This window comes from Trichoplax adhaerens, genomic scaffold, assembly GCF_000150275.1.
Source record: "Trichoplax adhaerens TRIADscaffold_1 genomic scaffold, whole genome shotgun sequence".
Lineage (NCBI taxonomy): Eukaryota > Metazoa > Placozoa > Uniplacotomia > Trichoplacea > Trichoplacidae > Trichoplax > Trichoplax adhaerens.
Window position 1 is genome coordinate 5,467,765 of NW_002060943.1, and position 72,089 is coordinate 5,539,853.

The window sequence follows — 72,089 nt, forward strand, 5'->3', positions numbered from 1 at the left end:
TTTTTGAAATAAAAAGCCTTGAGATATTCAGAGTAAGATCATAAATAATCAATCTCTGCCGCTTATAATTCATACTGTGGTTTGTACAAACGTTAATGCCATGATAGAATTGCATATACATTAGTTCAAATTGAAGGTTATTAAAAGTTAAAAAGTTCTCGATGATTAATCTCGATAGGGAGAGAAAATCGTCGAAAAACGGATTTTAATTTTAAACTGAATTTCTAGAATTGTTAATAGATTGTCCAAGTTTTTATAGAACATCGCCAACCAATTCATCTAATGTTTAATTAATCTTATATTATGGAATATCTTGATTGAGAATGGATTATCGGAATAGAAATTATTTTATGCTAATAATAGACCTAAGACATATAATCCAATTCTTGTTGCTGATGAACTAACAAACTCGAAAGTCTACTGCATGTTAATTTTTCCCATTAGTCTTATTCAAAGTTAGTTTTATGGCTGCTAAAATCGTAGCAGGAAGAGTTTTCAGTTTGAAGTCAATACTAGCAATAGATACTATTGCTTTAGCCGCGATAATCTTTATTGAAGAATATGGATAATTTATAATTTCATGCTGAGGAATGAAAAGATCACCATATAATTGCTATTAGGCCGTAATGGTTCCTCTTCGCGGAGTTCAATTGATCTGGATTATTGCCTTGATAATCTTACCTTTCCTATGTCATCATGTTACGACTGGTAAGCATTGAAAATGAGAAAAATTAGATAGCTATTACACTAATACTATGCTATGGACATTCTAGCGTACTACTACTACCACTTCTACCCATCAATTCTTTCATTTTTTACGGCGCCATTCATTTGATCAATATAAACTCAGTAATATTGATCAAGGACTAATAAACTGAAATTAATTGTAAAATATAATACTACTTTTACCTTTCAGTAAGAGCAACTCTAGAAACAGAGTCTTTATGCATTTTGTAGTTACCTTTGCTACGCCCAAATTGTGGATTTTTTTGGCTGTAGCTGTAAAAAACTTTTCTATGCTTATTTTTTACTAACGGAACTAGTGCGACTGTAAAACACTCTGAATACCTTTCAAAAGTTTGCTCTAGTCAAAGCCATAGAATAAAATGGTAATCTACAATTATCAGGGAAATTATAAATCCGAATGAAACAAGAATAAACTGAAATGCTCCTAGAATCTGCAATACAGTCTTCGTAAATTTCTATTTATGAATTCAACCTATAGACAACAGCATATAGTTATCTAATAGTGGCTGTGGAATACTTTTTTCCTCTCATCGCTTGACTGGTTCAACTTTGGCGATATATAGTGAATTCTGTATGTGCTTTCAATTTACTCTTGATTTATTCGGAGTTGATGATGTTCCTTTAGTAGTGGTTGTTAAATACTTAAAATATCGCAATACCGTAAAAAGGATAGGTATCTTATATAGGCTATCTCTAAATACATATTAATCTACATAATTCCATGTTAGGCTATAGTGCTGTATTTAATAGGACGGCAGCACCACGTATTAATTACGTGTGTATAAATATACGCTTATAAATGGATATATATCCAATTAGATATATGATGGCTACACAACTATACATAAACTACTGTGGTTATATGTAGATTTTAATAAAGTTATTCACTACCGTGCGATCTAATTAATGTACTGTAGATTTCATTTTACATTTTATCCTATGGATACAATTGACGGTTATGACAAATTGCCCTATAAGTAAATCGCTGCCTCTATGCTAGTCACTGTAGTTAGAATAATTTATACTGTATTCTATAATTAATATGAATTTCATTGATGTGCTATCCTATTGGGATAATTATAGCAGATTGCCCCGTCATTAATTCTCTACGTCGTGGTAAAATCCAGGGTAGTGGCATAACACCTGGTACTAAATTAACTTTCCTATGTAATCAAGGCTATCGATTAGTAGGAGCAAACGAGACTGAATGCCTCAGTTCTGGCCAATGGTCCAATGCATTACCTGTCTGCAAAGGTAGAGCAATAGCGCAGACGAAATTTTGAAATATCTGCAGACTTTCAAATTGTGTATATTACACTCTTACATTTCGGAAGATGTTGGTAATTCACTATATAAATATTTGATGTCATTATTCGATCGTTTATATATTTAGACATTAACGAATGCAAGGAAGGCCTAGCAAAGTGTAATGTCTCGAGTTGCATCAATAAGAATGGTTTCTACCAGTGCCAATGTGCACAAGGATACGTGTGGAATCGTAAGAATGAAATTTGTACAGGTAAAGTTATAGAGTTTAGTTAGAAGATTCTTTATTGTTTCAAGACAGAGGTGTTACTATTCGTCCACTGCCTAGATTCCTTAAACTAAATTAATCCTAAGAAATGGCCTTGTCGAGCTTGACATGGTAACATTTTATGTAATCAATGAGAACTTATCTTACTAATAATGCTCATTAGACCAGGTGGTATGATACATCCTCAATCCAAAACATTCTCAGCCGTCGTCGATCATAGATCATATTTGTCTATGCATTCATCTATAACCATTAAATATTGCTTACATTTAGTACAATGGCCCAATTTTATTTGATATTAATGCTACAATAACTAACTGTGCTCATTAGACCAGCTGTATAATATACGAGTTTATCAATCTAATATATTGTTGATCTTCGATCAGGGATATTATTTGTTTTTCTATTCTTCCATAACTACACATTGCTCATGTTAAGACAGTGGTCTATATTTCATTCGATATTAATGCCTTTATTAAATATATACGTACATATGATGAATGTGTTCTAGAGGCATACATTTTATTTGCCGATATCCTAGATATACGGTCTATATTATTGATGCTGTTTATCGCTTGCTAAAGTACTTTTTGGATTATAACATTGTAGATATAAATGAATGTAGTAAGAAAAATCGACCTAAGAATTGTCCAGATTCTCGATCTGGCTGCACCAATTTACCTGGTGGATTTAATTGCACTTGCACAGGCGGCTACGTACACTTTAATGCTACTTTTTGTCAAGATATCAATGAATGTACTAGCAACCTTTATAACAATATATGCAATCATAGTCAGCATTGCATTAATACGGAAGGAAGTTATCAATGTATTTGCAAACAAGGTTATAGAAATTCATCAACGACTGGTTGTAGTGACATTAATGAATGCATGGAAAGTAGCCATAATTGCACAAGCAATCAACAATGCATCAACGTCGGTGGCAGCTATAGCTGTCAAGAACTATCGCTATCCAGTGAAGAATTGCAGAAATGTGCAGCAAGTAAGTTGAATATCGGATTGGAAAATAGCCTTAAGCTGTTTAAATGTGCTTATAGTTTTGTATACTGATATAGAGGTAGTAGAGTAGGTAAAATACGGAAAACTATTACCATAACAGTTTTGTAGTCAGTAAATGGATGAACTAATTATAACTACAATAATAATTGACAATATAAGAGAAACTGTATTAGTTATTTCGACCATTGCTGTTACTTATAGGTAATGGTAGTACTTGTCAAGCAATTACTCAATTTCAAGACGGCTCTGTCTCTGGTAATCGCTATTCTTGTGGAGCTAATATTTCGTTTACTTGCAATAGTGGATACTATCTTACGGGTAGACCTATTCTATACTGCTTATCCAATGGAAGCTGGTCGCATTCCTTGCCAAACTGTAGTGGTAAAGCAAAAATTTCGATTAAAAAATACTGAAAAATTATCGTCTAGTTATATAAAAATCGCATATTTCTTTTGGTAGATGTTGATGAATGCATTAATAATAAAGATGATTGTCAAGCACCAGCCTTTTGCTATAATACTGTTGGCTCCTTCCAGTGTCAATGTCCGGCCGGTTATAAAATCGATACGAGAACAACTTGTCAAGGTTTTACTGCATTCTATTAATCTTCTCTTTACACTGCATAATAGCCTATCCATCGTTATGGCTGCATAAACATTTCATTTATAAAGCTATAACAATCGTGTCCTCAATAAGTAGAATTGATTAAATCCTTATTTGATTCATTTATATCTGCAAAAGATATCGATGAATGTTTCCTCAACACTCATAAATGTATTGCTCCTGCTACATGTCGTAATCTACCTGGCAACTATGAATGCCAATGTCCTAATGGATATGTTCTTGCTAAAAATAAGCTGAGGTGTAAAGGTACAGTATTGCTTAATTAAGCATTTACCATAATTTTAGATGCTAGCGATGAGAATTACTCAGGATTGTTCATATTTCAATGCACTTTATGAGTATGTATTTTAATATAGAGTCTACACTAGTAATAAGAATATCATATGTATAGGCATCAGGCATCTGAAGTTGAAATATTTTTAACGATAAATTGGGATAATTAAAGTGCTAATAGTGGAATATACTGTACATTTTTCAAATAAAATGAAAGTAACACTGCTACGGAAAGTAAAATATGTATCCAGTGTTCTATAACATTTGGTATTATTAATCAGGGTGTTTAATAAGATCTCAATCACCCACAGTAATTGCTTAAACTATTAAATTGCTGCAATTTTCAAGGTAGTTGTATATTGCAAATTTTATGGTCTTTATTTACAATAAACGATCTGCTTTAGTATACGATGAACTCTTAGGTTTGGTATACAGCACGATATATTAGTTAGCGATCTATATATGTACCGTACATTCGTTTTATAGAACCAACAGTACGCAAGCGGATGTATATGGGTTACTTCATAAATTTATTATTCTGCGAGTATAGCTAATTGGCTGAAAAATAGTAATATTTTATTATTTCTTAACTTTGGATTGCTTACATTAATCAGAAAGTGGTGTTTGGATTATTAAAATTTTCTTCTTCGTATTATACATGTTGTGGTGGACTTTTTAAGCTGCGGGTGTTGACCAAATGAGTAATACTTAAAGTCGTTACTAATTTTTTCGTTTATAACTATATATTTTCATCAGCTAAAGGCTGCCAGTATTAACGATGTAAATAGCATTTTAAAATTTTACTGATGTTTGCCTTCATAAATAGAAATCTTGATTCACTGGATTGCCAAGGCTAATCTAGAGGAACAGCAATTAGAAAGTTGCTAACACAGAATCTCAGATGCTAATGCTCTACTATCTTTCCGATAAAAATGTGCCAAATACATTCTATTAGATGATTACATTTCCGTTCATCTAGAAAACTTTACCAACAGCGATAATGTTAATTTTATCTATATAAATGCAAGTTTTTGTTCATGAAAATGCCATTACCGATGTAGTAAACATATTAACTTTAGGTTTATATTTTACTATCTTAATTAAAGGGATATTTTATTCCGTTGTTATTTTATCATTCTTGATTAATTATTTCTAATCGATTCTTAAGCAAAGTTTGATTGTAAATGAATATTTTCTCAACAGATATTAACGATTGTACGAAAAAGAACAATCCTTGCCATGCTCAAGCGACTTGTACTAATCTACCTGGCTCATTTAATTGCACTTGCAATGCTGGCTATACTGGGGATGGATTACATTGCGAAGATATCAATGAATGTAATAGCACGATTTCCTGGCCGTGTTATCCACATCAAACTTGCGAAAATACTTTAGGCTCTTATAAATGCGATTGCCAGGAAGGCTACCGACAAATTAATGATACCACATGCACTGGTAAAGAGTCCTTGATGAATTTTAGATTATTAATTTCCAGAATTATACTCTGGTATCATGAGATGAAATTATTAAATAAACTCATTCCATGCATTACCAACCTCTTTTTTTATCTTATTACTACGTGATATAGCTCATCACTATACCAATTTTCTTTCATGTTGCTTATATCGGATATTATGGTTGTTACAATTTCAGATATTGATGAATGCAAGATCGGTGTAGCTAGGTGTTTTGCGCCTTCGTACTGCCAAAATTTACAAGGCTCGTTTTATTGCGCCTGTCCTGCAAATAGTATACAGCCAACAAATTGTAAAAGTAAGTAAATTTAATGACTTTGCCTAGTCATTACAATTCCTAAATGATGGAATTGTCTTACGGATTATGTCGTATTGATAACTAAGCGAATCTTGATCGTTACTCCTTTCTTTCTGTTAAAGAAATTACATGTCCAACGGTTACTTCTATTTCCAATGGTAAAGTAGTAGGAAGTGATTATTCAATCTTTAAAAGCCTTGTATTTTCTTGCGATTCTGGATATGAGTTACAAGGAAGGCACAATATTACCTGTATGCAATCCGGAAATTGGTCAAGCCCTATTCCTAAGTGTCAAGGTATGAATTATTATAAGCAGGGACTGCTAGCGATAGCAATCTTAGTAACTACAAGTCCTTCCTTTATTGATAAAGGATCTCAATTGCCAGTTATAGTTGATATTATTTCTTCAATTTTAGAGACTTATTTCCGGATTATGAGGTGTAAATTTTATGTTCCATGCTTGTATCTAGATTTTTCACTTACTCTTTTCTGTTTGGTGCTCCTATAAATTTGTCATTTTTATCGTTATAAATTACATCGAGTAAATCTGTAATAAGAATTTAAACAAAGATCATTATGAAGTATTAGGAATTAAGTAATCATACACTATCGGTATAAATACTATCTCAAAATTAACTTGATTGTTGGAAATCGACTGAATGAAGATCATGTAGAGTGTGCTGCTACAGTTATTGACAAATATACGAGTGTGAGGGTAGCATAATGCCTATAAATTTAATGTCTATTTCCATAATTTTCTAGAATTGGGTCATTTCTAATGTCTAGACAAATAAATGATTATAGGCTTCATCTATCCAATCTATCCAAGACATATTGATTAGAAGGAATGGACTATATTATCATTCATATTTATGTTATTCTCTTTAGATATTGACGAATGCAAGCAGCAATTAGCAAATTGTCTAAATACGTCATATTGCGTTAACACTGAGGGTTCCTATCTTTGTGAATGCTATCCTGGTTATGAAACATCGAAATGTATAGGTAATTTTTAGAATTGGGCATATAAGTCTTTCGCTAGAGATGTTGGAGTACTTTAAGCCTAATTGTAATGATCAAGGTTACCATACACGTTATATGAATGTGCTAATAAGAATTATAATGGCTATTTATTGCTGACATTAATATTGTACAAAATTAATTGATTTATGAGCATAATTTGCTAAATAATTCATATTATGATGTATGCGACTTCTACTAAGTACAAACATGCAATGGAATATAATCTCTTTAATATACGGCTGTACTATATCAACTTTATATAGTGTATGCAAAATTCATCAAAATGTAGTGATAAATTTAAATTTGAATAGCAATGCTATATTTTCTGTTATTAGCCACAGATTTGTGTTTTGTGGCTGTTGTAGTAAATCTAAACATGGATAGGTTGTATACAATTCAGTACATAGGCTTGCAAGAATATGAAAGATTATTAATATGCTTTATAGTATTCAAGAGTTAATTACTTGCAGTAATAAAATATTATTCGATAGCATTTATAGTAGTTGAGATATGATCATATTGTGAATATTCGTAGTTTCCTTTACTTATATAGCGTTATTCCCTATATTTAGACATTAATGAGTGCGAAGATGATGTTTGTGAAGCTAATGCAAATTGTCAAAATATTCCCGGCTCTTATATTTGCACATGCAAGACTGGATTTGAGGATGATGGAGATGAATGTGTCGATATTAATGAGTGCTTGGAATCTTCAATTTGTCCAACTAATACTAGCTGTCAAAATACCATTGGATCTTACAAATGTTCGTGCTCAGAAGGCTTTAGGATTGAGAATGAACGATGTGTTGATGTTAATGAATGCTTGGTAGATGGATTATGCAAGGAAAATACCAAATGTGTGAATACCATTGGAAGTTATTCGTGTCTGTGTCTTGCTGGATACGCTGTAGATCTAGAGGGAGTTTGCAAAGGTGACTTTTACTCTATTGCTAATATTATGTTAATTATAATCTGTCAATTTTCATATCAGAAATTATCGGAGAATTGTAATTGCTATTTTTTAATGCTACATTATAAAGATTTGAACGAATGTGAACAGGATTCACATGAATGTGGTGCTAATGCAGATTGCGTTAATACTGTTGGCTCCTACGAGTGTGAATGCAAATTGGGTTATTCTTATGACGTTGATCAAATTTGTAGAGGTAACAACTTCAATCTTGACTGTAATACGTTGGATAATATTTGAAGAATCTGTCTTTGTAATTACGACGGCAGCTACTTCGCCATAAGAAATAAAATTAATGTAATCGTGATAGGGAGAACTTTAAATTGCAGCGCTAATATTGCATAGTACTGTACTTTACATATAGTGAATCATCTTTTTAATTTCTTGCTTCTTTCAAAATACTATTAGACGTAAACGAGTGTAATAATGGCGAAGCTCAATGTCTTCCTAATGAAGGATGCCGCAATATTGCTGGTTCCTATCTCTGCATTTGTCCTAATGGCCTAGATCAGTATGAAGTTGGCGATGGATTTTGTCCAAGCAGTACCGGTGTGCATTGACATTTACGCAACAAGATATGAAAATAGATTAGCTAGTTACGCTCTGCTCTTTCAGTATTGATCAAATTAATTAAATTAAATTAAAGTTGCAGCTATTAATTCAAATTTTATAATATTCGTTTATATATTAAGGCTATCCTGCTTAGTAATGGTAATTGTTTATAACATGTCTTACCACGTAATCAACTGTTTCTATTGCTATTGCTAGTATCGGTATTTCTATGATAGAGATTTTGACTTAGAATTCTTTTATTTTAAAACTTAAAAGAATCTCGAAAAAGTAATTTCGTCTTGCCCCATTTTAATTGTTGTTTTTGATTATTGATGAAAGTAGAAATTATTCAGCGTATGAGAATTGACTAATTTTATAAATAAATTGACAACATCCATAGCATCTACTGGAACGGCATCTAGTCCTAAAATCATAACAACATCGACAGGCATTCGTGCTACTCCTGGTACTGGTCCACAAATTGGAGATGTAGGAACCATTGTTGGTATTGCACTTGGATCGGCATCCTTTCTAGTGATGATTAGCTTTGGCATATGGAAAATTTATAAAGCCCGAAATCGATCTCGTCCGTTAATTAACTTTGATCAGACAGTAAGTATAGCTACCGCAAATTACCTATTGGCTAGAAATTTCAAAGTATTGAAAAATGTTCTCTGAAGTTGATTTCCTGGAGAGAAGTTAAGAAGCTTTAAATTTATTGTAATCCCATAAATAGGAAATGACAACAACTGCAGCTTTTCCAATTGAGCTGGAAGTAGTGACTGATTTGCCTGAACGAAAATATCTATTATTGAAAAATTTTGGAATTGAGATCAATAAAACCATTGGTAGGGGAGCATTTGGTGAAGTCTACAAAGGTGTCGCAGCTATCAAATTAAACGGCAAAAAATCTACGCATGATGTTGCTGTAAAGCTACTAAGAGGTGCATTTTCCTGATTATGTAGTACTTGTCAAGCGGATCACAATTATCACTACTTTATTATAAATTATCTATCATAAGGGAGGCTTTGCTGGATTTATGTTATTCTGAGATGATAATAGCAATCGTAGGAAGATAAATCTCCTTAGAGCTAAGCTGAATGATTTAAATGGCAATTTCTAGATACTGCAACCCTACTGGATGTAAGTAATTTTGCAATAGAAATTGAGGTCATGCAGCTGCTTGGAAATGAAAGTCCCCACATTATTAAAATGTTACATTGCTGCCATTCGTCAGGTAATTCAAGTATTGGAGTTACAGTTGTACATCTGCTGCAATATGGAATCTTGTCTCCTTATGATACAATTGATATATGTTAATCTTTATTTGAGCCTAGCTTCAATACGATATTTTAAAAGAATAATAGGAATTATAAGATGTCATTTCCTCGTGTTGGAGTTCCTAAGTGATCACTAGAATCAAAATCGCACGAACTGAAGATATTTATGATACCACTACTCATTAGAAGTAGGCTAGTTAGTTATGATGTAATCAGTTAATTAATAATGTAGTGGAATTCATCCAAGATGCTACACTAAAACCTAGTTCTTTCCCATGAAAATACTTGTAGTGACGGATTAAAAGTAATAAATCTACTGGTACCAGACTAACAGTAAATGGCTATTAAGTACTGCCCAAAACATCAGTTGATTTAATTATAAAATTTCGTTCAATAAAAATTGAGATACAAAAATATTATTTGAGGACCCTATAGAATTTCTAAAATTTTGCTGACGGGAAAATAGATTAAATTTGAAACCGTCAAGAATTGAGTAGAATATAAATATCGAAATATAATTGCAACAACTTTAAGTAATTTTACTTATTGCATATTTTATTTTCTTTTATCATTAAATTGCGTACGGAAATTCTATAGAATTATCATATATCGTCATGGAATATGCAGAACATGGAGATTTACTGCGTTACTTACGTAGTCATTCTGGATTTGGAAAGGAAGGAGGATACGTTGATTATACTTATATTGCACGTACCGACAAAGATTTATCTTCAACTGAAATGACGAAATTTATATGGCAAATTGCTCAAGCGATGCACTTTTTAGAATCTAAACTAGTAAGTCAACTGATTTTAGAACGATTTACGGTTTTAAGATCTACATTGGCAAGAGATCACAGGAATGACAGTTAGAGGGGCTTTTTAAGTCCTAGTACTTTTGCACGATATACCGAGATAGCTCATCGTACATACTGTATAGGTACTAAAGCTATTTATAGTACTAGCCAGTTACGCTTTTCATCAAATAAATCTTAACTACCTAAACTAAAATGAGATATTTAATGATTGTACAGTTTATCTGAAGTAAAATATATTTTCATTAATAATGTCTAATTAAGATTAGTTATTATCTGCTTAATAGATAATAATTTATTCATTTAGTAATTTAGGGAAGGATGGTTGAAAATTGAATCATCTTTAAATTAAAACATATAATATTTCAGTGTTAATCATCGTGTGAAGATGGTTGAATGTTTTAGATCTTCTTTAAAATACGTATGTAATGATTATGCTATAATTTATTCGTAGTGAAACATATAAAGATAATCAGGCATTAGATTACCTTCATACGGGAGGATTGACTATCTAAGTACATATAAACAGATTGAATGATAGTCGCACCATTTTGTGATCTGTAATAATTCTCAACTTAAATAAGGTACTCAAATGATCAAATGTCGCAATATTTTCATAATATGAGACCTAATTACTCGCGAAATAAGGCTAAAACGTGGCTTAATGATAAATTAAACGATGATGATGATATAATTTCTGTGATGTTTAATAACTCCAATAGTGTATGTAAATAGTTAGATATTGAATTACTTTCTTAATATAAGGTTTACCTGTCTAGTAGTTTTCAGCTTTTTACAATGGTCTATTTTATGAGGTATACGAAAAAGACAAGATATTAAATTGATTAAAGTTAATAGCGTAAGCCTACTTACCTAAATATAATTGGCAAGTGACAGCAATTTCACTTACAAACCGTCTATCGTCGTAGTAGGAGATCAGTTGTTGTACTAAGGTCTAAAAAGAGAATGCGAGTGCTTGGAAACTAGACTTATCGGATCCATCGTAATGAATTGTTTGCGTGATATATTCGTAGATTATTCATCGTGATTTAGCTGCTAGGAATATCCTTTTAGCCACTGATAGCCATGATGGTATGGTTTGTCGTTTATCTGACTTTGGTCTAGCACGCGATGTCTCTAAAATTAAAGTATATCACGAAACCAACAAGGTTTGTACTTTCGTAAACGGTATTTCAAAATGAATCTCTACCCACAACATTTACATTGATCCATCAGTATCGATACTGGTGTCTATAAGTCAAATAAAATGGTGATGACCATGTTTTATGCGGGTTTTTAGCACCTTTTATTGATATCTCTTATAATCATATGTATAATTTTATATGTTATATATCTATTGCTAAATTGTTATATCTATACTCTATAGGAAGTTAAGCTACCAATGAAATGGATGGCTTACGAATCTATTAGGGAAAATCTCTATTCCATAAAAAGCGATAGGTATAGTAAATTCTATTTGATATCAAGTACGTTTTGAATTATTATTAAGTAATCAGATGCTAAACTTTACATACTCAGGCTTGAGCTATAAGAAATTAATAGCTTATTTCAGAGTAGTTTAGTTAAGATTTTAAATAATTTGTATGTTACCTGCTACTTTGGCAATAACATTTATGAACTTTCACAATTTAGATGGTCGTTTGGTATACTTATGTGGGAGATTATTACCTTTGGTAAGAATAATTAGCAATACTTTTGCTGATTATCTGCATAATTTGAAGCTTTTTGAAGGATAACATTCCAATGTTACGTTTTTATGGTCCAATTTTTTAGAAGAGAGCTTAACGTCATTAGTTGCATACAATTAATATAGCAATAATACATTATATACTAAAATTTAATAGCAAAATACTACTGAGATTTACGGTAAGCTGCCCTATAATTAGTATTAGCACGAAACTGGCTTTTTACTCATGTAACTACTGGTTTGTAGGTGGGAGACCCTATTCGGAATTTCGTAATCCAAGACAGTTGAGAAGTGCAATTATTTCCGGCCATCGACTTGCTAAACCGGATCATTGCTCTGATGAGATGTAATAAATAATATGATAGTGTAATTAATAGCACAATTTTGATACATTGAGAGCACAAGGTATTTATTTTTCAGTCAGTAACCTTAATAAATAAACATTTTATTCTAAATCGGAATAGTTTTGAAATTATGACTTCATGTTGGGATGCAAATCCTGATAATCGGCCTTCTTTCTCCACGTTGTTGGATAAATTGGATGAAATCATTAATGATACAGAGGTAGGCATTCATTTTTATTCTTAAATTTAACATCATGGCGGCAAGAAATGATTTGATATGGTGTATTGATTATCATCCTTGTGTCAATTTGGACATGATATCATTGGATATTTAGGGGTATTTATCGATGGATCAATTCGATCCAACCAATTATGTTTATCTTGATTTCGATGATGAGGATGAAAATTTACGGGAGGATGTTTCCACGCCGGATTAAGATATTCATCGACTACTAAGTTTGCATACTGTATTATCATTATATAGGTAGTTTTTTGTTTAAAGTACGGTATGTAAAATTAATTTAAGTTTATTTAACATTTTGCGTTATTCTATATTGAAGACCCATGTAATCAACGAGTATGTCTGCGTATTGCAAAGTAAATAATCACTGATTAATTATGGATGAGTTCTTTTCGAAATATTTGTTTTACACTTTGATAATAAACGTGTTAAGTTCTTCATTAACAGTACGAGTTGTGCTACGGCATCTCAATCTTTATTTTATTTCATTCCATTTCATTGCAAATTAAGATTACAAGTGCTATTAGCCAGGTTTTACATAATGTTTTTGTGGAATTGAGTATCATTCGACAGGAAGTAAAGATTTGTTAATGAGCTTAAAGTCTTAGATGGTTGTCAATATATTTAGCAGACTTTTTATCAGTAAAATTAGAAGAGAGCTGTACACGTATCCAATTACTATTATTCGATTAGCAATAAAGTTTTGTTGGAGATTACAATGTAAACTGGTCAATGGGTGCGTTAAATCTGTTAATAGAAGCTCGCATATTTCGATCGACAAGAAATATTTTTTAATCCTATTTATAATACAAAACTGTTTAGAGACGCCATTATACCACAAAGATCGGTATTCACAAAATTGGCATAATCAAGATGGATAAGATAAATTGTGTTATATGTGCGAGATGATACAATAATAAATTAATGAATCTTATATGCGTATTCATTCTACTCATGCTATATAAAACTAACGATATCAAAATAATTATGAGCTTAAAAAGGATCAACATAGTGTGTGTGAATAAATACAAAATTTAAATAAAGCCATAAAAACAAGACCGGAATCGTCAAATTAATAAAGACTTTAAATGCTAACATATTCCATCCAATTACTTTATCACACTAAAGCTATTGGTATTGGAACTAGTAGCACATTTATGATGAACAAGAGACAATAAAACTTGAGATACACAATAATAAGAGGGTAAATAAGATTAAAAATTAATAAAGACTTCACGTAAATCTATGCAATTTACTTATTTACACAGTAACAATTAGTAACTCAAAAATCGGCATAAATAAGATAGAAAAATTCAAGACAGGACATAAAAGATAATAAAAACTAGCTGATGCAATTATATACATATTAATTATCAAATATTCACTCACAATATGCAACTAACCTATTAGCACAGTATAACCAATTCTGAATTAACTAATTAATAAGTTAACAGATTAATATAATTGTGATATTTATCAGCGATTCATTAATATTTAAAAGCTATTAGTTATGATACTAACAGTTGTTTATCTCCTCAAAATTGCTAGCTAGTTTTAATTTTTGTGTCTACTGAAATAATTCATTTCATTAGTTTTATTAGCAATAGCTGTAACTACATCTGTAACATGGTGGATAAATTAATGTTATTGGTGTCGACATACTAACCTTAATTACTTTTAAATCATATATTAAAATTTGAAGGCATACTTATTAATATTTGCCTTTACCGAAAAAAACGATTTCCTGTACTAATTGACTGAATTTGAAAATTTAAGCTAGACTCTCACAGCACTATAGATATTATAACAACTATTTACTCGGTTAAAGTATTTAAAGACCAAATTTTAAGGTTATTTTTTACATATAAACACTTTAGATATATTGATTGCCTCAATCAATGCATTTTTTACTTTATTTTAGCCCTCAGTAAATATCCAAGTGATTTAAAATTCTACAAACTATAAGATTGATCAAAATTTTTTTGAAGACAATACTCTAATTAATAACCGTTATCCAATATAGCTAGTGATATACTGATAAAGGCTGAGAATTTTCTAGTTAAGGATAAAGAAATTTGGCCTCTTTTATTATCACAATTTTTAGAATCTCATGTATACTGATTATTTATCCGAAGATATTGTACTACATAAATGAATCATATCATATGTTTATTGGTAGTTTTAATTGTTATTTTACTACCTAGTAACAACTAACAAAAAGCAAGAATAGAAAACCCGCAATTCGTCAATCACGCTTTAGTTATTTTTAAAATTGAGATCTATCCGATATTTGGTTTTTATTAGCCTCCGATTTCAATACCAGATTATTGCAGTTTATTATCAACAGATAGGATTGTATACCGTATAAGGAACCTTAAGGTATTTTTCATTAGATCGAGTGCAATAGTATTATATAATTAACCTCGCCAGCTGCAAGTATCAGAAAAAATGCCACATTTTAACAGATTCTAAGTTCCGCTATAGGAAGTAGCCGTATTCTTCTTTAATATCCACCTAAATAATGATTGATATCTTGAATACGCTTTGTTAAGAATTAATATTTTGGTAATTTACCGTTATATGTTAGAAAGAAAGAATTCTATTTGGTAAATAGAAATATTTCTTGAACTCGATTAGTTTTACAAATGCAAATTACTTTTCATAAACCTCTATAGAAATTAGGTCAATTGCTTATTCGATGCCGAGTTTTCATCATGTACAATTGTATTTCGATATGTACAGAGGTCACGATGAGCGAATTTAAAATGTAATCGATGTATTCAATGGATTTCCCCTACTTTCTTTAATGCCATCAATACTGTCGGTTTTCTTTTGGTAATAAGTTATGTTGATCAAGTGTTCACTCCGATTCTAGACGTACATACTTCAAGTTCAAGACAGAAAATATCTTGAATAAATTACCATGCCGCTTATTTTGACAAGAAATATTTAAAAGATATTGATAAATTCATTCTATAACTAAATATTAGTCAATCAAACAATATCTAGAATAGTTTCATAAGTGTAGTCTTGCATTCTGAAGTCTTATTAATAACAGCCATAACATATGACGCTATTTCAATGAAAAACAATGCGTAATATAGCTTTAAAATGATTGTATTATATTGTTAGAATAGGTACAGAAGTATCTATCGTCTGGTGATGGATTGCCTCCAACTCGACGCATAATAAATGTATGGAATGCATTTTTCATAGCGTAGATATTGAAGCCGCCCGATTACTTTTTGAATGGGCCTCGTCTTGTTAGAATACGTGCAGCAGTAACTATCGTCTGCTGATGGATTACCTCTAACTCGACGCATGGTCAAGCATTGCTAAAATAGCCTTTCCTTTTTATTAATCCTTTCGCAGTTCAACTATATACAGTACTGTATATATAGGTTACGGCCAAAACCCGAAGTTGGCCAATACGCGTATTGCCCGGGTAATATTGGCCATTACGCGTAGTGCCCGGGCCAATACGCGGACTTCGGGTTTTGGCCGTAACATATATACAGACTAGTAAATTTGTAATTTCAATACAGACTGTGCTTAGCTATGCAGTCGCCTTTAGTATACGTTGAATTTGGATGATAATACTGTATACCATACTATGATGATGCTCAAGATTGAATTTATGCTTACTCACTGCTTACGGAGGAAATTTACAGCAGTAGTGTACACTGTACAGTATCGTACGATTTGGGCCACTGTAGTTGAGTGTAGAACAGTACTGTAGAGTAGAGTGACGCAAGTGGTGTCCATCCATCCAGTCCAGGTGTACCGCATAAAACGAATCAAAGAAAAGAAAGAAACCTCGGTAGTAATTTCAACAGTAAAATACTATGGACTACGAAAAGGAAAGAAAGAAGGACGTAAAACGGCCATCAGTGCAAAATTATGTCGAGGCCTATCATTTTTTCCCTTCATTCTACTATACGGTAGCAATGAAACCGTCTACCATACTGTCCAAAACCAACTTAGCAGCTCATTTGGATTTCCATCGCGGACAGCAAGTACCTTACGTATACAGTACTGCACAGCAGTGTTTTTACACTAGACCGTTGCGATGTTTCAGTGGTACCTATGACGATATTTGGAAGAAAGCTAAACGGTCGGCTTTACCCCTTAATAAAACAGTCTATAGGACTGTACCGGTACCGGCATACCTTTGCCTTTGTTTGAGGGCCTTTGTACTGTACAGTCCAGTCCATCATCAGTACAGTACTTTGTCATCGTACTGTACACTGTACTAAACTGTACTGTGCAGTCGGCACACCGAGTCATCGGCCATGACGAAATACAGTACAGTACAGTACAGTACAGTACAGTACTGTACAGTGTACAGTACAGCCAGAAGGGGGAGCACTGTACACTGTACACTGTGCAGTGTACAGTATATTGCATGCTACGCAGAATCATATCACTTCGTTTCGCTGCGGACGACACAACATCACCTGTGATATTATCCAATCCAGAAAGGAAAAGATGGCCAAAGGAGAAGAAGCACAGATTCAAGTTTTATCCGATGATAAATCAAAGAAATCGGAAGAGCCTAATGGTAAAGAGATTAAAAAGGATGACCCTGTCGAAGAAGAAGATGAAGAACTGGTGAGTTATGGATAGCAAACAAAGGCTAACATGGCCTTCATTCTACCTTTCAAACTGTTGAATGCGATACTAAAGCTTGCACTACAGTCTACCATCGACTGTAGTCAGTCTACTGACTGGACTTCTACTACTAGTCTACTGTATAGTAAGGGAGTGGACTTACGGGACTCTTTTTGTCCATGACTCCACGCTTAGTAGCGGTTCTAATTGAAATCGATCAGAGGAGACAGTATTGAATGAGCAAGCGATATTCACTAAATTAAAGTGATGATGGTGTAGTTGAACCATCAGATAATTAGAATCCATTTTTAGATTGATACTACGATCTGCCATGATCAATCGTTCGAAGATTGTGAGAGAGAGAGAAAAAAAATATCTGGTAGCCATGGTAAAATGGAAACTAGATACTTTTTTTTGCCTGGCTTGGATCAATGAGTGGATACTGTATATTTACGTACCATAATGATTCCGTGAAGTTGGCAGATTATTTTTCCTGATCGTATACAGCCAATGATTGAAATAAGTGTATCTATAATTGTTTGCTTTTAGTCGGAGGAAGATGAACAGTTAAAGGAAGAATTGAACATGTTGGTTGAAAGGTTACAGGTAAGCACGATAGTCATTTCTACCAAGAATGGCGTACTCAAGCACATCTTTTAGGTGCATAACATCCGCACAATAGTTGTACTTGTGTAATATCCATCTTTTCCATTTCATGCATGACATGACAAGACTGTAATATAATCGAGGTTGTACTATATGCTGAAGAGTAATAGCGGACTAACTGCACTTTAGAAGGTAAAAAAAAAAGAAAACTACGACAGCATAACAACGTGGATATAGATTATACTTACTCGCAGAATAAAAGTTGAAACACGTTACATGTGTAACATCGTCTTGCAGTCATGATCATATTATGTCCTGAAAAACAGTAAGGCATGATATAGCATGTTACGCACCAATAGAAGTAGTCCTCACTCGCCGGCGTAAAGATCAGTAAGCTATACGTAAATCACGTTATTAAACAGTTCGGTAATACCTTCAGCTAGTCAATAAGTAACTAATGGACCTGTCTTGTTTTAGTTGTAAGATTATATCATTGCTTTTTCAAACATCATTGCAATCATTTCATAAATTCATACGTACAAGTTTGCGAATATACTATTAGAGTAAACAGTGTACAGTACAATAGTACATTGACATTCACCATTTTATATCATATTGAATAGGAGGATAATGTAGAACTACATAAACCTGCTTTGGAAGCATTAAAGACTCAAATTCGTACGTCAACAAGTTCGATGACTTCCGTTCCCAAGCCCTTGAAATTTCTTCGTTCTCATTACCCATCTTTGAAAGATGTATATGCTAAGATGACTGACAACGCTAATAAGGTTGACAAATTATTTCAATTTATTTACTACTGAATAGTCGTTAAATATCTATCGAGTAAAGGCTAAATTAAGATACTGTCTCAGCTGCATAGCACATTGAAGAAATAGTTTACCATTCAGCGTCATGATGAGCAACTAGCTTTGCTAGTATAACTAATATTATTATATCTTTACTACTTTATAGAAATTTTTAGCTGATATAATTTCGATATTAGCTATGACACAAGATGAAGAAGGCGAATGTTTAAGGTATTGTTTGCTAGGATCTGTTGAGGATATTGGAAGTTGGGGCCACGAATTCATCAGGTATGTCCCGAAATGGAATGGCGCCTAGCCATCAATGCACATTCAGTCAGTAGGTCTTTAAAAAGTGATGCACGATGCAAAGTTCGTCAAATATGTCAATGTTATATGCCGAAAACAAGTTGCTGCTATCATGTAAACTGACTCTACATCTTTACTAATAACAACCAACAATCGTTATTTTAGGCATTTGTCAAATGAAATTTCAGTAGAATATTGCGATCGTGTTTCAAATCATGAAGACATGAAGCCAGAAATTGACGATTTGCTTAACCTTGTTCGTCAAATTGTTCATTTCGAAATAAATCATAATGCTATCGCTGGTGCATGTGATATCTTAATGGAAATTGAAAGGACCGACATGCTGCTAGATTATGTCGACGAATCCAATTACGATCGCGCTTGTCTTTATTTAACAAGGTAGTACTTGATAGCTTTTTATTATATTCTTTTTATTCATTAAATACATTTACACGTAGAGTTTACGACTCAATGACCATCACGATCGTTTATCAATTCTTTATCCTAATCTACTTATGATGTATTGACTTTTTTTTTTCATTCTATCTGAATGATTAGTTGTGCCAAATATTTAGTCGAGCCGGAAGATGCAGCGTTTCTAAAAACTACTTTAAGAATATATAGGAAATTCAATCGCTATTGTGAAGCTTTGCGTATTGCAATCAAATTGAACAACATGGATCTTATAACTGAAATATTTTCTGAGTGCAAAGATGAGTTAGTAAACGTTATGCTACTAAGAAAGCTTAAAATGTTTCTACTTCTGAAGCGAGTGACGTTACCGAAATAATTGTTGAATTATTTTTATTCATAGAATTGGTCAAAAGCAGATGGCGTATATATTGGCCAGACAGCAAATTTTCATAGAATTAAACAACGGCGATATTATCGATGAATTATACGATATTATGTCTAATTCAAATTTGAATACAAATTTTCTGTCATTGGCGCGTGAGGTAAAATAGAGACGAGTTTTGATTATTATACGAGCAAATATGATCTATTCAATCAATAATTTACATGGAGGTATAATTTTGAATTGCAGTTAGATATTATGGAGCCTAAAATTCCGGAAGATATTTTTAAGAGTCACTTAGATCCTAACAGTTGAGTTATAATGTATTCCAAGTTAGCAAAGCTTCTCAGTATTAAGATCACTTGTATATTTTATTATGTTTCTATCACATAGGATTATATGATATTCGCACAGTAGATTCTGCGAAGCAAAATTTAGCATCTTCTTTTGTTAATGCGTTCTTAAATTGTGGATTTGGAAGTGACAAAATCATGGCTGAAGATAGTAATAAATGGATCCATAAAAACAAAGATCATGGTATAATACAGTTCTTATTGACATACTTGAATACAAGAAATGTTGCTATTATTGAATCATACGTTATCCATACAACTTGTTGTAATTATATAACAGCCTCTATGAGAAATGTGATTTTGTTCTTTGATTCCACCGATAGGAATGCTCAGTGCTACTGCATCCATGGGACTCATACAGTTATGGGATATTGACGCTGGTCTTACCCAAATTGATAAATTTCTATATGCGTCGGAAGATTACGTTAAGGTAGAGTATTGGATGTAGTTTATGATAAAGTGACAATTCAGTTAACATTGAAATTGTATCTTCATTGTTAAGGCTGGAGCCTTGCTGGCATGTGGGATAGTGAATAGTGGTCTTTACAATGATTGCGATCCAGCATTAGCTTTGCTATCGGACTACGTACTTCATAATAGCTTAATAATTAGGATTGGCACCGCGCTAGGGTATACTACTGAATTTCTATTGGTAATGACATTCCCTAGAACTTGGTTAAACTAACGTCTTTATCTTCATCTTATGCATTGACTTAGTCTTGGTATTGCGTATGCTGGGTCTCATCGTCGAGACGTTATCAACCTACTAATACCTGTGATCAATGATCCTAAGTCTACATTTGAGGTACGTGGTAACCTACCATTACTATCAGTTTTTACACTACTTACTTGTATTGGAGGATGTAGTAATATGGTTTATATCTACTTTCGGCAGGTTTCTTGTAAAACGGCTCTCGCTTGCGGCTTAATTGCTATTGGCACCTCTGATGGCGATGTGACAACTGCTATTTTGCAATTCCTTATGGGTTGTAAAAAAGAGCAATTGAATAAAGATGCAAATTCCATTTTCTTGATCCTTGGTCTAGCTTTAACCTACATTGGTAACAATTTCTGTCATGATAGTATTTTAAAAGAGTTTGTTATCTTACATTGAGAACTGATTTTATTACGTAGGTAAAAGAGATGCAATTGAAGCGCCTCTTGCAGCCATTGAGATGTGTCCTCAACCCTTTGAAAAGTCCGCTGGTATTTTGATAGAGTCTTGCTCACAGGCCGGTTAGTAGTTTACCGCACGTGTATTAGTCAGCTCTGTCAATGGTTAATTTGGACGAAGAGTAGTGTTCAATTAATTGCAATGGAAATTATATATTTCGTATATAGGTAGTGGAGATGTTTTAAGAATTCAGACTTTACTGCAGTTCTGCAGTGCACATTATCAAAAGGACAAAAATGATGAAGATGACAAACAATCGAAAGATAATAAAGATAAATCAAGTGATGATTCTAAAAAATCTAGTAATGATAGCAAGGCTACCGGTGATGACGCTAAGAAAAATACTGCCGAAAAGAAGTCAACTGATGAAGATAAAGATATTGATTATAGTTCTACACAAGCAATCAGTGTGATTAGCATCAGCTTGATGGCAATGTGCGACGAAATTAGTAGTGAAATGGCTCTTAGAATATTTGGGCATATGGTATATAGCCTAATTTATCTGTTCGTATTTATAAAGGACAAAACTCATTAAGAATTGGTGCATTTTGTAATAATTTTTCAGTTAAGCTATTGTGATAGCGAAGTTAGAAGAGCAATTCCTCTGGCGTTAGGACTGTTGTCTGCTTCAAACCCTCAGCTCGCTGTTGTTGATACCTTAAGCAAACTATCTCATGATCATGATACGGAAGTTGTACACAATGCTATTTTCGCTTTGGGTATAGTAGCAGCAGGTATTACAAATAAGTATAAATATAGTTTATGTTGTAATTACTTTAATTGTTGTCTTTCGAGCCATTATACTATTGTGTTTGTCCGAAGGTACCAATAATGCTAGAATCGCAGGAATGCTACGACAACTTGCACAGTATTATTATAAGGATGCAAATAATTTATTCATGGTCAGAATTGCACAGGTAAGGTGTATTTATATTATAGATGATATAATAATCAATTAGATTCCTTGACAATATACGCACAAGTTTTACGTTTGGCTCTGTTGGTTTAGGGATTAGTTCATTTAGGGAAGGGAACTATGACTGTCAATCCGTACCATTCCGATCGTTCTCTACTATCGCCAGTTGCTCTTGGAGGTCTCCTCACTGTACTTTGTTGTATGCTTGAAGCTAAAGAGAGTATGAGCAACTTTTTATCGCTTTGAATTAGTAGAGTGCGATTCTTTAAAATGGCGATACTAAGTATGCGGTTTATTCTTTCCTTTAGCAATTTTGGGTAAAAGTCACTATATGCTATATTGTCTCGTCTGCGCTATCCATCCTCGTTTGTTAGTAACATTTGATACTGAGTTGAAGCCTCTACCAGTTTCTGTTCGTGTGGGACAGGTAATAACTTTAACGATGATTGTACTAATAGTAACATTTTTTCTCAAATAAGGTTCGCTCAAAGTTAGCAATTGATGTATACTAACTCTTTAAATTATTGCAATAGGCTGTTGACGTTGTTGGACAAGCAGGAAAGCCGAAAACCATTACAGGTTTCCAAACTCATACAACACCTGTTCTCCTTACTCATGGTGAAAGAGCAGAGCTTGCGACGGATGAGTGTAAGTAGAGTTTTAAATTTAGATTGCTATTTCAACATTTTTTCATCGTTTTGATTTTAGATTATAACAGATTAAATCTTTCTCTTGAATCAGATATACCTGAAGGGACAACCTTAGAAGGGTTTGTAATTTTAAAGAAGAATCCCGACTATCAGGCCTGATGGAGTGCTCTTTGTTCTACATATGTTCTTATTTGTTACTAGTTTAACATTTTTGGTAAAATTTTAAGAAACTTTTGTTGATGTAAACCTTTCTTCTATTCTTTATGGCCGACTTTCATTGTATCCAATTATGATGTCCATTTCAAATAATAAAGATTTCGATCATTGCCATAATTATTTTTGAGTTACACTTGCGTTATATATATATATTACAGTAGCGTAACACATCAACATTCGTTCATGTTATGTTATAATGGTGTCATTAAATTAGTTTCACTGTGAATTATCTTCTAAGATCATGAACGGTAGAGTGTACTCGTATGTGGTTATTATTTGAGAAATTATACTTCCCGTGATTGAGTGTAATCGTATTATAATTATACTGTAGTAGCGGTACAGCACTCCAGTACTCCGGTATGCTCGCAACGGTTTGAATAACTATAGTACGCAGATAAGCGTTCTGAAAAGATTGTGTAGTAATCCGTAAATCAAAGAGAGGAAATGATAGGCTTGTGAGATGCAATAGAATTTTTTTTATTTCTTTTTGGCTAGAACAAGTATTCAAGAAAATTCCTTTAAGAACACTTTAATATATGCTGTATAACTTAAGGTATACCATCATATCGAGTTTCCAGACAGCATTTACTTACTATTCGTCAGTAACTATCCATGGACAATATATGAATCATATCATTTGACACTAATATTACGTTAATAGCGTTGAAAGTAATCCATTTTAAGCTTGGTTAATGCCTGTACTCGTAAGACTATGTTTAGGCAATTGGTGTATGAATTCATGGATATAAGAAAGACTCGATAACAGTTGTTACTGTAGATTGTCAACGACAAGATTGGATTACAGATGTACACTTTTATTTAGTTGTCTAGGTGATAGCAATATATTGTATGACTATATATCGTATTACATAGTACTGCATATATATATTATATATATATATATTTACATATAAACAAGATTGGATGTGAAGTACAATAATAATAGTAATATTACATAAAACGATGTCGACGTCAGTCCATGAAACAAGATTGGATCAGTTATCTTTATTCACTTTGGGTTGAGATGAGGCCTCGAGCAATATCAGTCATTCTGTCATATTTGACTTTACTTTTGTCTAATTCACGTTGTGACCATACTAATAATTTGATTAATTCAGCTACTTTTGTGGAAGAATTGCAGTCTTCTTCCTCTAAGATGGCCGCATTTAACTCACTAGCTACTTTTTGACGTTGAGATGAGTTTAATAAATCAGAAAAGGATGATGATTCTGGTTCTTCAAATGCCAGCAAAGCCATGGTTCGTTCTAATTCTTCTAAAAATTGTGGATTTTCTATCCCGCGATCAGCTAAGTGAGTTTGAGCAAAGTCTAGCGCTGTTTCGATGTCTTTCTTTCGTATCAATTCGATTAACTTTTGTTGCTGTAAATGAAAATACAATTGTGGATTGGAGTCGAGAATGTCAGGATAGACAGCATTGACTAAGTAGATTGCGGTCGAGATATCGCCATCATGGACAGCATTGGTGATTTTCATTCTTTTCTCTAAGCTATCGGACGAAAGTATAGGAATTGGTGTACCACTTTCTATTTGAAATTTTTCCGCAGCCTCTTTGTATCCTTCTGTGACAAAGTAGTTCATAATAAGACGATTGAGATCGCCCCTTTGTACCTCCATGACAGTTTTTTTTGCCCTTTTTTTCCGATCTACTGTCGGTTACTGGAGTGTTTTCTTCGATGATGGAGTAAGTAAAATCCACAAGAACAGCGGTTGTAAAGCTTTAGCAGAGTTGTGTCAGTCCAGGCTACCGTCCGCTGGAGCTCATAGCGTACGTACTGTACAGTACATCGTGTTCGTTGCGCGTCAAGCACAGGTTTTGTCTCTTCTCCAGTAGGTATAGTGCTCAAACCGCTAATCTTCAAGGTGCTCCTTCTATAGCGTTGTATCATGGAAAAGAAACCTGTATGATTTTAACAGGCGGCTTGTTGTTTTGCCTACCGTGAAACTTCACGACTTGCTAATAAAACCCATACAATATGGTCCTGATAAAGACAGTATACTGTCCATACTAGTCATGTCAGCACTGTACTGTACTGTACACTTTTACAGTGTACAGTGTACAGTATACTGTGCACGATTGGCTATAACACTGTAAAGTATGTACTGTAGTGTGACAGTCCAACAGTCCGGTATGTACATTGCACAATGGCGATGTCCTCCAGAAAGCAAATTTGCAGCAATTCGATTGATTTATTTTCGGTTTATTAATAGCTATTTGTCTGTTCTATATTGCATATTCAATGGCTTTGTCAGCAGACTTTGCTTACTTTAATCTGATGGCATTTCAGCTCTTGCCAGTGTTAGTAAAACGCTAATCTAAACTCACAACAACGGCAGGAGTCATTCATTCAACTTTGTTGGAAAGTATCTTAGTGTAGTAAAGTGATCAAGTCTCGACTTTCTATTTGTCATCCATTAGAGAGTTAATATTAGCGACAAAGATCTGATTTTTACGATCATAGGCTTCATACTGTTACTGCTGAAAACATAACAGTTCATGGCAAAACTACAGTTGAGTAACATTTTCATTGGTAGTCCAATCTAAATCCAATTCCTAGATATCAAGTATCCTAGGCATGGACTACTAAATTACATCTAGTAGTCCATGATACAAGGATTGGATATTGTTGATTCTGTAAGAGTTGAACTAAATTGATGCTACCTCGACGTTGCTGTCTTGATACTTTTACTCTCGATAACGGATTAAGAAAGTTATTACATGCAATCAAATGGTGCTATACGGTGCAATAACTTATCATTATAAATCATCTCTTCTACTATTTTTTGATAAGCTAATTAGCATACAGGCTATAGTAAAGTAGTTGGCCGGTGCCATTGAGTTTATTAGCAATGCATAGTAGGATGCATGTTGCTATAGCTAGCGCTGAGTGTACTGTATTGGACTTGGAGTATAACCCTGGTCGTTATGCAACTATTAATAATAATAATATCCATCGTTGAACCATTAAGCAAAAAAAACAAACACTATTCCGGAGAGATCGAGCCTGAACTTGGTGTGCGAAGAGGAAATTAGCTACATCAAATCAGTAGCCATCAAACTCATCACAGGCTTATTACGATACTGAAAATCAAGGAATTATCAACATAAACTTGTGAGATACTTTGTTGTTGGGGCTCCTATTCCTTGATAGTTAACATACTTTATACAGCAGTATAAATAATTACAATTAAATGAGTTTGTTATATTCTTGTTGATTGAAACAAGGCTTAACTCCTATTGAGTGTATATTTCTATATGAAACACTGCCTTAATTGGCTTCTTGATACTGCTTTTCTCGCTAATTTTCATTCTTCTCACCATCAACTAATTCATGCCTCTTCTCAATTATTGGGCATTCCTATTCGACAAAGATTACTATCCGATAGTGGCGATAGAGGTCTGCAAAAGATTGTAAATAAATGACCTACTAGACACGTTGATTACAAGCGATTAGAGTAGATTAGAGTAATTCAATTACTGTACTGCACTACCAGCAGAAAACAACTTTATACCATACTTCGATTATCTTCTAGCATACCAAGTCAATCGTTATCCCGTTGAATTGATATTATTGATATTCCGTTATGGTATCAACTCAGTCGAGTAAGCAACAAGATCAACATGATCATTATCGGCGATATCGAAGTCGATTTTACATCATTATGGTGTGCATTTTTATCAGTTATGCATCATTGGTGGTTGGGCGTCGTGCGTTTGCTTTTTGTAAGCCTGCTATGTTGCAAATGGAAGATTTGGATGAAACCAATCTAGGCTGGATTACATCTGGATTCTATTTGACATATGCGATCAGCAAGTGTTTTGCTGGTATCATCGCCGATTCATTTAGCTCACGTTTATTTTACCCTGTTTGTTTGTTCGTTAGTAGCATCTTTTGTGCAGCTTTTGCAATGTCTACTCAGTTTTATCAGTTGGTTTTATTTTGGAGCTTAGAAGGATTAATCCAAGGTATGTACTATACAATTGTGTTTTACAGGGACGATAGCAAAAATGAATAAAGTAGATCGTGATCATGATTCGATATCCTAATTGTTTACAAGTTGATGGTATGACATTGCCAAGTGATCATCAGTAATACTTTGTGCATAAACAATCAATAGGTTTCGCTTGGCCTACCTGTGGTAAATTATTAATGCATTGGTGTCAGTCTGATGAACTAGCAACATGGTGGAGCTTCCTCTCTGGAAGTAGCAACGTTAGCGGCTTAATTTCTCCAATTCTATTACCTATCATTATCAATAGCTACGGTTGGAGATGGTGTTTCTATGGTACTACTTTACTATTGGTTATGGCAGCAGTACTAAATTTCGTTTGCCTTGTGGATTCACCTATCGATATTGGATTATCTCAATATGATGGCGTTATTCAAAGGCAAGCTAACGTAAGCCCAAAAAATAAAAATAACGAGCCAAAAAAGAATCAAGATGAACTCGATGATCAAATCAATTGGTTACATATTGTGGTATATGATCCGCTGCCTAATTTTCTCCATCTATCATATATGATTTGCACTTTCTTGGAGAAATCTTTAATCGACTGGACACAGTTGTATCTTATGCAAGATAAAAATTACACTGAAGTTTCAGGTAAATATATCCAACGATGGTTATGTTACTACAATTAGGGTATAAAAACTGACCAAGTAAATAAAACTAATGATTATGTGGTGTAAAATTAATTTTCTGTTATTGATAATGGTATCAAAGGATTAAATTATTTATAATCGTAACGATCTTTCCATTAATATCTGAGGATTTGACAAATGCAATTTGCAGCTCAGAAAAGACGATATCGATGGACACTACTTACAATTATAATACTTAATAGAAATTACACAAGGTCTTATCGCTATACATTACATTAGCTATCAATAGTAGTCAAAGTTATGATTGTATTCTTAGTACTGCAAGTCAGTTGACTTATAATTGGGTAGTTTGTAGAATAGCTGCAATAAATGCTTATTGGCTATTCAAATTATAGCAATAGTTAAATGTAGTACTTTTTTGTGTTTTATACTGCAGCTGCTGCCGCGATTGGTTCATTCGATATTGGAGGAATTACTGGAACTCTAGTAGCTGGTTATATCTCCGATTCGCTATTGGTAAAGGATTTTTGACAAATGATTTAATGGAATGTACGTGTATAAGTATAATGATACGTGTACTATATTATTTACAGAATTGGCGACGGAAAGATCGTTCAGAACCACTTAGTGCTAGCGACAGAGTTTTTTTTACCATGTTTATTGCCGGGATATGTTTTATCGCCTTTCTGATTCTTCTCCTTCAACCTTCAAATGCTGATATGGTACTTTGCGATTTTACTGCACACGCTGAAACTAGCGCGTATATTGAGTAATATAATACCAGGATTGCTAAAGATTGGAAATGTATACTTCTTAAAGTTTGTTCTTGCTCATTTCTTTTTTTTCCATATGATTATAGGTAATTGTGCATGTGTCACTGTTTTTTCTTGGATGTACTATTTGTGGAATTATCTCATTACTAGGCGTTGTTTCTATGGAGAGTGTCCCTGCTAGTATTGCAGGGAGATCTCATACCGTCTTAACACTTTTTGGCAATAGTGAGTATAGATAAATCGATACAATATTAGACAGTATGATAATTATGAGTACGGGTATTGCATTAGAAAGACTAAAAAGTATCACAATTGACAATTTTCTATGAGTAATCATTCAATATGAATTTATTATGTTGTCGTTATATGTATATTTGTCGATATTCTATCGTTATTTTTTGTCATAGTTGGCGGCATTTCATCTGGCTATCCGGTTAGTTTAGTTATAAAGATGTTTGGTTGGACACAAGTTATTCGATTATTCACTGGACTGGCACTAGTGCAAGTGTGTTGCATGTTGATTTACTTAATAATTAAAAACAATAGGACAAAGAAGATTAAGCAAGCTTAGAATCCGTTGGTTTAACATTTGGCTTTGAAATACAACTGTTACTCGATTTATCTGATTGTTTTCTAACCATAACAGACAGTTTTTACGATTTCGGAATTGACTTATTAAAATTTTAAATAAATGAAAACTGAAAGATCGTGAATATCATTACACAACAGTGCGAATGGTATGAAGAATTAACGAAATAATATTTTCCTGAAATTTTTGAATTATTTGTTCAATATGTAATTTTTCTACTAGCATAATTCAAAAAATTATAAGATGCTGATTTGGAATAATTGTAAATTCTGCTTTTGTTAGTTTCTCTTTATTACAAGGATACGTAACAATTAGGTCCAATCAGCACGTCAACGTGACCAATGTTAATTAACCGATATCAACCACTTTGGGAATTAATCATCCAAGTGTAAACGGTTCGATATCTGTAGATTCAGTTTTGTGTGCGCAGTATGATAGATCATACATCTCCATACAATACATTTCGTAAGTTGATCATCATTTGTAAATTCAGTTTGTATGCACAGTATAAAGTATGAGAAGGATAGATCACACGTTTCCTGCGTGATTATAATTATTAATTAATCACCAAGTGTTATTTTGAAAGAAGGTTGATTTATTGACCTCGAAAGGGTTTATTTATATACCTCGAGTGAAATTGTCTATTGACTTATCGCATTGCAGTATCCAATAAATTATATCGATGACTTTCAATTCAATTTATTTAAGATTCTTAATAAGTGGTTGTTTCCTGCTAGAAATAGCATGTACTTTACGTAGAATTATTAATAATTAAAATCGTTCTACGCAAATGTATAATACTGTACATCATATATTTAAGAATGGGTAGTATCTATTAAAAGTCAGTTGTCCGTATGCAATCATGAAAGGTGCCTTGTTTGTGATTAGACGACTAGACTAAACATCGCTATTTACAGGTAGATTTATTAGAATTTTGCATAAAGTTAATTAACTCTCCATCAGAATTTCGATTCCTGCTGGTATTATAAAAAAAACGGTAAAGATTTCTGCAATATTTGTGTATTACCTTTTTCTACAAGTTCTTATACCGTATGATGGCCGACTACGGTTAGTTCAGATCAGTATCAATCGAACCAACGTTAATTAAGTAAAGTTATATTTGGTAAATTAATCATATACGGGGGGGATTCAGAAATAAATTTGAATTATCCTTGGCAGTAATTGATGAGTTTTTAGTTCAACAAAATTACCTTCACGAATTGATAGCATATATTATTGATCTTAATATATAATTTACTGTTAATCTATTGTAACATTTACTCAATCGAGTCGATATCAATTCAATATTTTAAGATTACAAAATGTAAAAATAGTAATATCTAGGTAAAGTAATGTCACAGTAGTTATATACAGGATTGGTTATATATCACATATTTACAAATGGTATCGCTTTGTTACAGTGCCAGTTACCTTACACGATCTTGAAAATATTTTTAGTTAAAGTATTACAATCACAATGGACAATAACAAGGAATCTGAAAATACGAAATATTCATTGCCGTAGATAGTTACAATTAGACTGTAGAAGTAGTTTACACATAAGAATCAGTTCTCGATTTCATTTCATATATATATATATATATATACACATAATATACAAAAATATATTGCATAAAGATTTACAAATTGTAAAATACTGATTCCATTATAATCCTACTGCCATTGATAGTAAATGATATTATGATCTGTAAGTGTACCCAAATAGTGAACATTGCCTGGGACGGGTACAACGGTAAAGTCTAACGGAGGTGAGGTTAGTGGTGGTAACGTTTGTACTTCAGCACCAGATTCTGTACTCCATAACTTGACCTTAATTGGTAGAAAATCGACAGTAAATGCTTAGTTGTCGTAGAAACATAAATCATTTTTTCGTGCAAATTATAGTTATAGTACCGTTTTAGTTGATTCATCCCCAGCACAAACGATCGATTTGCCTGGAACTCCAGGATGAGGGTAAAGCATAGAACGAGACAATAATCTGTGAACATTACTACCGTAAAAGGAATGTAACACTTTACTTTCGCAAGAACGTCCATCAACATTTTCTTGCAACGATAGCTCACATACCTGCAATATTATGTTAAAACAACGAAGTTAATTAAAATACTAATTTTTAATGTTGTCATTGCTCGTACAGTAATGGTTTATAATTTGCATACAGAAAACAAGTAGGTCACATTAGGTTGTAATAGAATCTAAAGCGTTACGATAAAATTTTACGTTTTTATAATTACCATATGCCTAGTTCTTGGGATTGATTGTGAGGGCCTATAGCTAAAAAGGCAATGTCTTGATAAAGGGTCGAATGACATAGAAGTGAGGGAACCTGTAATAAATCAAGTAATATGTAGTACAAGTTTAAGATAAACATAACGACCAATAGCGGATACCTTCTGGCAGTTGTATTTGGTAAGGCACAAACTCGGATAAATTAGCATTATAGATAAAATAACAGTTCCTAAGAGTTCCTGCTAAGATTCCGGCAGCCCTTCATTGTATTATAAGCAAATAGAATTCATTACACTGGTTTTGTATAGCTACTTTAGATATTACGATGTAATAATAAAAAACAAAATTAAAAAATATTAAACCAGTTTTATAAAGCCTCTGTCGACATTACGATGTGGTAATGAAAAATAACGTTAGTTTAAGATATGGTGCACTAATTAAATAATTATTCATCGTAACCCGTAGTACCATAGGTATGCGTACTACACAGATAGGTTCTTACCCTAAAGTTGAGCTAGGATTATGAGGTACATAGGCTAGAGACACAACAGGACAATTGCCAGCCTGGATAGCTTTAACATGTTCAGAGGTATTACGCATGTCATAAACTAAACAGGATCCATTGCTAACACCAGCATATATATAGTTTGTATCCACTGTATTCCAGGCGCATGACCATACAGGCAATTCACACTTATAACTTTGGCGATATTGTGATGATGAAATAAAAATATTTATTTTTATTATGTAGATAATATTTATAACGTGAGATGGTTAAGGTCTTGGAATAATAACTTGGTAACTTACGTTTGCACAACATTGTCCGTCGACATGCTAGTAATTTTAAGGGTTTTATCTAGAGATGCGCTCAAGAGCAGATTATCGCCACTTTGGTTGAATTTAAGGTCTCTGATATCTTTATTATGTAGTTTTAGAAAAAAGGGATTTCGCACATCTAGTGAACTGATCTGCAATGTTATTAATGCAAAGAAAGACAATACTCAGAAAATTGAAGGCTAGCATAAAAAATCGACTATGTAATAATAGTGTATTTTATGAGATAAACATTTAAATGTTAGAAAAGAACCTTGACGATTCCAAAGCCAGGAAATAAGCGATTTTGAGATGGCTTGGAAACTAACAAGTTTGCCGAGCAGACGTCGAATGCCATGACTCTACAGTTTCCTTGCTAAAAATGCATAATGCATATACGTAGGTAACCATTACATAGTTATGTTACACGACATTTGAGATAGTCAATTTACCATCCACATTATTGAACGTCTAAAATGGAACAAAGTCCGAATCCATTCTAACCTGTGATATTTGGACAGTAGTCTTATAATGGTAACCGGATGGCATTAATTTTGCCTTTTTAGGCGAATTTTCATATAAGTTTCCCTTGGAACTGAAATTAAAAATTAAATGATGAACTAAAGTTATTACAAGTAAAAGTGAATGGAAACTACTACCTGTACAACTTAATGAAACTTTATGCTAGGTTATTGCGATCACGTTACAAGTTTTAATACCTGCTAGCTGATTGACCTTGATGTTTACCGACATTTCTTTCATCTTCTTGAGCTATCTTTCTTTCATATTCTTTGTTAACCAATTTAAGTTGTTCTACATGTTGCTCAGCAGCTAGTCGAAGCATTCGTTCTCGTTTCCAGTCTTCTACAGCTCGATCTCGCTCCGTTGTATCAATCACTTTAATACTTTTAGCGAATAATATTCGTATGTCTGATTTTTTAGAGAGAGCATTGCATTGGGGACATTTCGCAGAATTTCCTTTCTTGCCATTTAGCCATTTACTAATGCAACTGAGTAATAACACATTATAATAATTAAGAGTAGACATAGAACCTCAGCAGATTTTATCGATTTCCGATTACGATAATTAAAGACATAGACCCACAACTTGCACATTGTACAAGTAGTTTCAAATTGTCATAATAAGCGATCTAATCGCCGTAAACTAGTAAATACTGTGCTATGAGCCATCTTCCTAAAAAAATATTACATGGGTGATTAATATTAAAGGTAACCATTTAGACAACCAAGTCTATTTATATGCTGAAAAGCAGATTTTCCAATTCACTTTCAGGATAAAGGGATTTAAGCGATGAAAGAAATTCAACTCATTAGGTTTTTTAGGTTATGAGGAATTGGTAGCGTGTGTTTATAGCAGATGCTTAATAAATTAGATCAGTAATAGGGTAAAACCTGATGATCTAGAAAAGGTTTACAACAAGCTAAGCCATTAACAATAAAGCTAAAGGCTAGAAAATAGAAGTAGCCGTTGGCCCTTAACAAGTCATGCTACATCTCATGACTGCATTAAGAGAAACATCAGACTACCTGTACCGTATATTATTGTTAATTGTAGGATAGATATAACTATCCATAAAACCAGAAGGAATAGACTTTAATGGTGCACAAATTTAATAATTTTAATCATATAGTTATCAGAGAAGGAAAGTCATGTCATCACATGGAATCATCTCGTACCCGAAGCCGAATAAATGACCGCACTTCAAGCAACTGAGTCGATGATCACCAGAATTGGAAAACGGTTCGAAGCAAATGGAGCAAATCTAGGATAGAGATATGATTAATTTACGATTAGTCCCTTTACGATTCTTTGATAATTATGGGATAAAGATAATGAATGAGTCGTTGATGTATCATTAGCGAATAATCATGAGGTTGCAGATACGAATTACTGTAGGTTTATTCGACATTCCTGTAGCAAGGCTGTAAAGTGAAATATGACAAGGAGTGAACTCACGTCGCCATCGCTTTCATTAGATTTTTCTGCAGATGCTTGGGGTAGTTGATTGGTTTCTTCTTGCTGTCTATTTCCTTGATTGTCGCTAACGTCGTCCTCTTCGCTTTCAGTCTCAGTACTTTCGTTAGTATATTCATCACTAGCACGATCAGAATTATTGTCAGTCAAGTCGACCACTCGTGGCCCTTGAACTGACGACGTTTGGCTCATTCTTCGGTATTCTGGAAACTTCAAAAATGTAACATGGTGATCAGTATTTAATTTTACATTTGGTTTCGCAATCAAGAATTGCTACTAAAATTGCTACTACGCCTACTAGCATAAACAAATCTTCATAGTCCTATAAATCGTAAAAATCATCAAACTCATCATAATCGCCAAAATCGTCCATGACATACAATAAATGCATTCAATTATCACGACAGCTTCGATTACGGGGTAAAATAAAATACACCATTGGAACAACTACTCCACTCGTTGTTAATACTACCAATGGTAGCATTTTCACAGTGTGGGTATTGAGCGTAAATAAAGTTTTTGAACAGTTACCGTTAATATAATTCAGGGGTCTCAATCGGTGTTATTTTAGAGATTAATAATAGAAAGGTATCAATTTTCGTCTAGCGATGATGCACAGTATGCGTTCGTGAACTCTACTGTACACTAGATGGTCAGCATGTGACGTACCAAGTCCAACATTGATCGAAAAAATTGTTGACAGAAAGGAATTTATTGTGCAGAAAGTAGACGATGCTTTTATACAGATATAATGTACTGTGCTATGATAAAGTACAGTATATGTACTGTAAGTGTCATCTTCTCAAGTACAGCATGTACAGTATGTCTGAAGGAATGTATCCTAACTAGGCGTTAGATCCACTTATTAGTGAACTTTGTAATTTATGAAAGCTTGAGACTGAAAGACATCCACATCGCTCGAGCTTCAAGCCGATTGTCCATAAATATAAGCGTAAGGATGCATGTTGACACCGGGTTGTCCTATCTACGTATAAGGCAGTTGGATATTTACAAGAACGTGGTCATTTTTCGTGCTTCATAGCTTGAGCATTAAAACACCATTTAAGGTGTTCTCCTAACGAAGGACAGTGGTAATACGATGAAGGATTTTAGAAGTCGTACAAGTCCTCTGCTTGTCATCAAGACGTGGCGAGTTGAGAAAGTTGGTAACAGGTCATGGTAGATCCTACTAGATGAGAACACTGCAATACATAATAGGGGGACCTGAAGTGATACTAGCTACTTTGACAGACGATCTAGGCGTAATATGACTGTATGCCTTGCTGTAATCCTTTCGGTGCGGCCAACCAATTCTCCTTAAGCTTGTTCATGGCGATGGTTAGTTAGGGCCTTAGCCTTTAGGCAAGGTAGGCTGCAGACATGGATCTACCCTACGTCCATTCTACTGTACTGGCTTAAACTACAGCGTAATCCATGCATTTTCGCTATAATCAACAGGCATTATCGGATCATATTTGCTTTGTGACTGGAAGGGATGGATCGCTTGGATCAATCCCAACCATTCTATCAATCTATTGCAATTTACCTGTTCAATTTCTCTTTCAAGGCAGGCGTTGCAGAATAAGAGTAGAATGGAAACAAGTTTAATCTCATCGCAGTCGCGAAGGGCTAAGTCCGCCAATCTGCACAGGAAGATTTTGAACTTGCGCAGGCGTAGATGGAGCCGTGCCATGACCAATGAGCGTACAGTGTACAGTGCCAACAGTGCTACCGTGGTATCGTAACTTCAAAATACTTTGTACTGTACACTCTACAGTACATACTGTACGGTGCTGTACTGTAGTCTGCAGGTTGGGAACTCGGCTGACGAGCAGCCGAGCCTGGTTGCTCGGAGACCTACAGTAGGGCAGCACTTAGCAGTGAGAGCTCGTTTTGCCATCGTAGGTGCTAGTTGCAAGTAGTTCGTGATTTGGTGATAGAAATATCAAAGCGATAGGTTAGATACTGTAAGGTGATGACGAATTGATGCAGTTGTTATGGTAATATCAATGAGTTTATTATGATGCCCGTTGTGGGAATGATCATCTAATAACTTGTACGCAATATTGTCGTAATCATGTCGTCTGCTCGAGGTCAAGTAATGCAGGTAGTGGAGTTTTACAGTGGCATTGGAGGCATGCATTATGCATTACAAGGTAGATAGACATAATTCAATCATACTCACTGCTCAATAATTTAGAATAGTGAATAGTATACATAATTTTACCTACATTTGTACAATCGAGGATTGTACAAGGGCAAATTAATAGTATAAATCAGTAGACAGTAATATTATCTTTAAAATGACAGTAGACGAATGGCTCCGAAATAAAAATAATATAGACTATGTGGAATAATACAACACAAGCAATTACTAAGTCGTACTTGCTAATTTCCTACAGAGAGTAACATCAATGCAAAAATTTTAGCGGCCATTGACATTAATACTGTTGCAAATAATGTCTACCGTCATAACTTTGGCAATACACCAGTATGGCAGCGAGAGATAGGAGTAAGAATCGATTTTATTGAGTATTCAATTACTTTGTAAAGATCAATCAATGATTAATGTACAATATTGACGGTGTGTCTTTTTTGGTCATAAAACATTAATGGAACGTAATACAATCATGATCAATCAAAATGAATGAGCAGAAAATATCGTTGAAAGAATTACAAGAACTTAATGGTGATTTATATACTATGTCGCCTCCTTGCCAGCCTTTTACAAGGTTTGATAAATAAATTAGGATAGAATAATCATTTAATTACCTAGAACATGGAGTTATCTCAATGATTGTCTCGCAGTAAACTAGAGTTATACTAACGTAGTTGATTAACCATTTATCTTTTTCTACGTTTTACTATAAAATATCTTTTCAAAAAGGCTTGGTAAAAAAGCGGATGTTAACGATGCTCGCACCAGCAGCTTTTTACATGTTATTGATTTATTGATAAAGTAAGTCAATTGGATAAGAATTATCATCACTTCATTTATTGGACATTAAGAGATGTGGCTATACTGTACTTTCAAATTAATTAATCTTTAGCCAAACTTGTATTGACTTTTATTAACCTGTATTAGAATGGAAAACCCTCCAAAGTATATTTTGTTAGAGAATGTAAAAGGTTTTGAAACTTCCGCAGCTAGGTTAGTTATTGAACAGATTGATAATGTCATTTATCTATTGTTTATATGAAGGCTAATAAAATAACTAAATCGGCTTCCATATTATTACTGAAATTATTCTTGTGTTAGCAGATTATTTGCATTTTCCAAATTGAAAGGGATTGATAAATTATGTTTTTAGAAATGCCCTTATTTCAGCCTTGAAACAGCGTAATTATTCCTATCAAGTAAGCATTAGGGCTAATATTTTCTTGTTATACTTGATTACCTTGATACGTAAAAGTATTGTAGTTGTTAGCTTCACATGCGAGCATGTATTACATAGGTAGAAATGTAATGAAATGTAAATTCTCTCATACGTTTGTTTATTTTGATATTTTTAACCTGACTTTTGGCTATACTGTCGTTACAGGAATTTTTATTGACACCATTACAGGTACGCTAATGTCAATTCATGCACTATAAATCTTATCAGCTATTGTATGATAGTGAGTAAGACAAATTGCTAACACTATCAACAAAAACATAGCTAAATAATTTATGTTACATCATAATCACAACTAGCCAATAACTAAACGTACATAAAGGTATATTGTTTCTTCATTACGCTTTGATTTTGTCCAGTTTGGGATACCAAATTCTAGATTAAGGTATTACATAATTTGCACAAGAGATGCAAACTTGTCATTTCCTACAACAGAAGAGGTACGGTAGATTTTCTTGCATTTATTAATTAATATAACTATATCTTTCTGTTAATTCCTGCGACTATTGTTATCATATTGTACAATCTCATGGAATTTAAATCCGTGTCAATTTGATATCGTAATTTGACTCTGATAATTATAATTTATATTCGGAAATGACTCATTACATAATTATGTATAGAGGAAATGATAGAATCTCTTTTAGAATACATTTTTACTGCTATTAAGGGAATGATTACGTTTCATGACAAGCTATCTATTGTATCCTATTTTTATGAAATATGAAACTCATATCGCTTGATGCATTCGGTAATGCAAAAGGTTATGATGGAACTTCCGAATTTCGGTAAAAGGATGAAATACTTAACTTAGAGTTTTACCGCGGTCAAGTGTACTGGACTGCGCACAAATACTGACGTTCTTGTACTTTAACCCAATTGATCAATCAAAATTTGGTCATCAGCCATGTCTTATACGAATTCCAATGTCCTATTTTGATAATACAGGCCAAGTCAGTAAGGTCAGATGTGTTTCGGACTTTATGGAAAATTTGACAAATCATAGTATCCAATCATATTTCTTGCCGCAATCAACAATAGAGCGATTTCTTAAAGTATTAGGTAGTGTGGTCCTATATTTTTTATTACTCATACGTGCTGTTATTAATAGTATTGAACTAGATGTTATTTTAGATTATTTAAGTATTTTCTATTTAATTTTAAGATGTTGTGAAACCCGATTCGCAAAGATCGTGCTGTTTTACTAAATCGTAAGCCAAGTATTATCATTATTTATGAGCTAATCGCTTAGATATTAAATTTACTTTGCAAGCGTATTATTTCAGAGAAAAAATAATGCATTTTTTATTCAAGAAATTTCTTACAAGTAGTCATTGATATTAGATCATTTTTCCCACTTGAAAAATTTAGTTACTTCCATTACGCCGAAGGAACAGGATCCGTATTACAAATAACAAACCCAATTTTAGTAAGTACTGCAATTGACATTAAAGTTTTCATACAATATATTAAATTAAATATATAAAATGATAATATTGTTAGATAAAGTATAATGTGCACAAAAATGAATGCCAATAATCAGAATATTAATCTTACAATTTATAGGATAGCAATCTCAATTTGAAAATTAATGATACTTCCAATGATGATAACCAACTATTACAGCATCTTAAACTTCGATATTTTACACCTAGAGAAGTCGCAAATATTCATTGCTTTCCAGTACATTTTAATTTTCCTGAAAATGCTACTAAAAAGCAGTGTTATCGTCTTTTAGGAAATAGCCTTAACGTTCATGTAGCGTCAGAGTTATTAAAATTGTTAATTACATAAACTTATTCCATTATAATTTGTTAGTAGTAATTCAACACCTAATAAGTGTAATCGAAATTTGACCAAGCGTAAGTTAAATATTATTATATTATTAAATTATACATTTAAAGTAATATAGGCAATATTATTAATAAATAAATTCTGTCGAAAAAGAAAAATATGTATTTCCATGCTTAGGACAAATTGTAAGTAAGTCCTGTTTTTCGTTACTATCACGTTACCGTTGGATTTCCAACAAGAAGTCGATGCTTACGTTTAGTTAAGAATACATAAATCGTAGAAAAAGATTTTAAGCATATAGAATAGGTTTTAATGTTCAAAAATTTTCTCGTCAAGAGTATATGTAGGTATTATATATAAGTTTAGAAAGCAACTGACGAATTGGTTTCTATCAAAGGATATGATTGCTTGTTAACTTTCTGGCGAAGTATACTTATAACCACAAAATCAGCAGTGTAAAATTCTAATTTAAGAATAGAGAGCAAATTACAATGAGACAGAGTCAGTTATTCTGTAATTGTAAAAATCACAAGTTACACATTCTAATAGTTATAAAGTCAGAACTTACCGATCGAATGTCGACGCGTTCTTATGTTGAAGCATTCGTCTTTATCCTTAGGGCACGATATTATAAATAATTCCTTCTGTATTAAGTTATCATAAAAATTACAAAATTCAGACAATTCCAGTATTGGGAAGCAATTGTTTATGTAATACGCACACATGAATTAACGTCCATCAAAATCTTGATAGCAAGTGTGTAAGTAACCACCTATAATAATATATAGAAAGCATCAAGCGAAATAAGTGAAAACTAAATTTTATTTACAGTCTATAATACACTGTTGCATACGATTACCGCATCTCATTACTAAAGTCAATTTACGTTTAAAATTAATATTACCTCTCCTCCATTGTAATGGATTATATTGTTCATCGTCTGCAAGTCTGGCTTGACATTCCTTGTTACGTAAAAGGTCATATCCTACAGCCATGTTGATGACGACATTTTAAGAGTTACATGTCAACATTAAGTAAAATAAGAAGGGCAACTTACAGATTCGTACGATTGATACGCAATATTTCGCAACAATTACCTCGAATACAGGTCGTAATGTAGCCATCTGTAAGGACTTTCTTAGGGAAAAGCTGTAATATTTTTCTGTCGACATGTCAATCACTTCAAATTGAGTTTCATCTGTTGATTTAAAGGTTAATGGCGTCACGTAGATTCTTCAACTGTCTAAATCTCAAGGTAACGTTATACCTGCAAAACTTCCAAGACGATAACTTTGCTCTACCCATTCTGACCTTATTACGTGTCGGCACGTAGCGAAACAGCATAAGAATTTCTCCGTACGGGTAATCTGATACACACAACATAAATATGAAGAAATATGAAAATCGGCGGATTTAGTAATTCCAAAGATTCAATGACATGCTGAGTATTTGTCTTAGTGGACCTTTTGGGTAATTAAATGAGTGCACTTTCGAAAATCTTCTGTGATCGTCGCTCCTAGGTAACTCAGCATCTATAAGCCAGATTCACATTAATACGCTTATTTATGTAGGTGTATCAGATTGCTATAATATGTAAAAATATACTTTCGCTAATTTTTCGGATTCAACTTTATCAAGACCAGTTATGACAGCTCGCACAGTTCTTATAGGCAGATCATCGTTGACGTCAACACATCGACTCATATGGCTATTCCTGTTTGATTTAAGTAAACTTAAAGTGATTTCTAATGCTTTAGGTGTAATACATTGTCATAATACTGCAATATTAGCTCATTACATTTCGCTATTGAATCCCCTCTTTTTCCTCCGTACTGTAAAAATCTGCGGAAATAAGGTAAGCAATATAATCATCCTCAATAACAATGTTACAAGGAACAGAGATTAGCAACACATTGACATTTTACTATCTTCAAAACTGCAGCTAGATTGGCTCGCTTAAAATTAATTAAATGACTTATGTTTAAAAACGTACGTCATCATCATCGCTATCACTTGTTGAATGATTTCTTTTCTTTGATTTCCAAATTCCTATCAAGGATAAGGTGGTTTTTTAATTTTTAAACATTTACATTCTAAGCAAGGTTATTCACTACAAAACAACTAACTTAGTATTGGCTCGTTGCATTCGTATTCCAGACTCATTTCATTTGGTTTACCAAACTGGATGTAGCGCTCCATGGCACAAGGCGCAACAATACCAGCTGTAATATTAACAATTAACGTTTAAGCTTTAGATCAATAATTATAGTTGACTGTGAATGCAACCAAAAATTGATAAATTTTACATACTATTTAAGATATCTGCTAGCCATTTGCAATTTACGGTAAATATTCGCCATTCTTTAGCTTTAAAGAATTTTTCTCCCGATGGGCTATAGAAAATGGTAAAGAAAAGAGTTACTATCCGGGAGTAATCCGGTATCAAGCAAAATGTTTTGACGGTACACTACCTTTTACATATCAAATGGGTATTTTTTCTACTTAAATGAGGTGTATAATTAGCTCCAATAGCATTGATAATCATTTTAACTTTGTCACGTTCTTTGCCAGTGTATCCGGTTACAGCAATTACCTAATTCAGAGATATCCTTCGATAAGCAAAAATACACCATTGGTAATCTAATCTACACCGCCACGGTACATTACCATTTCTTTACAGGCGTCAATTATATACTTTGATGGTACAGGTATCTGCATGCAATCGCGGGGTGTAAAAATTTCCTCTTTCCGCAACACATCATTCAACCAACAAATCGTGGCAATCTTTTTACCGTCACGAAGTGCCTAAAAGACAGAACAGGTATAACTAAGGTATGGCTGCGATAAGTTAATCGCAGTGAGTCTTAGATATTGATACTATTGTATTTTTACTTGCCAGCTTATAAGTTTCACTCATTCTATCGTAGCACAGTATATGTGTACATTTTTGGCTGTATTTATCCACTGTCTCTCCGCCACGTTCGGCAATTGCCTATATCAAAATTAATGGTATGAATGCTTGAGTAGAATGCAACTGGCTTTATTACGTTTTTTCAGAACTTTTGATCTCATATATTATAGCAAGGAAAAATAAAAATCGCCATGATCATATACCTAATTTAATAGTGTATAACTTATAACTGATCTTGCAATGACCAGTCATAGAATTTATATTAAGTAAAGTACAAATTAATTATCATATTACGTATATTCACCTTTTTCCATATACTAATAATTCCATCATCGACATCTTGTTGGTAGTCAATTATGAGAAAGACACATCCTACGAGGAGATAACGTTGACGCATTTTATTTTCAATAACAGAACTACCAATAATGATGCTATTATTCTGATCTGCAGTTTTTCCCGTCCGGTCGCTACCAGGACCAAATAAATTTTTATCTATATCGGTTGATAATGCGGAATCTTTAGTGAGAACATCTTCGCTTATTTTATTTACTTCCATATTAATCATCGAATCAGATTCCAAAATATCTTGGGGTAGACCGACATTTACCGCAGTTGTCTTCATATTTTTGTTAATCGGTATCTCATTGTTCTTATTGCTAACAGTGACAGCTGTGTTTATTGTGCTCGTAACTTCAGAACGTTGATTGTTATTCAGGTTAACAGGAAGTTCTACCTCATTTACAGACTCTAATTTACTGTAATTACTTATGGAGGTTTGGGTATTTGGGGTGAAACTTTCATCAGCTGGCTTGGCTTCCTGACATCTAGCTCGTCGTTGCTCCTCAGTTGTTATCAATCCTGATTTTTCGGTTGCAATTTCCAGTTTCTCACATGAGTTTTTGTACTTTGTGTTAAAAACATATTGATCATTTAATATTGCACTTGTTAAGGAAGTTGATTTAATATCTTTATTTATCTCTTGGGAATGTTTTAAATTCATAGTTTTTGTAGTGCTATCAATCTGACTTGCATCTTCAATTTTGCTATTATCACATGTAGAAAGTGCATCTTTCCTCTTACTTGAATCCTCAACTTGTAATTGCTTATTTTCAGAAATATTGATTGATGATTTCTTGTGATTAGATATATTTACTAGGTGTAAATTTATGTCAGCATCATCAGTAGAGTCAATCCTACCAACAGCCTTCATAACTTGCTTTATATTGCCGGCATGTTTTGGCTGCTTTTCATCGCTATCATCAGCTGCACTTTTAGTAATGCCAAACTCTTGCGATTGTTTATTATTCTTATCAATAGGTAAAGCTGTATCATTGATATTACCAGTTGTACCAATCAAAGGCATCTTAGTCCTTTTCGGGGGTCCAAAGTAATCAAAAGTGCCAAGTGCAGACATAGCAGGATTTTCCAAGTTTGATTCATTTACACTATATTGAATTATATTTTGACTCCCTTCTGTACAAGATTTAGGTTGAGCTTTATTTTTTGTATCTATGCGTATTATCGATTTAGCCCGATGAGCGTTTTGCAATACTTGTTCGCATTTGATTTTGCCATCACTTTTATCAACAATTTCTTGAGCATCATTTTTACTTTCAGCCGGTAAGGTAGCGCCTTTAACATGGTGATTTGGCTTGTCATCGTCAATTGTAAATAGTTCTTCATTCAATTTGGTACCAGCTTTAATACTGTGAGTAATCCAATAAGGCGTGACAATATTAATTCCTTGAGTAGATTTCAAGTCCATCTCATCGTCTGCTTCCTAAATGAAATCAAGTCGTTTAAAAACTGCATATTTAACCTCTCTTATTAGAATATGGGATTAAAACTATTTCGATTGCAGAACAGCAGGTACAGGATTGATTGTTACCGTTGTCGTTAAGCATCACCTACCCAATTTTTATCACCAACTATGATATGAGTACACTTAGAATGGATAGTGTTGGTAAAAGTTCCACCATGAAAAGTTAGCATTGCCCATAATTTCTTCTGGTCTTCAGAACATATCTATAGCAGATAACGAAACCTCTTATTCAATGATGTAAGCTGAAATTAACTTGGATTGATCAACAAGATCAAAGATATGGAAGACATATTGACTATAGTGTAATCATTTGCTGTATGAAGCACTGCAAAAACTGATACTATGCCTTGCCACATGGTGGGAAGATTACCTTCCAAAAGGCTACTAGAGTATTCTGGAAAATCCTAGATGAATTGACAAGGTACGGGTAACATCTAAATCCCATAGGTGGCAGTTTAGGAATATAATGTAGCATAACGATCGCAGTACATGTTTTAACTCTAGCTTTGTAACTTATACACTCTAGTGATGTTACATAGATTAAAGCTGAAATCTTTTCAATAACCAATGTAATGTCGATTTAGGAACACGGAAGTACTGTATGATGATACTACAAAGACAAGCTATGATAAAAGATACGGTAACATCCTGCCATGTTTCGCTGACATGATGACCCAATCAGGCTGTTATGGTACAAATTGAAAGGAAAAATTAGTCGTTCACTTTCAGTATGTGCTGTATTATCATCATTTTAACGTACTTAGTAGCCGTTAATTAGTAGAATAATTAGCTGTCAACAAATTACATTGGTTACCATTGTAAAATTTGAAGACAATATCAGTTTCATGGTACTTACTTTAACGATGTCTAAGCTGTAATTTTCGGCTTTCGAATAATCATCGTGGCTGGAATCTTGGCAGATTGCATGTGTTACAAGGGTTGATAAGTAATATTCACGTTCCGCGCCACCTTGGCGCAAGACATGAGCGACCTATTACACGATTGTGTTAATGGCTGTCATTATAGGTTATTCTATTTTTCTTAATTACAGCGACATAAAGATAAATTGATCGTGTTTGGTTGATGATTTTCCATTGTAATATTATCGTTATTTATTGTAGCTGATCTATTAGCAAACAGAGATGGTCATTTTGATTGATAGTACTGTCGATAGTACAATATTAATTTGGATATTGCACATAAGTTAGCATTTGTTATTGAATGGTGTGACAAAGGGGTAGAGCAAGTGCAGACGATGGATAAAGAAAACTATCAATTACCAATTAATGATATCCATATCAGCGTATTCTAATTAATATACACTGTACCGTAATGGTAGAGTAAGCAATAACCAACAAATCCTTTGCACACGTTGCTACTCTTTTTCTGTACTCTCTTGATTGAAAGTATTTCTACAGTAACCTGGACTCTTGTACAGTACTGTACTGGATAAATTAATAGGATGAGCTAATATAAACGGTTGGACTATCCATGCAAACTGTCGACAAAACATTTTGATGAATGATCATTTATGATTGAGTTGTCTAGTAGCAACGTTATTATGATCGTTGATCACCGATGAAAATGATATCAAAAGGCAAGCTAACTATTTGCCTGAATAAATCAATTTCATTGAATTCATTGCACACTGCAAGAGGATCGATAAAAGTTGGAGAGCGGAGTCAATGGATTTGCTGGTGTCACTAAATATCCAATGTACACCCCAAATTTTCAATTGAGCACTAAAATGATTTTTTTGACTGTGAAGAATCGCTTCTGAATTTAGCAATGGCGGTCAACATTGCCCATGTAAACGAATATAAGTGGACGTAGAAAGATGATCAATCCTTGTTATGGCATAATAATCTAGTGTGTAAAAGCAATTCTAGCAAGTTTGTTAGGGACGATAGGAGAAAACGATTTCACTAGCTGGCGACATTTGGATCGCACAACACCTGACTATGCTGACGTCAATCAGCTTCACTACAATCCATGACAAGTGCGAAGACTTCTACATACCTCATCGCTAACGGATCCCACCAAATAATAACTGACACCCGCGAAAACTTGTGATTGCATCTCGAAGTAGTCACAGCAATTAATCCATTTATACTAAGCCCAATTTTAAATTAGCATCCATTGCATTTTATTTTTCCTAAGCCAACCTAAAATGTCCGCTCCAATTGATCGACTTGAACAGTAGTAGCTCGTCCTAGTAGTGCCTAGTGGCTGTACAGTACGGATGTGTATACTGCACCAATGGTTACTGTACAATGGTTCGCGCTATTATTATAACTTCAAATTGACCGCAGTTGTACAACAATATTGCAATAATAATTCCCAAAATTGAAAAAAAAACATGAAAAACTTGGAAACTTTTTGGGTGCTCCGTGCACAGTACTGTAACTTCCATACTGTATACAGTCGTCTACAGTACGCAGTAGTGCAGTATGTACTGTACTGAACATACTGTACTACAGTACATCAATCCCCGCCAGTTTATGAAAATTTCTTAGCGGAAAGTGTCGTACTAAATATTTCTTCTATCGCACACAATTTCGACATTTTATTATGTACAAGTGTTTCTTGGTGCAGTACATAAATGACATCAGGATGACAGTTTGAGCGAAGTATTGTTAGGAATTTTTATAAACTACCCGCGTAATAAATCTCTTCTTCCTAATTCTCCTATAATTCTAATCGCTAACCATTCAGAGTAACAACAGTTTATGACCAGGTTCTCGTTAACAACTATCTTCCATTGCAGACTATCATCTCAAAGGTATGAAAAAGATAAAACTCTCCCAACGATTCAGAGTAAAGCAGTTCACTACGAGTTTCTCGTCAACAGTTATCTTCCACTGCAGACTATAATCTCTAGTACGAATAAGATGAAACTCTCCCAACGATTCAGAGTAAAGCAGTTCACTACGAGGTTCTCGTCAACAACTATTTTCCACTGCAGACTATAATCTCTAGTACGAATAAGATGAAACTCTCCAAACGATTCAGAGTAAAGCAGTTTATGACGAGGTTCTCGTCAACAACTATCTTCCACTGTGGACTATAATCTCAAGTACCAACAAGACAAACTCTCTAAACGATTCAGAGTAAAAAAAGTTTATAACGAGGTTCTCGTTATAAACTATCTTCCTCTGCAGACTATAAACTCAAGTACGACAAAGACAAACTCTATTACATTACTTTAGCTACTTCTATCCACAGCTTGTTTATAACTGCAAAATCATAAATAGAAATTACTGAACAACATCCGTTCACTTATAGACTCAGAACAAGAATTAAATTCTAAATTCTACGATTGTTGTTTGTTTCTAATAACGGAACTGGAACAACTGTTACGGCCAATCCTGGTTAGACAACATCATTACAACCTGAAATTGAACATGTGTTATACTGTATATTGTTATATACTGTACAGTACATACTTAACATGTACTGTAAACGATGTACTGTACACACTATACGCTATGGTAGCCGGACAGACTTTTCTTAATCGAAAAATGGCTACTTAAACAACATCATTACAACCTGAAATTGAACATGTGTTATACTGTATATTGTTGTACTGTACTGTACAGTACAACGTACAGTACATGCTTAACATGTACTGTAAACGATGTACTGTACACACTATACGCTATGGTAGCCGGACAGACTTTTCTTAATCGAAAAATGGCTACTTGATATGCATCTTCCGTGTCAGTTTTCGAAATCACTGGTACTAATTTAATTCAATAGTATCTACGGTCTATCATAACTATTTCCAGGCGGAAATTGGCCTTCCTGTAGTAGTCCATGACTATATCTATTCATTACTGTATTGTACTGTACAACACTACTTTGAGGTAACAGAAAGAGCATTTTCACTGCGATAGTAGGACAGTACATTACAGTATAGCACAGTATGGTGTACTACGTGCACTGCACATTCATTAGCTTTCCCTTTCCTTGCAAGAAAAACTTTCTGACATTAGAAGAGGTCTCTTCTAGTAGTCCACGCATTACGATATATGCACTCAAAGTACAGTAGTAATAAGAGTAAAATGTCCAACTCTTTGGTATTGAAATGCCCAGATTTTACGCAATATAACATGATCTGACATTCTGTAATTTTAGAGAGTAAAATTGGACTAAATCGCTTTCCTTCAGTAAAGAAAGGCTACTGGACGAGTTTCAATGCGAAATCTTCACACTCAGTATGCTGTATATCAATGTTAGACTTTTCAGTCATACTACTACTGTGAGCATGGTGTGTGTGTTAGTTTTATCCAATAAGAAATTGTTCTTACCTGTCGACCTTGGCATTGCGGAACTCGAAGTCAAATTCATCGGACTCATTGAATTATATAATAATTACCCTTCACAACTATTTACGAATATACTATAATTAGTCTCGAATTTCTCTTCAAAATGAACTTACGATATACAGTAACCGCCGGTGCTACGGTCACAGACATACGTGCATATCAATACGTTAGTATTTAAAATTTCTTTTATTGCAACTGTAAAAGATTGAAGGGAGAACAGTAACTTTTAACTTACAATTAACACCGTACAAATGTACTCGTTTGGGTTTAAGATAGTGCCAAACAGCGTTTAATAGCTAACCAATGTGCTGCATTTGCACATTGTATTCGAGCTAATCGCCATGCAGCATGTGATCGCCAATCAATACTGTCTAACAAATATCAAAATTATTACAGTAGCTTTTAGATGACACAGATGATAACTCATTGTAATGGATAAAGATATTCCTAAAACTGAACGATTGCGAATATTCAATTTCTTACTACAATATAAATTTTTGGATTGTGTACCATAGGATTGCCTGCCCACTCACTGTACATACTTCTGTTGTTGATATTATACAAGCTAGTTTTGGTATTATTTAGGCAATCAATGAAAGTAGGTAAAAGATTTCAATAACAGCACTAAAAAAAATATCTAGACATGGTGAAAATTGAAATCTGACGATCTCAGAATATCGTAGAAGCATACCATTTCTAACTATAACTCACTAATGAGCACTGTAGGGATTAAGAGGATTCTGTGACGGAATATTTCGCTGATTTGGAACAATTGCGGATTGAGGTATATTTCTGCTAGGCTGTTGTTTAATATCAGCTTTGAAGTGGATCTGTAGAAAGAACTAATACAACACAAAAGGAATCAAACCCAAAATCAAATTAATTAAGGAAAACTATGAAATGTATTAATCCATACAGTAGTACCTGTTTCGATTCTTTATTCCATTGCGTCCATAATTTATCATCAGATTTATCAATTTCTCGACTTGGGATCTAAATACGAATGGGTCAAAGAATGGATTAATGCTAGAGCTAACATTCACCGATCAGTTCCTCAACTCGTTAGAACGCAATTCTAAAAATTGGATATGATTATTGCCTGTGGCAACTACTTTTATAACAAGGTTATTACTTTGAAGGAAATAGTTTCATAAGGTTCTGCTGCAAATAGTAAGTATTGCCATTGCTTATCTGGTGGCTCTATGCGCTGTTCGTAGGCTGACATAAAGCGATGCCTTGGAGTGATACCATCTACAATCTCCGGATAGTCGATCTATGAAATTCAAAAAAACATGGTGATATAAATCATTTAAATGGTAATATCGCTAAGACTCATGATGTTGGAAAAAATATTCCTTAAATTACGTACTTGGAATAGCAGAGATTGCTGTCCAGCTTCTTGATTATATTGCTTCGTGACTAAGTTAAATATAAACGTGTACTTTAAGATTAGTGCCAATTACGCAACTGGAAAAATTTGGTTAATATATGTTACATTACCTTTATAACCAGGACGACCAATTTTTACAAATTGCTTCACATCTACCCTAGCCTTTTCCTAAGTAACGATAGACGCATTAGTAACATATTCTCGTTAACTTTGTTGACAATTATCTTAAGAGTAATGGTAGCACTAACAAGAGCAGGTTGTGCGGGAGCATCTTTAGCATCTTTTGCTGCTCTTCTTGCTCTGTATAAAAGAGAGATTTATTTCATTAGCTTACAATGATATTACGATAAACTCTCCATTTATCCAATTATTAGACCACTGTAACTTCTAGGTAGAGAATAATAGTAAAAGTAAGGTAAATTGTAAGCAAAACAGAAGGTGCATACAATAGATCCCAATGATTGACTTACAGATTCTGTTGGTGCTTTTTTCCTTGAGTATGTGCCAGATAACTGCCCTATTGCCAATTAAAAGTTTATACTTAGTCTTGGCGATTTGCAAAGCAAACGTGATCTGCTAAGATCATACTTCCAAGCAATTCTGTATGAAGTTACGAATAAGGTAGATGATTATTCTAGATACCTCATTGTTGTGTAGAGTTAAGCATAATTTACACTCATAAGTCCCCAAGTGGTTTTTCATAAAATATGGATCCTACATGAATAATAGCAAAGATTTGGATGAAGAGTAGAATGGTGCATAGCCAGCCAAGGCTTGGTAATTATTGCGTATAAAAGTCAAGCATTCACTGGCATAGAACCATGACGATGGCGTCGCGTCGCGTGATATTTTAGATCATTCAAATTCTATTTAGGTAGTTGTCAAGTCTAACCTTGTTTAGATCGATCGTTTCCAAAGCAAGCTTTCTTAATCGTTCTCGCCGATCACGATTACTTTCTGATGACGAAGCTACACCACCGCTACCAATTTTGGAACCGACACGATGTTGGAAATCCATTTTCAATTACTGTCTACTCACTCAATAGTGATGAACGATGAAAACTTTACTACAAGTGATTGGCTATCTTTGAATTACAATGTTAACAATATTAATCGCTGACTAACTACTTAACGGTACAAAACGAATATGTCTACTAAAGATAGTAATGAATAAATAAGAAAGATGATCGCTGCATGGAATTTGGATCGAATTTGGACTAGGCACTGAGATAAGTTCTAGTGACGCACAGTACAGCCAGCATTGGAAGCAGTGATGGACGATATTACCGTACAGTGTACAGTACATCCAATTACAGTACAGTATGGAAAGGTTAATACTGTACAGTAAATCGAACCACGAAGAAGGTTCGATTGTACTGTACAGTACTGTACTGTACAGTGTACTGTACACTGTATCACTTCTTGGACGGACAGACCATTTCGGTCTTGCCAAACACTTCGACATGACTTGTCCACTGTACAGTAGAGTGTACACTGTACAGTACAGTACAGTACAGTACAGTACACTGTACTGTACTGCAAGTACCCATTTTTACATACTGTACTGTACTGTACAGTACAGTATTTACGGCCATTACGGCCTGATTTGGCGAGAAAAATCTGTCTGTCCGATGAGTACAGTAAGTACAGTACAGTACGTACACTGAGTAACAGGCCTTCTTCCAGTGCTCTGACACTTGACAGCGTGTACAGTACAGTACAGTACACTGAGTACAGTACTGTACAGTACTTACCTACTGTACACTGTAATTACTTTGGCCGCTGCTCTTTTATGGAGCCTGCCTGAATCAAGCTATCCCACGGAAGATCTTTTCTTTCAAAGAGTTAACCCTTTTAATTAAGCTATAAAACCCTCTTGAAACTACGACTTCCTATTTTACATAGGCACATAACCTTTATAAAACCGAATAGGATATAATGTGATTGTATTACAGAAACAATACGTTCCATGCGCTTTCATGTTATGAAAGCTCTTTCGGATCAGTGTTGATCAGAGATAAACATAACATTAGTGCTGCAGATCGCTTTGACAACTGGATCTTTCATGGCCTACATCTTCTGCACTTACAGTACAGTACAGCGTATATGGGAAATTGTTGTACCGTAGTGCTAATTATATTGATAGCAAGACAACAATGGCAATGAAAGATGGGAATATGTAATAAACACCTTGTAATTGGTGCCATGAACAAACTCATAACAAGCGTTGCCATTGAAATATTACGTACCTTGTTTGGCGTTTATGTGGCTGGCACATTAGCAGCTGGTAGATCTGCAGAACAGCCAACTACAAAATACATATCAGCAAGCCATACACAGCTTGTTTTCTTGCATTATTCTATGATCAAAAGGAATACGCCGCTGTGCTACAGTTATTTATAAGATTCTCGTATTCTTGTAATGACAACAATACATTCACGGACTAGGCGATTACTTGTACAGTGTACAGTACTGGTATAAATAATTTTGTTATCGTCCTAGCAGGTTAGTAATATTAAATGTGGACAAGATTGAAAAGTACAGGATACCTAGTGTACAGTAGTGCACTGTATTGTCCATGACAGTATTGATACTTTAAATTAATTTCCTTCCATTAGCTACACAATGTCATCAGCGTTGGGTTAATTAATTATAGAATTATCCATAATAGAGGATTGCCTTTCATTTGCAGATTGGTGTTCAAATGGCTGGCACAGTATAAAACAGTTATTGTAATAGTAAGTATGATATAAAGATTCTAGTCTTCTACATTCCGATAATTACGCATAGACGTATTATACTTTGCTACAACACATCATAAGAAATGATTACAAGCCTAGCTCATCTTTTGAACTGCCAATAATGGTGCTAAATAGTTAGGACAAATATTACCTTGGTACCCATTTTAATTGAGGTTATTGATCAAAGGATTGCTTCATCATTCCTATTGTTGAAATTATGTACAGGTCATACGTCAAATAGAATAAACTACATAACGCATAAAAGTTGAAATATCATGAAATACGCTCACAATTTCTCATTCCAAGACAATATAAAGTTGAAAGATTAATGGCGTGATGAATAGTCCGTAACTAGTCTATTTTAAAGTGCTTCGTCGAATATCAATGCCAACTTATCTTATTAACGACCGTTATGTATCGCTATTCATTAAGATAACAATAAAATGAAAGAACTAAATAATATCACCCTAAGGCTAAGAGAACGCCGATTTTAATGAAATTGTTACATCGCAGACTGATGGCATTATTGGTTAACTTTATTTGTTTTTCACCAGGTTATGTAGTCTTTATTACTAGCCTACTGGCTAAAATATTTAGTACCATATACAGAACTTAAATGTAAAAAAAAACTTGCAATATTGACGGAAAGTGTTTACAAGTTTACAGGAAATTAGTAGGTTAACTATTTTTTTTTTACCCTAATCAAAGGTTAAAGATAACGTTCGAAATTTCCCATAACAAATTCATCAAGTAATTGATAATTCGTTACTACAATATCGATTTTATTGTACTGCATCACCTACGATAATTCGTTATAAATTAACCATGGTATGATTCATTATCAGTTATGTACTATTAGTGGCTATATTGAGATTCTGTTAAATATAATCAAACTGTTGTTGTCCTCTCTAATTTCACCAATATACAGTACGTACTGTATCAATTTTGAGTTTATATCCATGCTGTATTTTTTTAATTCCATTTTCTAAGTTCATTACATTTTTATACCTACGCGTATTGGTTATCTAGTATTAATAGAGAACTTTCAGTAATAAAAAGGTTTATATTGTCATTCTTGTGAGCTGGAGCTTCTACTTTCATCACTATCGCTCAAATTTATCAAACAAATTTTGAATTTTTTTCGTAGTTAAAAGGCTAATACGCCATATTATTACTTTGGAAATCTATGTAGCTTTATTTCTTATCCATAACATTGATAGTTCAGGCTCATCAATAACTTTGTTTTAACTATACGATGGATACACCAATTGTAATCGGTAGGCCACAGCAAAATGTGACCGTAGACTATCATCTGCAACATAATTTTACATCTACGGTCGAAACTGTAATAAATGACTGTGCTGATATGTGGTACAGTATAATATTTCTAGTAACATTATTTCTAACATTTCTATTTAATAGTATTTGCTTATTTATAATTTGGAATATCAATGGATTTAAAAATAATAAGAATCATCTATATGTTCGAGCATTACTAGTGTGCGATGTAGGTGCTGCATTATTTATGGCAGTTTGCCCCAGCATGTATCTTATTGATTGCAGCTTTGTCAAGTCACAAGGGCTATGTTCTGCTATTGGCTTTATAACTTCTGTATTTAACGGCATGACTGCACTTATAGTCGCGTTAATGTGCATTGATCGTTATTTAGCCATAATTAAACCATTTCTGTATCGTAGAATTGTAACGTACAACAAAATTGTAATTTGTATTATTCTATGCGCTGTTTGGCTTAGCCTTCACATGGCGATACCTCTATGGGGTTCAGGGAAATTTATAACATACCCTATAGGCAGATATTGCTCATTTGATATATTTGAGAAGAAACCATACGATCGTGTATTATCTTATTTAGTATTTGGAGAAGGCATTATTATATCCTTCTTAGTCATATTTTGTAGCATTCGTATTATTCGATCATTACGAAAGCAACGCAAATCAATTAAAACCATGTCTATCAAGCAAACAAGCAGAGCAAAAGCACGATTAATAACTGGCAATTTCGAAATGTTGACAGCATGGATTGCAGTTTGCTTCATCTCATGTTATTTACCATTTGTGGTAAGTGCGGTTGATAAAATTAAACTAATTATATGTGATTATTAATTATAACAATTTACTGCTTTTATCTTGTATACGACAGAGTACTCGTGTATTCGTGAGTAAGCAATTCTTCTGTTAACAATTTTATCAGTAGTACAAAAGCGTGAAATTCAATAATGGTTGCTTTAAAATTTTACTCTATCAGCGATTTTCGACGATGAGACTTTTACTAATGTGATATATTTTAACCATTTTCTGCGATAGATAGAGGCAACAGGTGTTTAATACTTTATAATTTAAGAGTATATTTGTAGCCAAGCATATCCTTATATTATGCGTAGAAGCTAATTATAATATACCAGAGAAATTTTAGAATTTAACTACGTGCGACAGCAAAATACTGTTGAGTCACATTTACGAAACATTTATTCATGTAAGCTCCTCTATACCGTATTATCACACCGCATTGATTTAACTAAATAAGATTTGAAAGAATAGTTATTCGTGCAATTGATCATGTTAAAGAGCTATCAATGTTTAGAAAGAAATCTTTCGACAATACACACATTACTTTAAATAGGTATAAGCCTCTTTAATGGAATATTCATTTCGCAATTTCTTTATCGATAATTTTTTTAATTGATATCGCTGAAATTGAAACGTGTAGAACGTTACATCGCGATGGCAACGCCGTAAATCTAGTGAAGGCATTCTATAGAGAAAGAATATAGTTATGTTAGACTAATTCAAATTACTTCCGCTTTGTCACTTAGCTAATTTGTCTCGTTACTTTTATTCGTTTTGCCTAGTTTTTATCCTGATTTGTTCAATTTTGAGGACTTTTGATAATACCTTTATAGTCTTCATTAAAATATTTCAATTTGACATTAATGGCAAATTGTTAAATTATTCTTTTCTGTATAGTTATTCCGATTGCTATGCATGATTAATATTGAGCTTCAAGATACCTTTGGCCACTATATCACGGAGAATATTCTCTACTTAAATCCACTACTGAATCCATTTTTATGTGTCACGTATAACAAACGTTACAGAACAAAATTTCATATCATGCTAATGCAGTGTGGCTTAGTTTGCTGTATAAGCAAAGTAAGACGAAAACTGGAAACAGGTGAGCTTATCTGGAGCTAGTCCAATTATAGTCTTCAGTAATATTATAATCGCTCATTTTTTAGTCAAACATGCTTAACATACAGACCATAGTATTGCAGATAAATAGAATTTTACCCTAATTTTTTTAAATATGCATAACTTATATGTATCTAAAGGCTATTTGCATTCTTCTTCTTGCATATTTAGCTATCCAAGTTGATAGAGTCGAAATGGCTCTACCTTCTGCTTTTGATGAGAGAAAAAGTACTGTTGTTAGTGCCAATGATACATCCTGTATGGATTTTGAGTCTAGATTTCAGGTTAATACGATGCGAAAATCTTCAACCATTCTTTCAATGGTTGATCTCCATAACGTCCATTTAGATCGTGAGAGCAATCTTATAAAACTGCAGAAACTTCGTGCGAATAGCAAACTTAGCAGGACTCTTCAAAATCATATACTTAGTCATGAACAAAATGATAGCGGTCATGAAAATATTCCAGCCAGCCGTACAAGTCCCACTAATAGTATTACAGATAATGTTTCGGTTGCATTTATGATCGATAACACTGATAACACCGCTGAAAATACTGATCATTCTGATGATACCGGAATTTATATAAATGATAACATCAATGACATTAATGATGACAAAATCAATTACAATGACTTTAACAAAACTGATAATACTAATAAGGCGGAGATTACTATTGCCGTCGATAGATCTGATAAAGTTAGTAATAGTAATTTTAAAATAGTTGATACTAATGATGTTGCAAATAATGTAAAGGACACTGGCGAAGATGGAAATAGCAACAGCAATACTAATTTAGATGCGACGGATACGTATTACGCAAGCTTTTGAGAGCTTAAATTACTGGATAAAACGATCAAACTAACGTAATCATCGTCTTAATTCTGATTAATGGCTTTTACAGCTATGAATTAATTGGTTTCTCCATCGATCAGATTCGCTAATAGCTATGTTGGAGATAATATTGGATCTTATCCAAAGATTACATAACTTAATATAATAATAACATGATTATTGCTAAGATAAATACAAAAGACTCTGTTTATGGCGTATTTTAGAATTAATTATAGTTACTTTATAATTTCAACAGTTACGAATACTATTATACTGTTGAATCAGATGAGCTCAAAATAAACTTTTCATAATAATAAATTACATTTGACAATGAAAAATTAAAGTGATTCAGTTGTTGCTTGAACTTATGACCGTCACTCGATAAAATAAGAATATGCAAACTACATGTATTAAAAATCCTACTACGCTGTGAATGACATGCATTATTTATGATACGTATCCATGGATAGAACATCTAAATATCGTGAATTATAATAAAATTCATTATCCATGATATTTTATGCAACTAAGGAATAGGTATGCTAAAGAATAGGTTGTTGATTCTACTTAATCTTATTAGTTGTAGTTAAGTCAATATTGACTATAGCATGAACTTTCCTCCTCACACAACACCAAGTAATATTATACGTCATCTGGTATGCTAATAAAAGAAAGGAATATTGTAAAAAGCTTTCGTACTTTGTCTTTGGATCTATTTCGTTATGCATCAGAATCATTTGGTCGAATGTGAGATCATGATATGTCGATGAATATCAAAACATGTTTTCAAATTAACGTAGATGAAATAAAAGATTTCAATTAGACGCACTCTTTCTTGAAATCATTTTAATAAGCATGTTTAGGAATATTTGCTTAGCAAATTAAGTTGGTGTGAATTAAAACTAAGCTTTGTATCAGGTCTTATACTTACTATTAATTTGGAAACTAGTTGAGGTTATAGACTTTTATTGGACATCATGGAGTTACGATATCTTAAACCTCGAGCAATTTGCTACATTTTTTTACTCCTAATTTTAAGTATGGTCACCTTCCTTCCCACTATTGCCTATCATACACGAAATCCAGTATCAGAATATCATTTCTTGTAAGTAAATCGTTATTAGATGATCATTATAATTATTAATTAATTGGTAACTTTAAATTTTCCCTTTGCCTTATCCAATGAAAAACTTCAGTTAATCTGATATAATAATGTAATAAGAAGTCATGTAGGTACTTTACGTTCGGAATTTCATCTGCTAGCATGTGATAATGTGCTTAACTGTAATCGATACTCTAGTTTTGAATTTTAAATCGTAACTATAAAACAGAATCTTTATCAATAATCGTAGTTGAACTAAAAACGATCGCGGACTGGTACTGATAGCATAACTTCAACCTTTGGCTTGTAACTTGCCTATTAATTAGTATAAAACTATGCCATTATTCACGTGTGCTGCATCGTTAATGATGCTGGAAAATGAAATTATTTGCTTAAAAATCATAATCTAGTTACTTTTATACATGATTAGCTAGCAAAATTTTCACGTAAACTGCGTACTTAGGTAATTTAGATATCTGAAAACTGCATTAATGGTTTTCGTCATCAAATCACAGTAAAGTGCTTTTAAGTCAAACATTTAGAACCTTACAGTTGTTAAATATTGGCTGTTTTTAGTACCGTACTTAGTGTAAATAAGTGAATACGATAGGAATTATTTGTCTACGACAGCTTAATTAGTTTTTAGAGACATAGTTTTAATATCACAAGTCTCAGAATTAAACTATCTTATTAGAACGAATGAATTCAGTGGTTTTACCCTATATTTAGATAGTTTTAGCTTCTTATGATCCTAGAAGAAACTATGATATCTGTTAGTATTAATTTCTACCTTTGATTCCCTCATAAGTTTTTAAATTTCTTTATTTCTTCATCATTTTTAGTATAAGTTAGTATCCTAACAAAAGTCTGATCATTTAAATTTGATGGGGTCATATCATGTGATAGATTAACTTTTAACTTAATAAGTTCAACAGTATTAGACATCAAAATCGTAGTACGTTATACTAACTATTACTTTTATCGAAGCAAACTTTGAATTGGTAATTCAATGTTTGCGAGTGTAGTAAGATTCTGATTCGTTAGGTAATATTTCTAGTTATATCATACAGCAAGTAAAGTTACTTTCATGATTTTATTACTTTATATGCGATACTGTATTAAGAAAGCTTGAAAATATAATAGCAAAGTGCAGATTGCTGGGTAATAACACAATATAAAACTGCTAAAACACCCTACAACAGGTTGCAGTACTTCGACGTCTAGTGCTCCCACCTTATCTGTGTGAGAACATAATTTAATTTGAGAAAGTATCAATGTACGGTTGAACCACAATAGAAATGTTGACCTTATCTTTCTGTTATTTTGCCAAGCTTTTTTTGCAAGCAGTAAGTAGATAATCTCTAGCAGATAACTATTAACTGAGTGTATTGCATTTCATTCCCCTATTATCGTTAGACCTTTGAAAATGGTCTAGAATAGCCGTAGATAAGTAAAATTTAATTTTTAATTTTTTAATAAACACTTTATGATAACTTTATTTTAATTCTTATAAACTAAGAGGAACTTTTAGCACTAATTATAAATCCTTTATGATATATACCATAAATTATTATTTCCCCTGCGTGATCGCATTACATAACGACATTAAAACACCCTAACTTAAACAATTGAATAGATTTAGTATTAATGAAAATAGGTTTGAAAAATAAAGGTTGAATGACAAAAGTATTCTTCTTTTATTAAAAAACACTAGAGATTTTAATATTCATTAGTAATCATGCAAATAATATCTTAGTTGCATAAAATTACTGAGATAGAGATATATTATTATTACTTTAAACTCGTTACAAGTCGAACACCCGCGTAGTAAACATCTGAGTTCGAATTAGACAGTTAATCTGGATAAAATATGCTAATAACTAATTTATAGTCTGATTCGATTATTGAAATTTTAATAATGTCGGAAAGAATTACTACTTTTGTCTGTAAAAGAGAATTACCAAAGTCGGCTGGAGTTTGTTGTTTAGCATAGTGATACTAGATCAGTCGTTGAATATTACTGCATGATCTGTCAACACGACGTATACTTTCTATCATCTTTCTATCATCTGATCAACAGTACCAATACGTTGATAAAAAAAATTTTGTCATGCGAGAATTCATTTAAGGATAACGGTAACGGCATATACTGTTGCTTAGAATATAGGATGTAGATAAGATAAAATAAATTTTAATTTAGTTTGTTGTTATCATGATTATGCGATTACCAATTTTTAGATGTGTTTTGTTACTATTGGAATTTTCGAACTTTGTACTGTACATTTACGACCAATAAACTAGGGCTATAAAAATTTGTTTTCCGATAAAAGTTTAAGTAATCATTTTATGCGCGATTAGTTAGCTTCTTAAAAAAGTTTTGAAATCTTGGAATTGAAGTAATTGCTACGTTCTAGCTCGAAAGAATAAGTATTTAGATTCCTACATATTACAGTGGACAAGCAGAGAAAACTTAATATTCGTACATAGTACGGTACACTTCGGTTCGATAGGTTGTAAGGGGTTAAACTGGCTACATAAATTTAAATGCTTGCTTTACTTTAGAAATAATCAGACAATCGCACTTCTACTAAAGATAGTAACTAGAATGAAATAGCTGTATTCACTTTCGTACCACGGTGCAATGATTTTAAAATGAAATCTGATTTGCAGGAGGTTACAGCGATTTTCGGTGGGAAATGTTTCATTTAAAGTGGGGTAAATTATCGTTTTTTTTCGTTATAATGATAGCCACAATGAGAATTACTATGATATGATTATGTTCTGAAATGGCCTATCAGCAACAGCAAATTGCTTATTGATTTTACTGACTGCCTATTGATGACTTTTATTAGCTTCGAATATAATACAGAATTGGTTAACACTGTTTCATTTATTGATGATTAATTTCAAAAAGTAAAAAGATGGAAATTAATATAGTAAAGATCTCTATAATTGCGCTAGCATACGCAAAGTGATACAATATTATATTTGTAGATATATACCAGTACAAGTGTACATGCACACTTATAAAGCTCTTATAAATAAATAATTAAACGATATTAGAAGGAGTAAGCATTTTCTTCATTAGATCTTGCAACAAATGATTGACTGGTTTGCTAAAGTATCTATTATATGGTTAATAATGCTATTTTACAGAGTTTTTCTTCTCTATGTAGCTGATTACCGGCCGTGATTTCTTGTTTAATTTTTTTAAACACTATATTCGTATAATGCTCAAATTCTGGGCTAGAAAGGACCTGTAAATAGTTATGATAATGATCTGATAACGCTAATCGAAATTTTCGATTACTTCTTTTCAGAAATTTGACGCTATTGAATTTATCACAAGTGGATCATGCAGTAATACTTGAAATTAATCAAACTTATGCTGGAAGACCTGAGTTGCAATCCTACTTATTACATTTACTGCAGTCAATCCCTGTACTTACGCCTAATGTCGGTAAGTCCCAATATCATCAATTCGTTTCGAACGATATACAGTACTCTGCGAATTTCATTCTTTCTTTGTTGTCACTATGATTGTCATCAAATTAGGTCATAACCAATGATGTTATGTGCTTTGAAATGCTTGTCACTGATCCTTTCTGTAACATAAATTTATTAGATACCAGTGCTAAGTGCCAACATCCTTTACAACTTGATAATAAAACGAATACGTGTCAAGCTCAGTGCGATTGGCCTTGGACTTGGGATCGTTTTACTTATCCATCAGAAGCAGCGGCTATTGCTGTCTTAGTTACGAGTATTATTGGCATTGTCTCTATGATTTTTGTTATTAGTACATGGCTCTGTTCGAAATCACTGTAAGTATAGTGATAATTTCGTTGTGGCTCAAATTATGACATAAAAAACACTTAATTTTTTCTTGGATTTTATTTGATAGGCTTAAATTTCCTCACTCTATTCCGTTATTTATGATGTTATCGGTGACATCTTATAGTAAGTATACTATTCTGGTAATTTCATAACTACGGTATTTTAGAAGTTATGATAACTTTTGATGTTGGTTAAATGCAGACGGACTAAAATGGGATTTTAAAATATCTGTTGTTATGATTTGATTTTAGCAATCGTCAGTTCTTTACCGGCTGTCCTTGGTTACAGAGAATCTTTCTGTGCAAGTCAATATTTAAATTTATATGGAACTGACCAAGTAACAGCATTTTGTCAAGCTCAAGGTAATGTAATTTTTAAGTTCATAGCATATTGTAATAGGATTGTACAAATGAAACAATTTAATGCGAGTTAAATTAGTACGTCCTACGTAGTCATTTGATGGATTTATTGCTTTGCTACCCTTGTTTAATGAGGTATCATTCGATCGCTACATATGTAGCTTATACCCGAACATTGTTTAAATTTTTTTCAATTTATTTCTAATGATAGGTGCTCTACTTCATTATCTAACAATCTCATTGGCAATTTGGTGGTTGTTTTATGTTGGCAATATGTATTTTATCGTTGTTCGCGGCAATAATTCTATCTTAAACTCTCAAAATACTTTGATCATTACACAAGTTTGTGAGAGTTTTGTTGCATGGGGTATTCCAGGAATTTTGGTTGCTGTTGTTTTTGCGACACCTACTTCATATAAGCACAATGCAGTATTTAGCTTAGCTTGCTTTCCAGCCACGGTGAATTATTTCTATTACGCTTATTCACTTCCGTGCCAAATTTGTCTACTTGTTGGTCAGGTTATGCTTTGTGAAATAGTTCGATTTCTATATGAGGTAATGATAGAATTGCATAAGTAATATCAATTTCATAATTTAAGATTACCGTCAATTTTATGATACTACTACTGTGAGCATGCATAAAAAATTCTGACGATCTTTATTTTTTAAATTGCTTATAGCTACGTCGCTACACTAAAAAGACCAATGTATCTAGACCTTCAGGTGAAGAAGATACCTTGAAGTTGATACAATATCGTTTTGTCGCGCTAGCCTTTTGTTACTTGATAATCGTGACCACTTTTATGGTTATGACGACTATAACCATTCAAACTGCAGACGATTACGTAAAGATGGTCAAAATATACTTTCAGTGTTTAAGGTTAACAACCCGTGAACAGTGCCGTGATTTTTTACCAATTAGCAGATTTAGTCAGCGATCTCTGGGTATTTTAATTGGTATATCAAGTGGCGCGTTATGCTTGACTAATTTGATCTTTCTAATACCAAGTAAAGAAACTAGAAAAGTCTGGCGTCGATGGTTTCGTCGAATTACATGTTCGAGTCATGCCCAGGTGGAACCGCGCGAAAGGTCAGCGTATCAAAATCCACTGTTAATTTATGACAGTAAAGTTGTATAGGGATCGAATGGCCAAAGATACTGTATATTGTCGTGTATATGCATGTTATTTACACATTATCTCATGAATGTATCATATTAATGGAGATATTTATCGCAAATACTCCGGTATATTTCCATATAAATTGACCACAACTTGTAAAAGTTCATTGCACAAACTTGCACTATATTGTACTGTATTCTAGGATAATCATGGGAGTTATGTTTAAAATAATGAAGTATGTTAAAAGCTAGGTCATACTTTGCATGTAACATACGAAAAATGCTGCTTTTGGCATTGATTACAATTTTAATTATTACCTGTCTGTCATACGCGTATATAGTAGTACTTATGTCAAATGATGGACCGATTGGACTGGATAATTTATTTTTATTTGATGTGAGTTAAGCCATCGTTGAAGCTGTATCACCACTTCACCCAATTATGAAATGATTTTATATATTGTATGATAATTATTCGGTCTCCAATAGCTTGAGCAATGAAGTATTTATAATGAATGATTGCAGCTGTTTTATGCCAATTAGAATAATGTATTTTGTTGTTAGCTCGGTTTACAGCATGATATTCGATGTGCTCACTTCGTACAAGTACAGTATAGGGATGACGCAATTAAAAGCGAACTTTCTAGGACAAATGTTAAAATTGATTGAACAGGCGTTTTTACTATCGATGATTGTAATCTACAGACGCCAAACTAGCCTGTAAGCTGGCGGAATCGAGTGGCATTCTTACTTAAGAGAAAGTATGCATCTTCCATCATGACATGCTCGACTGCTATCTATTTCAAAGCATTGCTTTATAGCATTAGAATTGGTCGAGGTACGTTATGAAAACCTAGTTAAAGGCTAACTGTCTAGGACAAGCGTTAAAATTAATTGAACGGGCGTTTTTACTATCGATGATTGTAATCTACTGACGCCAGACTAGCCTGTAAGCTGGCTAAATCGAGTAGCCATTCTTAGTTAAGAGAAAATATGCATCTTCCATCATGACATACTCGGCTGCTATTCATTTCAAAGTATTGCTTTATTGCATTAGAATTAGTAGAGATACGTTATGAAAACCTAGGGCAATTTTTTGTGCTATGACAAATGTGTTCACTTCGTACAAGTACAGTATAGGGATGAGGCAATTAAAGGCTAAGTGTCTAGGACAAGTGTCAAAATTGATTAAACAGGCTTTTTACTATCGATGATTGTAATCTACTGACGCCAGACTAGCCTGTAAGCTAGCTAAATCGAGTTGCCATTCTTAGTTAAGAGAAAATATACATCTTCCATCATGACATACTCGGCTGCTATCCATTTCAAGCATTACTTTATTGCATTAGAATTGGTAGAGGTAACATTATAAAAACCTAGGGCAATTTTTGTGCTATGACAAATTTAATCGGAGTAAAGAATTGACCGTGCTTCATTCACTGGATAACAGAATAACAGTGTACTCATGATGGAGAATCAATCAGACAGTTTTGTTTTATACCATTGACAGCTGCTCAGAATGCATCAAGTTCAAAAATAGACATCACCCTTGAATCATTGCATACCGGGTTTTTAATTAATTAATTCATTTAACCTCCATTTTCCCGTCAAGGATGACGAGTGAGATACTATATTGGTTTGTCGATCGGAATACGACCCGATCCATTGGCTTAATAGTGTACAGTACAGTATACTCATGATTTCATCGAATGACAGCAGCTAGGATGAACGTCCAGTAAATGTCCGTCCAAGAGTCGATTACAGCACGGCGTGTGTGTACTGAACGGCGCTACAGTCTAATCGTGACTTGAAATAATATGGAGCAAGGCCTAACTAGCAGGGGGTTGGTTATTGGGTGATTGGTGGTAGTTGTACAGTGCTTTTGTACTAAATTTGGGGGGGTTATTTGACCGGGGGTTACACAACTAACTGGTTACAGTAACTGGTCAACGTACGTCATCAAGCGACTCAGCTGCTTCGTGGTTCGGTGCATTGAAGTAACGAAACCATTTGAAATTAAAATGGAGATCATCTCGCCTGAAGGTAGGACTGATTGCATTACATCCTGTTACAGTGATGACTATAAATTATGGGAAAAATTCAATGGTTAATTCCTAGTAAAATGTCGAAATTGAGTAGGGAAGATTCAATGGTGTGCTCTATTTGTTGAATGCGTCATGGGTAGCAAATGCAACTCGATTTACCGTTGGTAATCTATCAATGGATTTACTAGCATGATGGATCGGTTTTAGTGTTAGTTTAAAGTGGATCGACAGAGTACATTGCTTGACTCAAATAGTCTTTGATGTCGTTGTCATTGGGTATCGTTAAATTGTCGGCTGTTGCTATCATAGGTGTACAGTGATTGATGAGATATTCTTGGACTGTTGTAGGCTTGAGAATTGATGGTAGGCGTCCAGAAGAAATTCGTCGATTTAATTGTCGGTTAGGTGTATTATCGAGAGCTGATGGTTCAGCTTACTTAGAACAAGGCAACACAAAAGCCCTGGCTTCCATCAACGGCCCACACCAAGTATGTTGAATCTTGGACATTGATTGATAGTTGGAAATTGTTCTATATATCCATGAAAAAGCTTTTATCATCCTCGATGCCTTTCAAATAAGAATCCTTTTTTTCGATCTTCAATGGGTTACTTTAGGCAGGTGATAAAGCCAAAATCAAGCATGATCGTGTCCATATCAATTTTCAATACAGTATGGCTACGTTCAGTACTAATGAAAGACGGAATCGTCCTAAAGGCGATAAGTATGTGCCAGCCTTATAGCTGAAACTTGTCCAGGGAATAATAATTGACTCAGTCGCATACTTTGTGATAAAGATTATTGCATCGGCTGTGGGAAATATTGAAGAAATCGATCAATTAATAATATTTTTATATCATTTTTAACGTAGGCGTTCAATAGATATTTCTCAGCTTATGCGTGAAATTTTTCAGTCAGCGATACTCACAGATTTATATCCTAAATCGCAGATTGATATTCATGTACAAATATTGCAAGCTGATGGAGGTACGCTCTAAGAATTATTATTGAATAGTAAGGAGTAAAATGTTCTGGAAATGCGTTATTAATTTCACGACAATAGTATACATTTTATAGTATTGATACAGAGCTAATGGGGTAATAAAGTAGGATACACCACTGTACAATGAAGATTTCTTGCATTCCTATATAGAATAGCTTATTAGAATGTTTCACTGATGTCATTTATACTTCAATAGGGAACTATAGTGCTTGCATAAATGCGGCAACATTAGCATTAATGGACGCTGGCGTCCCAATGAAAGACTTTATTTGCTCCTGTACAGCTAGCCTTGTAGATAGTAAAACTATTATAGGTAAGCAGATGAAAAACAACATCACATGCCTAGTCCTCAAATTTGTGTATAATAACAATATAAACACAAAATAATATTGCAGTTGAACCATTTATCATCTACAAAGTTGATGCTCAATGATGATGTTTTATCTTTTCCATATAGATGTAAATAATTCTGAAGAATTGCATTTTAGTAATCCTTTATTGACACTAGCTATCTTACCCACATCTGAAGAAATCATTCTTTGTCAGGTAAGAAATACAGATTAGGATATCTTTAGCAGCTTTAGTGGTATTTGTACTAAGTAACACTACCAAATCAATAGATGAAATCTAGGCTGCATGCTGATCATTTAGAAGATATTTTGAAGGCTGGCATAAAAGGCTGTAAAGATATTTACGAGATAATGCATCGGGAAGTGCTAAATCATGTTCGGGAAGCTGCTGCGGTTATGAATGCAACGTGATGATGGAGAATGGAGACTTATTATTAATATAGTCTTAACGTGTAGATTTACCAAATAAAGTATCACTGTTTTTCATCTCAGTTATTAACCAACGTTGTTGGCTTACTTGCCCTCTTCAATCATTGACAGTGTGGTCTGATAAAACGAAACTTAAATTCACTTGCAAGAAATAGTTCTTGTTTATCAGCATAATATGGACTATTATCGAGTATACATTCAATATTGCCAATATATGACTGATAGTAATATTTGCATAACAAAAATCAGTCAGAGAGAGAGCTGTCGTCTCGTAACATTGATGACATGTTCGTTGTATCTAGGCTTTCGGACATTGGCCGTAATACATACAAATGCTGCCAATCTTTCATGGTTCATTTCATCCTAATGCCGGCACATGACACAAGATACGGATAATGTAGAACATGATTATTTTATTTTTTAATGTTTCGGAAAACACGCTTTTAAGGCTTCAGTTGATTTTCTTTGTAGGCAAATCTCTAACTTGATTAGTACAGTTAAGTATTAAATATAAAGGAAACTAGTAAACAGAAATTATAATGGATAGCTTTGTTGTTAGATGCAACCCAAGAATGAAGTACGAGTATGTTGAGTAATGCTCTATATCAAAGATGCAGAAATGTCGCGAGCGGAAACGTATAACAATTATTTTACAATGTATTAAAGAAAAGATGCATGATTAATTTACAAGATTTGATTATAATTTTTAGAATCGCCAGGGTTACTACCGTACATACAAACATACGGCAGGCTTCTAATTGTAATAGAGAGATACTGATGCAAGATGCAAGAATCAGACATTAGAAAGATACTTTCCCATCAGATACGTATAATACGTCTTCCCGGATTTCTATTTATGATCGAACAGTGATATTTAAACTCCAGGTTATTTGTCGAGAGTCTTAAGGCTGAAAAATAAGTGTTATTATGATTGGATAACGAAGTTTAATCTCCAGTTAATCTACTAAATCTTGCAGCTGAAAACCAGTATTGCTATAACCAAAGTCCAATCTCCTCTTTATTCAATACATTGATTAATTATCGCATTATTAGGCTCTATTTACTATACGTGATCCGAAATATTACTTTTAACCGAAAATTATGTATAGGATATAAGAGTCAGTCATGACTGCCATTTTGCAACTGACAACTTACAGTGGGTTACTGTAATAATGGTATTTATTTTAGTTCTAATAGAGAATTTCACTGTAGAGCTCCTCTAAGAATGAATTCATATATGCTATTGAAAGTTGCGACTCTGATTGTGATTGTGTTGTATGAATGAACTAGAACATCAAAATCAATTTAACAGGAAGAAAAATACAAATAGCTGACAATAGATTACGAAGGGATTGCAATAAGTTAAGTCGAGATTTCCTGTGTAAAATAAGAGCAATTATCAATTACTATTATTGAGAATTTGTCGACCTTTCTATGACCTGAATTCTGTATTGATAAATTACTTGTATATTCAGTCCGCCTGTAAGATACTGTAACAGGATGTTATCAATTTTATTTGAATGGTTTACAAAGAATTGTTTCTTTAAACGACTAAGCCTATATCGAACATTAAATATTTCCCACGACCGATTACTAGGCTATTTTGATTTGGAAGTTGCTACAGTGCCGTTGCTATGCAGTTATAAATCGGTGCATGTGACTAATAAGATACAGAATCTGTTGCCCGATGTAGAAACAATCTATCAGCGAATTGATTGTTAAATTAGCGAAATTCGATCTATAGATGATTTAGTATCCATAACAACTACTAGATAATGAACGATATTATGATTGATATTAAGAGAATAAATAGGTGGTTTTATCCATTTGTATTGCATTAAAAGCATCAAAAATGTTATTTTGAAAAACATTGGAAATGGATACAACTATGCAGAAGTAGCTTGATCTACTCACTAAGCCTTTTAGTAATCATTGGCTATGTATAGCAAACTTTATAAGCAAAGAGATTCGATTGCCTCATGTTAACCTAATTTAATTCACTTCTAAACTGAATGATTTATCTTTCAAACTACCGGTACTTATGAATTATTAGATCAATCTAATATAAATTTGGCAACTTTAACAATCTTTAACATGGAACTATAATATCTTTTTTCGCCTTTGTTAATGCATAAGTGCATCTTATTCACAGATCTTTAAGATCGCTTGAACAATTAATATCGACGTATATCTAGCGCCATTATCAATCATAATTAACATCAATTGCGTATTAATTGTTGTAACATGTTTCTATTTCTAAATTCCGCAGATTCTAGCTGTGCTTTTCTAACTATATTGCTTTTGTAGACATAATGCTTTTATTGTAACTACCCCAACCAACAATAGATAGAAGTACTTCCGTATAATGCTATAGTTTACTGTGTTATTAAAATTCTTGAGAAAAAGATAAATAAAACTTAGTTTATGAAGGTAAATGTTATCTATAATTTCCAAGAATACAAATAATGTTATCCATGATTGCAAAGAATACAAATAAAGGTTTAATGTGGCCTTAAATTTGTCAATTAATAAGGCTGCGTTGTTTTGCTGGGTAATATCGCTGTCTCATTGGATTGATGCTGGCTAAGAATATTAACAGCTCTGTAGTCTATAAATAAATAGCTTTAATTATTTGAGGTAAATTATAAATGAAACAGTGCCATTCCTAAGTAGTTACTAGTACATCTCAATATAATTATTTTTAACAGCATTAAGACAAACGTTTCTTAACTCAGTACGGTAGACTATATGTAACATATTATTTTTGCATTGCTATTGTCACGAACAATGTTGATAGTCTAAAGGAAAGTAAATTTGTAGAACAATTGCTTTACCTATGATGTACTTCAGATAGACTGCCACGAATTACGGAGTATCTTAGCCGCTTATTTCCTATTATGTAGCACTTAATTTTTAGGTTGACGACAGACTAAACATTGCCATTTGAAATAGGAATAATGCAATTTCGTGATATTGCAATTTAATTTAATTACGATTACATTTTACCCAGGCTATATAATATATATCATTGCTGAATTCAAGTTCAATTCTAATATTTTTTATTTCTAAACGATGTTAAATCTAATTTAATATCGTTTCTGCGAAAGGTGCTTCAATAAGTTAAATGCAATTAATTTACTGTTCAGGCTGTTTCGGCCTATAATGGCGATTAGATATGTGGAGAAACGTTTTTTAAAACTCTAATCTGGGAGCATCTTCTCCATCGAAAGTAATTTATTGTCTTAATTACATTCATAAGAATTATATTTTTAATGATGAACCCAATCATAATTATCCTTTTGTTCTTAGAATCAACAAGCTAATTGCTATTTCGGATCTAAAATAATCTAAATTACTTTTCGTATATAAAGCTGGAAGTGAGTTGACTGTAGCCAAAAACAATCAATGCAGATCCATGACGGCTGTTGGCAGGTTAGGTTACATTGGTACTTGTTACTCTGTTGTATCTATTTTTCATTAGCTATTTTGCTTGATAAATGAACATAAATCCTGCTACAAGAGAGTTATAATTTTTATTTCAGTTTATCATTAACGTACGTTTTCATCAATATCGCCTTCTAAATTTGACAGTGGGTACTTTGATTTTACAGCATTATTAGATGATGTAGTGAATTACGTTTCCTTGTATACAGTAGAATACATAAAACTAATTCGTCATGTTTTAACAACAAACGATGTCTACAATGTCGTTATAATATCCGATTAATTTCAGTAAATAATATATATTTATTATTTATAAACTAGGAAAATGATCAATTCTCCAATACTCAGCCCCTGTTGTCTTTAAGTTCTCCACATATGAAATTTCCTTCCACATTTACATATCAGTATTCTAATTTTAGCGATAGAAGCGATCAAGTCATCTTGTTTAATTTTAATTCACTGAATGATTTATGACAATCTTGAAGATAATTGCTACCAAAGTTTATTCTTAACCGTGGTGAGCTATTAATAGTGGTATGGCATTTTCTGAGCATGAAATTTCCCTCCATATTCATATATCAGTATTGTCATTTAGCGATAGAGCACGATCAAGTCATCTTATTTAACTCTCTAAATGACTTATTACAAATCTTAAAGATAATTGCTACCAAAGTTTATTCTCTAACCATGAGTAACTATTAATGATAGCATGGCGTAGCCATCTATCAATTGGATTCGTCATCGTTAGTTTATCTTAGGTACTCATTGATGACAAAAATGATGGCCTTCTCGGTGAATAATAAAATAGACTTTGATTTTCTTTATCCTTTACCATCAAGCAGTTCTTCCCATTGTATAATTTTCACGCATTTAATTGGTTCAATTTTAAGATATTTATATTCTAGAATACTTTTTAAATCAATATTGTCATTTCCTAGCCTGACTTGATTGACAATATTCATGAAATTGCATTCCCTTATATATGTATAATTTCATCGGCGTGCCCTGAACCAATCTATTTGCAGGAAGATGGTTTCTATAGTAAGGCTCCGATGTTAAATAATAAGATGGCGGCACCAGTCCGAATGGGAATATAGTAGTGGTGCCAAAGTTATCACTCTTAGGCGCTAGGATAATCAAGTGCTGCTATAGAGGATATAAAAGGCTGGCTCATTTTGGACAGAATCAGTTGATAATCTGCGATCTAACTGTTTACAGCTACATAATCTGAGTTTACTACCGTAATATTCCACAATAATTTTATGTAATAAACTATTTTAACCAATAGATTTAGGAAAGAGTGATTGACAGCTTGAGTAGGGATAGAGATTGTACTTTATTACATTATCTTAATTTGATGAGTAATATTATTCAACATTTTCGTAGAGTGGAAAAATCTATGGAATGTTGATGCCGCGGGTAGTGCTGCAAATATTGACCAATAATTTTTCTTTCAGGAAATCGAACTGAAAGCTTAATTAAAGTCTAAACACTACCTTAGGCGATAAAATTGTTAGGCCTTAAGTATTGTAAATCGTTCACTTTGATAATATTGCCTTGAGATCATCATATTAGGATTTAGTACATCACTAAATTT

General features: G+C 33.3%; 12 protein-coding genes across 12 annotated transcripts; 7 read left to right on the forward strand and 5 right to left on the reverse strand.

Moving 5' to 3' along the window:
* Positions 1 to 1,802: 1,802 nt before the first annotated feature.
* TRIADDRAFT_51865 (uncharacterized protein) lies at positions 1,803 to 13,099 on the forward strand (the record flags this gene model as incomplete). The annotated part of the gene is made up of 22 exons (XM_002107859.1): positions 1,803 to 2,001; positions 2,141 to 2,266; positions 2,891 to 3,283; positions 3,502 to 3,681; positions 3,760 to 3,885; positions 4,042 to 4,170; positions 5,401 to 5,652; positions 5,851 to 5,970; positions 6,093 to 6,266; positions 6,859 to 6,975; positions 7,566 to 8,159; positions 8,372 to 8,512; positions 8,916 to 9,127; positions 9,252 to 9,459; positions 9,640 to 9,753; positions 10,394 to 10,593; positions 11,645 to 11,779; positions 11,998 to 12,071; positions 12,264 to 12,304; positions 12,565 to 12,664; positions 12,783 to 12,882; positions 12,998 to 13,099. The coding sequence occupies 22 exons, from the start codon at positions 1,803 to 1,805 to the stop codon at positions 13,097 to 13,099; spliced, it is 3,837 nt and encodes a 1,278-aa protein (XP_002107895.1).
* Positions 13,100 to 18,063: 4,964 nt separating this feature from the next.
* On the forward strand, positions 18,064 to 23,450 carry TRIADDRAFT_36957 (uncharacterized protein). Its single transcript, XM_002107860.1, has 21 exons — positions 18,064 to 18,120; positions 18,744 to 18,908; positions 19,093 to 19,214; positions 19,398 to 19,631; positions 19,791 to 19,949; positions 20,047 to 20,188; positions 20,278 to 20,338; positions 20,422 to 20,565; positions 20,705 to 20,811; positions 20,884 to 21,011; positions 21,099 to 21,186; positions 21,277 to 21,442; positions 21,516 to 21,621; positions 21,727 to 21,836; positions 21,927 to 22,039; positions 22,121 to 22,289; positions 22,378 to 22,472; positions 22,565 to 22,691; positions 22,780 to 22,898; positions 23,005 to 23,119; positions 23,213 to 23,450. The coding sequence occupies exons 1-21, from the start codon at positions 18,100 to 18,102 to the stop codon at positions 23,278 to 23,280; spliced, it is 2,559 nt and encodes an 852-aa protein (XP_002107896.1). The 5' UTR covers positions 18,064 to 18,099; the 3' UTR covers positions 23,281 to 23,450.
* An 892-nt stretch (positions 23,451 to 24,342) lies between these two features.
* On the reverse strand, positions 24,343 to 24,972 carry TRIADDRAFT_20201 (uncharacterized protein; the record flags this gene model as incomplete). Its single annotated transcript, XM_002108648.1, has 1 exon — positions 24,343 to 24,972. The coding sequence occupies one exon, from the start codon at positions 24,970 to 24,972 to the stop codon at positions 24,343 to 24,345; it is 630 nt and encodes a 209-aa protein (XP_002108684.1).
* Positions 24,973 to 26,940: 1,968 nt separating this feature from the next.
* TRIADDRAFT_51868 (uncharacterized protein) lies at positions 26,941 to 29,411 on the forward strand (the record flags this gene model as incomplete). Its single annotated transcript, XM_002107861.1, has 7 exons — positions 26,941 to 27,322; positions 27,475 to 27,960; positions 28,396 to 28,475; positions 28,553 to 28,681; positions 28,819 to 28,957; positions 29,140 to 29,237; positions 29,379 to 29,411. 7 exons carry the CDS (start codon positions 26,941 to 26,943, stop codon positions 29,409 to 29,411), a joined length of 1,347 nt encoding a protein of 448 aa, XP_002107897.1.
* Positions 29,412 to 30,995: 1,584 nt separating this feature from the next.
* On the reverse strand, positions 30,996 to 32,171 carry TRIADDRAFT_51869 (uncharacterized protein; the record flags this gene model as incomplete). Its single annotated transcript, XM_002108649.1, has 5 exons — positions 30,996 to 31,151; positions 31,236 to 31,409; positions 31,577 to 31,668; positions 31,733 to 31,830; positions 32,074 to 32,171. The coding sequence occupies 5 exons, from the start codon at positions 32,169 to 32,171 to the stop codon at positions 30,996 to 30,998; spliced, it is 618 nt and encodes a 205-aa protein (XP_002108685.1).
* A 203-nt stretch (positions 32,172 to 32,374) lies between these two features.
* TRIADDRAFT_51870 (uncharacterized protein) lies at positions 32,375 to 34,572 on the reverse strand (the record flags this gene model as incomplete). The annotated part of the gene is made up of 6 exons (XM_002108650.1): positions 32,375 to 32,539; positions 32,659 to 32,760; positions 32,889 to 32,979; positions 33,104 to 33,394; positions 34,083 to 34,168; positions 34,363 to 34,572. The coding sequence occupies 6 exons, from the start codon at positions 34,570 to 34,572 to the stop codon at positions 32,375 to 32,377; spliced, it is 945 nt and encodes a 314-aa protein (XP_002108686.1).
* Positions 34,573 to 36,457: 1,885 nt separating this feature from the next.
* On the forward strand, positions 36,458 to 39,569 carry TRIADDRAFT_49657 (uncharacterized protein; the record flags this gene model as incomplete). The annotated part of the gene is made up of 14 exons (XM_002107862.1): positions 36,458 to 36,536; positions 36,783 to 36,892; positions 37,036 to 37,112; positions 37,268 to 37,339; positions 37,466 to 37,531; positions 37,840 to 37,843; positions 37,923 to 37,946; positions 38,135 to 38,160; positions 38,211 to 38,215; positions 38,539 to 38,563; positions 38,724 to 38,728; positions 38,941 to 38,986; positions 39,147 to 39,204; positions 39,402 to 39,569. 14 exons carry the CDS (start codon positions 36,458 to 36,460, stop codon positions 39,567 to 39,569), a joined length of 765 nt encoding a protein of 254 aa, XP_002107898.1.
* Positions 39,570 to 39,931: 362 nt separating this feature from the next.
* Positions 39,932 to 46,381, reverse strand: TRIADDRAFT_51872 (uncharacterized protein; the record flags this gene model as incomplete). Its single annotated transcript, XM_002108651.1, has 16 exons — positions 39,932 to 40,032; positions 40,138 to 40,213; positions 40,291 to 40,341; positions 40,474 to 40,554; positions 40,667 to 40,767; positions 40,837 to 40,936; positions 41,563 to 41,618; positions 41,696 to 41,791; positions 41,880 to 41,962; positions 42,041 to 42,162; positions 42,237 to 42,374; positions 42,785 to 44,260; positions 44,392 to 44,505; positions 44,673 to 44,855; positions 45,159 to 45,293; positions 46,322 to 46,381. 16 exons carry the CDS (start codon positions 46,379 to 46,381, stop codon positions 39,932 to 39,934), a joined length of 2,973 nt encoding a protein of 990 aa, XP_002108687.1.
* Positions 46,382 to 48,840: 2,459 nt separating this feature from the next.
* TRIADDRAFT_63497 (uncharacterized protein) lies at positions 48,841 to 51,038 on the reverse strand (the record flags this gene model as incomplete). Its single annotated transcript, XM_002108652.1, has 11 exons — positions 48,841 to 49,001; positions 49,164 to 49,195; positions 49,342 to 49,472; positions 49,555 to 49,623; positions 49,763 to 49,903; positions 50,000 to 50,049; positions 50,131 to 50,188; positions 50,269 to 50,320; positions 50,491 to 50,537; positions 50,663 to 50,734; positions 50,913 to 51,038. 11 exons carry the CDS (start codon positions 51,036 to 51,038, stop codon positions 48,898 to 48,900), a joined length of 882 nt encoding a protein of 293 aa, XP_002108688.1. The 3' UTR covers positions 48,841 to 48,897.
* A 2,978-nt stretch (positions 51,039 to 54,016) lies between these two features.
* Positions 54,017 to 56,802, forward strand: TRIADDRAFT_51874 (uncharacterized protein; the record flags this gene model as incomplete). The annotated part of the gene is made up of 3 exons (XM_002107863.1): positions 54,017 to 54,841; positions 55,748 to 55,955; positions 56,144 to 56,802. The coding sequence occupies 3 exons, from the start codon at positions 54,017 to 54,019 to the stop codon at positions 56,800 to 56,802; spliced, it is 1,692 nt and encodes a 563-aa protein (XP_002107899.1).
* A 4,559-nt stretch (positions 56,803 to 61,361) lies between these two features.
* Positions 61,362 to 63,242, forward strand: TRIADDRAFT_51875 (uncharacterized protein; the record flags this gene model as incomplete). Its single annotated transcript, XM_002107864.1, has 6 exons — positions 61,362 to 61,367; positions 61,463 to 61,731; positions 61,812 to 61,867; positions 61,996 to 62,106; positions 62,315 to 62,658; positions 62,784 to 63,242. 6 exons carry the CDS (start codon positions 61,362 to 61,364, stop codon positions 63,240 to 63,242), a joined length of 1,245 nt encoding a protein of 414 aa, XP_002107900.1.
* A 2,002-nt stretch (positions 63,243 to 65,244) lies between these two features.
* On the forward strand, positions 65,245 to 67,030 carry TRIADDRAFT_51876 (uncharacterized protein; the record flags this gene model as incomplete). Its single annotated transcript, XM_002107865.1, has 7 exons — positions 65,245 to 65,266; positions 65,617 to 65,756; positions 65,884 to 65,990; positions 66,138 to 66,253; positions 66,466 to 66,582; positions 66,727 to 66,815; positions 66,890 to 67,030. 7 exons carry the CDS (start codon positions 65,245 to 65,247, stop codon positions 67,028 to 67,030), a joined length of 732 nt encoding a protein of 243 aa, XP_002107901.1.
* Between the last annotated feature and the right edge of the window lie 5,059 nt (positions 67,031 to 72,089).

Excerpts from the sequence above, each read along its gene's own strand:
- TRIADDRAFT_36957 (XM_002107860.1), top strand. The coding sequence starts at position 18,100 with ATGTTGGTTGAAAGGTTACAG. Across the intron at positions 21,187-21,276 it reads ATCCTAAGTCTACATTTGAG|GTTTCTTGTAAAACGGCTCT; the intron begins GTACGTGGTAAC and ends TACTTTCGGCAG. Across the intron at positions 21,622-21,726 it reads TCTTGCTCACAGGCCGGTTA|TGGAGATGTTTTAAGAATTC; the intron begins GTAGTTTACCGC and ends GTATATAGGTAG.